At 35.6% G+C, this 72089-nt stretch overlaps 4 protein-coding genes across 4 annotated transcripts in view; 3 read left to right on the forward strand and 1 right to left on the reverse strand.

The window, feature by feature from the left end:
* Positions 1 to 2290, reverse strand: part of LOC105440358 (muscarinic acetylcholine receptor M3-like) — a 14887-nt gene extending 12597 nt beyond the window's left edge. Inside the window, exon 1 of the mRNA XM_030988346.1 lies at positions 2236 to 2290. Within this exon, the coding sequence (XP_030844206.1) occupies positions 2236 to 2290 (55 nt within the window). The remainder of the gene's footprint in view (positions 1 to 2235) is intronic.
* Positions 2291 to 17138: 14848 nt separating this feature from the next.
* Positions 17139 to 20158, forward strand: LOC589822 (muscarinic acetylcholine receptor M5-like). Its single transcript, XM_789455.4, has one exon. The coding sequence runs from the start codon at positions 17488 to 17490 to the stop codon at positions 18766 to 18768; it is 1281 nt and encodes a 426-aa protein (XP_794548.3). The 5' UTR covers positions 17139 to 17487; the 3' UTR covers positions 18769 to 20158.
* Positions 20159 to 32396: 12238 nt separating this feature from the next.
* LOC752909 (muscarinic acetylcholine receptor M5-like) lies at positions 32397 to 34453 on the forward strand. The gene has a single exon (XM_030988038.1). It carries the CDS (start codon positions 32420 to 32422, stop codon positions 33662 to 33664), a length of 1245 nt encoding a protein of 414 aa, XP_030843898.1. The 5' UTR covers positions 32397 to 32419; the 3' UTR covers positions 33665 to 34453.
* An 18528-nt stretch (positions 34454 to 52981) lies between these two features.
* LOC589871 (muscarinic acetylcholine receptor M5-like) lies at positions 52982 to 54888 on the forward strand. Its single transcript, XM_789502.3, has one exon. The coding sequence runs from the start codon at positions 53052 to 53054 to the stop codon at positions 54387 to 54389; it is 1338 nt and encodes a 445-aa protein (XP_794595.2). The 5' UTR covers positions 52982 to 53051; the 3' UTR covers positions 54390 to 54888.
* The last annotated feature ends 17201 nt before the right edge of the window (positions 54889 to 72089 follow it).

A 72089-nucleotide genomic window follows, 5' to 3' on the forward strand; every position in this document is an offset into this window, starting at 1 on the left:
AGAAGGTGTTGAGAAGGGGTAGAGGTCGTCCACCAATATATGGACTGATGATATCAAGAAAGTGTCTGGACAAGGAATGAAAGATAAACACCAGTTATGGTCATGCGATTGCATTGTAAAAGAAACGTTGTGGAATCGATCAGAAAAGGTTGATCATCTAGCATATAAGTATTGGTATGTACTGCAAGGTTCTGGAATCATCAAAATGATAAGAAATTTGGCCTCGTCTTCGTAAAGTTACAAGCACTGTACACAGAAAGATGTATATGTGACTACGCACACGTGCGTTTATCTCTCACACACCAATAGATAAACTAATTTACCAAATATATCAATTAGTAGGCGGTTTTCCAGCAAAATCATCATGTATAAGTCAAAACATATTCTTTCACATGATTGGTAATATGAGCTTCCCTTTCATTTTTTTTTAAATTGGGGCGTTTCCAATACTGGTCTTTACCTTTAATTGTAGTACTAGTGTCCTGATACATTGGAACAGTCTGCAGCACAACCAAGGTGAGAACCAGCCGTAATTAATCAACGGAGCAAGTTAGGTCTGCGGAATCATCACGCACTCACGAATGGCTGTTGGTTTGTCAGTTAAACAATAGACACCTGGGCCGATAAGAGAGAAAAACTATTACATCAGCGGAGGACGCCGGCGTTTTTCCACATAATTCGATTAATCACGTGACCAGACTGTACAATGCTGCAATTCTCTGCTGTACCAGAGAAAATGCCCTGTGTCTTTTTCATTTGTAATTCGTTGGCAAAAAGCAATGTCAGTTCTTACCGCATAAAGGTGATTTTGGTAAAAGAAAGAAAGGTCGACCTTCACGGGAAATGCAGCTTTGGCGTAAAGGATCTTTACATTTCTTATCATGACACGACGACGGCTCACATATGAATGTAGTTGTGTTCCGTTGCAATGAGAGAGTAGAAACATTTTTCGGGCTTTCTTAACCTTCGTCAATTCACTGCCAAACTAATCAACTCAAATTGTGGAAGATACACAACCCATGAACAGAATACCAACATTTATTGAGAGAACTTCTGTAGGTAAGTATTTTACGCCTTTCAATCACTTTCGATTAACATCTCGGTTTATTCCTTCGCCTCTCTGAACGGTGGCGAGTTGCCACATAATTATGCACTTTTGAAATTATAAAAAAAATCAGCAAGAGAGGAAAATGATGACTTTGTGCAACACAATTTTATGTGTGCAAAATTACCACTTTTTGGTCCTTATCAGCTTCATGACAACCGCTTTAATGCTGGTATAGATAATTTGTTTGCACTAGAAACAGTTGAATGCATTTAAAGCATTTTACATATTCATCCCATGACAAATACATTGTTGCGCAGGGAGATTGTTACAATACTGCCACATTGTTTGAAGTGTATGGTACATGCCGACTATTTTGTTAATATGTTTGGAAACATTTCATAAGCGGTACAGTCCAGTTATTTTGTTTTTCATTTTAATTTCCGTTAAATGTGATATAAAGAGGGAAAATATATTGACATTTAAAAACTTTTAACTGAATATTGGTCTTATTAATTAAATGGTGCATTTCATCCTGAGGGTTCATTATTAATATGCATACACCTACTAATCGTGCAATAAAGGATACGTTTATAAAGTTTTATTTTCCATTCTCGATTGATTGAAAAGACAATATCTTTCTCTACATTTTGTCTATACTTCATTTCCCACATTTTTTTTTACCATTCTAAACTACTGTTTAGTTGCTACGATATCTAATCCGATAAAAATGATATAGGCGATTGCCTTTAAGGATAATGAGGATTGCTACAATATATCTCATGATGAGATAAACAAATTTGCATCCTGTCTAATTTCCTTCACGTTTCTCTCACACACGCCTCTAGTCTAATTTCCTGACGATTTGGGAGTCTCTGTGTCTCTGAACCGCCATAACGAGTGCAAATAAATAAAGACGTTATGAAGTTAGGCGTGATAATTTCATCTGTCACCATTTTAAAAACGTACTTAATTTGACTTTTAGGTGTTAATATTGGAACAAATTTACGTTTCCTCGATCGCTTTCTTAGAAATCATGGAAGGTACACATTAATGAAAATGCATTAGTGTAGTATAAGTCCAAGTGACGGGGGGGGGGGGGGGGGGGTCGTTACGGGTATTAATATTAGTTCACAAGGCACTAGTGCTTCCGAATATTGAAAGGGTCTGTAAGGGGTCTGCTTCTTTACCTGTGTCCGCCTCCTCGATCTTCTTCTTCTTCTTCTTCTTCTTCTTCTTCTGCATCTTCTACTTCGTCTTCATTACTATCTTCATCATTATTATCATCATCATCTTCTTCTTCTTTGTCATCTGCTTCTTCTTGTACTTTTTCTTGATCTTCTTCTCAATTTCTTTCCTTCATCTTACTCTTCCTCTTCCCTTCCCATCTTTTTTTCTTTATAAATGTACTCTCTTTTGCCAAACGTGGGAGGGAAAGGGGCACATGCCCTATGCCCCCTTTTCCGTATCACTGTGCAAATGTTATGTTTCAACACATCCGTGATAATGAAGGCGACAGTGGACAACCGTGCCTTGTAACATCACATACTCATAAGCATTAGGTTCATAAGTTTCCGAAAGCTCGCTTTTTTTTAGTGCAATGTTGCAATTACGTCCGGAAATATAGGTCATGTTTCTACCGTCGCTATGAATAATATTGTAAAAAAGGTATACAAAGACCCTTTTAAAGTATAAGAAATTAGAAAATTGTATACTAGACATGCAATCCATCAAAAGACCATGGTTCGGGAAGAGCCATATCGAGCCAATGATAGGGATACATCGTGTAATTCTACACAGGGTTTAATACACCCCATGGCTCTCAACAAAGGAATATATTTCTCTACACCGCCACTATATAAATAATACATATCATTTTTTTCAACGGTGCCTATTTTGAGGTATACATAGCGGTTTAGTTTCAGTTAAGGTTTCTTAAAACGTGAATTTAACAAATATAAAAATACCCTTTTGTAATAAATGAATTTATAATGTATTCCAATCCAATTGTTTTTTTTATATCTTACGTAGTTAACTTGCGCCCTTCAGTTTCAGTTTATTGTTTTTCATATTTAACATGATAAAAATATTACAATATACAACAATCTTTGTAAATCATAATCACACAAAAGGAAATAAGAAACATGTTACAAATTGAGTTATTGATCGAGTTATTTAAAAGCTTTTACAAGAAGACCAAAAATATATATTTGATAGCAAAATATTACGAATCCTAATAAAAAGCAAAGCTAAAAAGGTATCGTACAAAATATCTTCCATTCAGTTAGTGTTGCTTGATTGCATTAAAGAAATAGTTTTACCTACTTCCAAGAATTCCAAAGATGAAATGGTTGGGATACCGAAGCATAAGCAAGGTGAATGTGCAATTTTCAGTATTACAAAGTTTCGGGAAATTTTGATAATTGGCTAAATAGCGATTCTTTACCATTTTGAAATATTTGGGTGCCCCTGTGGATGTATTATAAGCACTAGAAAATGTAGCCCCTAAAACATTTCGGCTTTTGAGAAAAATTGAATATCAAAATTTACTGGTGCTCCCGGCCATACAATGGTAACTGCGACCATGGAAATCTCAGAACACGAAGTTGTTTGTTTTATAGCTACATTAATATATTGACATTGAGAGGGAGTTATGCAACGAAAAGAGTGTATTATTTACAATTTCATCACTTTAGCCGACCTGATTTCAATCGCGACAACGATCACTTAATATTGAAGGATCGCATATGTTTCCAATATGTTCATTTGAACCAAATGCATGACCCCATATCAAAACTTTGTAATACCTTTAAGCGACTATTGATATCATATGGGCTCAATTAGCATTTTTCAACATTTTCTTTAAGTCATGGCACCATTTTCCGAAATTAAAAGTTTTCCGTCACCCAAATCTAAAGTTAATAACAGAATATCAATTTTCCATCACTCTGTCACTAGTTGTGTCAATTCAACACATATGGCCACGTTCTGAAATCGAGCACACAAAAAGCCATTTTGAATGTAACAAATGGTTTTATAATCATAACACGGCAAATAAGATACCAATCTACTAGTGGGGCACGTCCCTGTCGAATACATGAATACAAACTGCATATGGCATAGGATGATATTCGAGCATCTTGTTACCCACAACTTCCTGTCTATAATTGTTGCGAGCACGTGAAACGAATGAGCATAGTAGAAATGTAATTTCGATTTATAAGAATATGAAATATATTCTGGCGTCATGTATATTAAAGATACTATGTCCCTTTTGCAGCCGAAATCAAATTGTGTAGGACTTTTCAGGAGTTATGAATATGTCATGTATGACCTATCTGTGAAATGTAAACGTTAGCAGTGTTCTAATATTCAAATATGCAAGGAAATCCGTTTACTTGCTAGACTTTACTGTCAGACACTATTGAGTGACTGACTAGCTTTTTTCTTCTTTGGTAAGAACATACATAAAATGAGCTGTAAAGGGTACATGAGAATTTGTCTACATCATTAACCCACTTCTAGTAATGGCCAAAATTAAACTGATTGAATCTTTGCGCAGCACAAAACGTACGACCATTTGGTACAATGGTCTGGAAATCAGACTATAACTTACTGACTTGGTAGCACTTAAGTCGATTTGACAACTAATAGTTGTTGTTTTCCCACTTAAAGACATTTTCAACCCCCTTTTTCGGGAAGTTATAAATCTGTATTATCTTTCAAATGCAGTTGGAACTTAACCTTTTTATTTGTTGGGCCTGCAAATGGGACATAGTACCTTTAAGATATTATTGTCTCGCTGTCAAATAGGAAATCCATGCACTTCCTCGCCCGGATATGCAGGTATTCAGGCTCTAGGCTGCCTGAAACCATTCTGTTTACTAATGTTGCGAGCAGGCAAAACGATTGAGGATAAAAGACACGTTGTTACCATTGTAAGTATTGGTGTGTACTGCAAGGTTCTGGAGTCATGAACATCATAATAAATTTGGCCCAGTCTTGGTAAAGTCACAAGCATTGTACACAGAAAGATGTAAATGGGACTACACAATTGGTCTCAGGGCCCGACACCTTCAATTTTCTTATCTTCCTATGCTCATTACTTAGCCATTACACATTTTCTACCAAAAATTGTTTAGCAATTGAGATTTATATGTAATCTTTAACTTAAAGTGTAAGTTTCGTTTGATTCTGTGAAAATTGATTTTCTTTTTTTCAACCAGAACTCAAGTTTATCTTTATATATAACTTTTCTTGCCGCACCCGGCCTAGAGATGTCTTTCGGCCCTCTAGGGCGTTGCATCACCTCGATTGCAATATGCTACGTTAAATAATACACAATTGGGAGTTTCAAATATGTCTTAGATTTAAGTGGACGCCTTTTACGATGCCTTATTCAATTCAATTTAAAAATGTTTTTTTATTATAGCACATCGAGCTATCATCACTATGGAAATTTGTTATTGGATATGCTTTCAGAATTGTTGTTGTTGTAATAACCAGTCCCTGACCAAGAGAGTGTTTCCACGGTGATAATTGCGCGATGATCGAATTCAATACAAGAACATGATTTTAGAAAAATACTGTATTGTGCACACACAGATACAATTATGATAATGATAACAATACAAATAATATTTATTGCAATAAATACAACAATTAGATAATAACAATGACAATTATAACTAAAACATGCTATCCATAACATAGCCTATTTACAGTATATGTACTCAAATCGATGTTTCTAAAATTGAGGGACTGGGAGAATGTGGAAAAAGAGTTCACACAGTTTGATTCTCTGTCACAAATAAGACAGTTATGAGTTGTTCAGATTTTGTACCCCACCTTCGTTTAGAGTCGATCAAATCGATGTTTCTAAAATTGAGGGACTGGGAGAATGTGAAAAAAGTTTCCGACTAGTAAATTTGGTATCTTTGATACTGTTTAACTGTTATGATTGCATGTAATTTTTTATATAATGTATATTGTTGTAATGATCTTTTGTTTTTATGGATATGGAAATAAATGAACAAATGAAATGAAATGAATGAAAGAGTGTGTTCATATTTAGAAATCATCATTGGAATAAAAAATACTTCGAAGAACCGCAATATACTCTGATAAATCACCGGCATTGAATAGTTAAAGGTAGTGTATCATGGGAAATACTGGTTAACGCCATCTACGTTTTCTTTTTTTACAACTGCACGTAAACGAATAGACTTGATTAACTGGGTCAATGCGCTCTAAACTGGGTCTGCGCGCGCTAGCGTTCGCGAAACAGACCGAAGTTCTCCTCACGCGTCGGTTTCGCGTATGTTGCACGCACGTGAATGCTGCGGTCGCGTCGTCCTTAGTCGTATTATACCCGATTGGCCCCGAGTAGGGCCACGGGAAAGACACATAGTCTCGTCATGATACACTCCCTTTCTTACAGCTTGTCACTATAACCATTTCTGTTGCGCATTTTCTTTATTTGCTTTATCTTTCTACGAAATGCCGTTTGATCTTTGATACATGATTAATGATACATTTGGAAGGAGAAATGATAAACCTTGAATTAAAAAAAAAACATCAATATTTTGTCAGCGCCTTTGATTAGGCAACCAGATATTGGTGCTTTACTGCTTTATAAATTCCTGGATTTTATTGGAATGTCGGATTCTTTCGAAATTGTCAATGATATTGAGGTCATCTTGAAGATGGAGTGTAGGAGACTACAGCTACTTATTCTTATAGGCAAAACCACTGATAGTGGCATTCATTGAAACAGGTCAACTAATTGAAATGGTTAGGAAGGCAGGGATATATTTACTAATATTGGTGCCCTCTTAATTATAAAATCTCCTGGTGTTTTGTATTCTTATGGGTAAAAGTGCGGGTTTCAAAGCAACAGTAATATAAACCTTAGCAATTAGTTCATGAAATGCTTTGCAGCCATTCCGTTTTGAGTGAACAAAAAAAAATGCTCTCCCCGCAAGATTCGATTCATACAGGCATTTCATTCATTGGATATTTGATTTTAAACCTTGAAATGTTAAAGATCGGTTTTGTAGCCAGATTGATTCCGATAGCGAAAGGAAATAAGTGAATATATGCCAGGCAGTTCCTTTCAAAATGCAATTGCATGGCCAGAACTCGACTCTGCCATTTACAAGAAACTGTCTGGCAACAATTGATAAAAATGGATGATGGAGACAATGGGAGGCTGCGGTTTTATCAAAATGGCACACTGAATGGAAGCGGGAACAAGAAATAGTGTCGCTGCAAAGGAATGATAATAATAAAATAATTAATATAAAAGCTTTTTAATTCAAGGGAAATCTTTAGAATGTACCTACAAAGGAATGGTTAAAGTTGTATTTAATTTTAAAGCTTTGTCATTCAACGGACATCTTTAGATTTTACGGGTGACTCTAAGCTGATTCTTCGACCATATCCTGTTTTTTATATTAGGGACTTTTCGATTTGCACGACGAGAATGTGGACGTGGACGTGTGACATCCTTTTAAGGCGCACTGCCAGTGCCTTAAAAGGACGTCACACGTCCACGTCCACGCAAATCGAAAAGTCTCTATTGTTCGAGTGCTAGATTATATACGTGCAATAAACAAATGTACATCAAGCAAAGGATACTTACTAAGAGCTAGGGAGGGGTGCCTTTGGGGTGGGGAATATTATTTAATACAAATATTTTACAACAACATACATCAGTAAGACACTGTCATAGCAACGCATTACATCCTATTCTTACTTAAATGTTGACATTTTGTCGAAATACACCATATGAAAGGAAAGTCATTTGAAGTAATATGATTCCTAATGTCCCTCGGGATTCATCAATAATTAATGTCACTTAGAGCTTTACAGAAAACAGACAATTCAAAATGTCAAATTGTTGAAAAGTCGATAATCCTCGATAAACATGTCAAGATTTGACATACTTGACACTCGTTATTACTTCGAAATTCAATATGAATCGTGGCTCATCAAAGCCCCTGTCAGACTTGACGTGATGAATTAAAAAATAACTTGGCAAAAGATATAATTCTTTTTTTGGACGATGGGGGCACGTTGTACAAAACTCAATATCTGAGCCTAGCTAGGACCCTCCACATACTTTATGATCGTCCTGCTTTACACGAATAACACGACGTTGTTAAAGGCATCGTTTAACAATGTTAAATCTGAGATGCCCTACGTGTTATCAATGTCTGTGATATGGTGTAATAGTGGAGCCCTAAAAAAAAATCGCGCTTTAAAATGATCAAGAAGTGCCTCAAAAAGGTAAAAAATCTTTGAGTGACCGGTTTTTACCATACTCGTTTTCCTCAATAGACTGTAGTGTTATGAAATCCGTTAGGAAAACGCAAAATTCGGTTTCATAATCATAAATATCTTGATAATCAGACGGGCGATCGGCTTGTAAAATTCATGGGGTTCCTGACTGACCTAAAGGTATATTATTGCAGCATGAGCTAAATCCAAGATTTTGTTTCAGAATCTGAGACAAATTTACCAGATCCCTTTAAAAATTGCCGCTGCGTTTTTATAATTTTGTTTAATTTTTTGATTATTAAGATGATTTAACGCTCCATGTCTGAACAGGGAATGAAAGTTGAACGAAATGCCCGTGCATGGTTACGAATAAGGACATGAACAGAAGCACTCAAAGCAAACTAAAATAATCTAAAGGTGAGCTGTGAATGTTTGATAAACGATGAAGATGAGAGGTGCTCGGGATAACCTTGATTGAGAGTGACAGGTATGTGCGTTATATTGTCTTTCAACCAGCGCATGCTTTGAGCTTTCACACGAAGTGAACTTTTAAATAGACTAGCTTGAAAAATTAACCATGGAATGCCCTGAATACCCTTATACTCATAGGCTTTAATAGCTGAACCAGTCGGTTCTAACAGTCATGTTAACCTGATTACTGAACACGATGTCAATAAATGTCGACAAATCTGCTGAGGCTATTTCAGTAGCCTTGTGCGTCACTTGCTGAAGTGTGCGAACTTAAAGTAATACAATGTTTTGGTATGGGGTCATGAGTGTGGTCCAAATAAACATATTGGAAGCATATGCGGTCCTACATTATTCAAAGATCGTTGTCGTTGTTGAAACGAGTCTAAAGTGAATGAATTGTAAATAATTAACTCTTTATGTTGTATAGCTCCCTATCAAGGGCAAGATATTAATTTAGTTTTTTCTTGACTAAAATTGACCTATTGGCTATTCCTGTTTGGAAATTAAAATATCACAACTACATATTCTGAGCTTTTCATGGTCGCAGCTACCATGGAATGGCCGTAGGCGCTATTTGAAATTCATGAACATTTACCGGGAGCATCGGTAAATTTTGATATTTAATTTTTCTCAAAAGCAGAAGTGTTTTAGGGGTTACATTTTATAGTGCTTATAATACATCCACAGGGGCATCCAAATATATAAAAAAAATTGTAAAGAATCACTTTCCAGCCAAATTTCAAAATTTCCCAAAACTTTATATTACCTTTAACAATGACGTATGATGTTTTCCTAATATGATTTCTATGACAATGGAAACGACCATGATTGAAGACAACCATTTTTTATTTCTTTAACGGCCCCTTCTGGGGAATGGAGGAAATACAGTTGAATGGTACAAATACGATGTTCAACAATGATATTTATATACAAAATATTTTAACGAAGAAAAACACCGGAAAATCTTTTAAAGGCACACTGTCCTACTTGTAGCTACTTGCTCCCTCTATATAGAAAACTTCCCAAATCGGTACCTGTTGGTCCCCCATGATCCTCTTTTTCTTATGTCAAATGAGAGCTGAGTTAATGAGATAGCCACCTGTCACCTGACCTCGCTGGCTCACTGGGTGGTCTAATCCTTCTGGCTGAAGTAGTAAAGCCTCCCTTTAAAACAAGAAAAGCTTTGACAGCGAACAACAAACAAACGAAGGCAAGTTTTAGGATAAGCTTAAAAAAATACATGATACCCTACATCTCAACTGGCAGTACTAACACTACTATTTACATGTATGTACAGTATGATACTAAAAACGACAACAACCGAGGGTTCCCCTATTTTCACTTTGTTTGCAATTCGAAGGGGGTGGAGGTAGAAAGGACACGACGGGACCCTCTGAACTGACATTCCGCTCTTCAAACTAAAGAGATTACACTTAACCACTTGTTTTTTAAATCTTGAATTTCATTATCCAAAATTAATTTTCGTTTTATAAAATCCCGAGAGGTCTAGGGAAATCGCATTTCAATGTCATATCTAGAATATTGACAACTCTTGTCAATTATAGAGACATATTTCAAGTACACCAAGGTATACTCGGGCACATTTCTTCTTGAATTAATGAAAATGATAATGAAAATGAAAATAGTATGTCCTGTTTATCCAGGGTAGCCTCATCGGTATTAATATTGTTCACCTAGCTGCCATCATATTATTAACTGTATTATGAGGATGGCCTCTGCATTCAATTTAATTTAGCTAATTAAGTAACAAAGTCCGCTCTTTTTCCCATCATGAAAAGACAGATAATGTCACATTTCTGAGCTAACGCACGCATACACACGCACATGTATACTCGCACGTCCGCAGCGCACGTTTGATTCCCCGGACCACAATGCAATGTACACAAACGCAACCAACTGAAATAGAAATAGAAATGACATTAAAAACACTTGGAAGCTAATTACCAATGCACTTAATAGAAACAGTAATAGGCAGGATATTAAAGAGATTTTAGTCGGAAACGCATGCTTTAAAGATCCTGCTTCTATTGCTGAGAGTTTTAATAATTACTTTGTAAATATTGGACCTAATCTTGCACATGCCATCCCCACCTCAAATCAATCATTTCATTCATTTCTAGATCGTCGAAATCCTGAATCTCTATTTTTTGTCCCGGTACAAGAGGTAGAGGTTATTGATATTGTTAGCAATTTAAAGAGTAAAAAGAGCTCTGGATATGATGGCATATCAAATTTACTACTTAAACATGTTATTTCCGAAATAGTCATCCCACTAACCTATATATTTAACCTCTCTCTTACATGTGGTGACGTACCCTTTTTAATGAAAAGAGCCAAAGTAATACCTGTATTAAAAAAAGGTGACTCACGTGAACAGGGAAATTATAGGCCAATTTCTTTACTTACTTCTTTTTCCAAAATATTAGAAAAACTTGTGTATTCACGAACTATAAATTTCCTTACACAACACAATGGATTTAGAAAAAAACACTCCACAAGTCATGCTATGTTAACACTCGTTAATAAAATAGTTTGTGCAATTGATAACTCTTCCCACACGATCGGTTTATTTTTAGACTTCTCAAAGGCGTTCGATACTATTGACCATACAATTCTTCTTGGTAAACTGTCTCACTACGGTGTCAGAGGGAAGCCCCTTGAGTGGTTTAGTAGTTACCTTTCAGACAGAACTCAATACACCTCTGTAAATAATTTCCAGTCATCAATTAAAAATATTACCTGTGGAGTGCCTCAAGGCTCTCTTCTTGGCCCTCTTATTTTCATACTATATATAAATGATTTCAAACGGTAATCTAATATTTTATCTTTCATATTATTTGCTGATGACTCTAATATTTTTCTCTCATGTCATGACCCCCAAAGTCTCCTAAATACAATTAACTTGGAATTAGTTTTGGTTCAAAGTTGGATACAAGCTAACAAACTATCATTGAATATTAAAAAGACAAATTATATGATATTAAGCAACACTATTGATCATCTTCCTGGTCCTATTCAAATAAATGGTATCTAGAATGTGTTCAAAGTACAAAATTCCTTGGAATTTATGTTGATCGCAAATTGACATGGAAAGTGCACATTAATTATTTATGTAAATTATTATCAAGAAACATTGGTGTCATAAATCATGCTAAAAATACATTTCCTTTACCGGTTTTATCATCACTGTACACAACCCTTATTTTGCCTTACCTCAATTATGGGATTTTAGCATGGGGAAATCCTTCTAAGACCCTAACTGACCGAATATTAATTTTACAGAAGCGTGCATTAAGAATAATTCATAATGTCTACTTTCGTTCCCACACTAACCACTTATTTTCACAAGACAAAATTCTTAAAATTAAAGACTCGTATTCTTGGTACCTCGGTATCTTTATGTTCCAGCTGATTAATAACGTTGTTGTTGTTTTTTGTTGTAATGGCAATCAGTCAAGACCTGACTATTATCACCAACGCCTTTCTTTTTAATATTAATTTCTTTCTTTCTCTTTTTAAAAAAATAAGAGTATCAAAAATATAATTTAAATATAGGCTTCTCTCTTTTTTTCTTATTCTTTTTTTTTTTTCCCCTTAAAATGAAATGAAAGAGAAAATAGATGAAGAAAGAAAAAAATAAATAAATAATAATACGACAAAATGTAGATTTTTGTATCCTGTAGGTTACTGCGTAGTCCTGTCCGTTCTAAGACACCGTCCAGACACCGTCCTGTCTCTCGGGTGTAGACAGGGGGCTCCCTTTGGGATACATAAATAATCTGGAAACTCGAAAGAAGAAAGGAATTGATCAACAATTTTAAAATCAAGAGGGTACTTTTCCGGGGAAATTGGCTTTGAGCGACCTCGCAGACTTTAATGAATCTTCGATCAAAAGAAAAACAATTTTGTGATAGAGTGGTGTTTATAATACATGTTGCATTGGATAATTAAACTTTTTAGGGGAAACAAACAAAATGTGGGCTTTTGTGAGTGGTGGTGCAATAAAAATTATTAAAAAAAAAAAAAAAAAAAAAAAAAAAAAAAATGCTCGATTATTTTGGGTTAGTTGAAACGTTTCGTTCTTAGAACGAAACGGTATAAAGCGTTTTGAATGTTAGCTTCTGATGAATTTAAGAGCCTTAAAATATCGTCGGAATTTATACAATCTGTTTCAGCGAGTAGCATGGATCTTTCAATTAAATATTTCGGGCACTTTGCTATAAAGTGTTCAGTGGTTTCTACTTCTCGACACGAGTTACAGTGTCCAGTTGGATGAATTCCCATTCGGCCTAGATCCGCGTTAAGACCAATGTGTCCAAGTCGTAAACGACGTATTATCTTTTCTTTTGCTCGCTCTAGTTTGCAATTGAAGGTTTGTGCAACCGATTTTTGGATTGTTTTGTAATGTGTATTTGGAGAAACCTGCCATCTTAATTGCCACAGCTCGGTAAAATGCCTCTCTAAAATGCTGTTCACTTCTGAGATATTAAGGCTGTTTGTTATTTCAATGTGTTTGCTGAGGGCTGCCTTAGCATGAAAATCCGCACATTCATTTCCCGTTATTCCACAGTGGGAGGGAATCCATTCAAAGCTAACATTTATATTTTTTAATTTAAGGTGGGATAAGCTTACAAGTATTTCTGAAATAAAATTCTCTTCTTTTTTGTTCTTTATTGCTACTAAGGCACTTAATGAGTCGCTGAATATAACTGATCCTACATATAAAGTATCTAACTGGTGTAACCAATTGAGGGCCAGCATTATCGAGTTACCTCTCCCGATTTCCTCCATTTTCCAAAAAAATAACGAGATACATTCATACCCCACAAGACAGTCGAACCACTTCCACACTCCTCGCATGAGAACAGCTTTCGCACAAAAGACAATTATTTACACCGGTCCAGTATTTTGGAATAACATAGATCCATCTCTTAAACAAAGTATTAGTCTATGCATTTTTTTTTTAAGTTAAAGACTAAACTTTTAGACACATATAGATGTACATGATAGAATCTCGGTTTGTTTGACTCTCGACTTAATTTCTTTCTCAATCTCCCTTTTCTAGAGCTTTTGTTTTTGTCTTCTACTATTTTCCTCCATTCATTTTTTTTTCTTTTCTTTTCTTTTTCTTCCTCATTTTTCTTCTTTTTTTCCTTCTTCCTAGCTACATATTGTCTATTTATTGATCTATAAGCATACTTTGTTCATGTTTTATTGTAAAATTTGCATCTGAGGAACTAACACTTCAACAAGCTCTGCTTCAAGTTAGTTCCTCTTTTCTAGTGCTATTTCCACTATATTTATCGTTTCATTACATATTTGTTGTGATATAATTATTTTTGTATTATGTTTTGCATGGGAAATAAAAATCAATCAATCAAATACATTAAAACACACATGCATGGGACCAAACAATAAGTCACGCATCATTTGTTATAGACATCGGCGGAGGAAAAAATTGGAGCAAGTGCACTTTATTTTACATAATCAAACATCATGAATACAGTTTTTTGTAGGCCTAAGCTCAATACTGATTCCATCTGGATGAAAATTCATTATCGTTTAAGCGGGAATTTGATGCTCTCATCACCAAGTGTGTACATTATAATCATAGCGAGAAATGCATGAATTACGCATCTCTTTTATTGTCCGCCACAATTTAATCTTGTCCAAGGTTATCCCCTTTTACCACTTTAAAACCTTCTTCCTGAACTCCGATTAAATCAATTTGATTAATTATTAGGCGAGGCGCGACGGGGAATTCGGTAATTTCAACAGCGATATGCGGTATAGGTGTCATCAATATGATATATACGTTTTTTGTTGTAGGTGCTTAATTGAGTATTAAAATTCATGATATCGGTACAAACGATAACTTATTTATTTATTCATTTATTCATTAAAAAAATATTCATACAGGATGACAATATCAGCCAAAGTTGTTTTTATATATTGTTGATGTAACATCGATGCTCGTTTAGATATAACCTGGTACATCACATGAAATGACGTTTTTATTGTATATCCTGGTGCACATTACATGAACCGACTGTGATCCGATTCTTGAAAACTTGAATTACATTAGTTATGGAAATTTAAACAATTACTTTTTTTGCTGATTTAGATTGTACTGAATAATAATAAGAACGCCATTTGGTGACGGTAAGTCACCTAGTCAGAATAGATGCCGAATCGGCACCCAATCGTAGACAATTTTACTACTGTACTGGCCTGATCGAGGTCACAACGATTCTGAGACGTCTTAGCTTCTCGTCTTTCAATGAAGCTTGGAATCCCCTACATTTTAGATTTAACTAATCACATAGTCTCGATCATTAAGATTTTAAATGTTGGAATGATCAAATAAAATGCTGTTAAAATTCTTCAAAAATCGGAATTCAGTTGGATCTTGTTGTGTGCCCTGAGCCTAACCTGTATGAATGGTAACTGCAAGAAATGAAAGTCCTACGCGTCATCACTTAGCTCTGTGTTATGAGATACTTTAAGTCATCAAAGACAAGCAAAAGACGACGCGGTTTACTGCAGCACATCTTAAGCAGGATTTACTCTCTTTGAAATTTACCATTAAACAATTTAGATTTATACCTTTTCACATGTTCTCCTATCATATCCATACACCCGTATACAAAAACAAAAACAAAATCGATTAGTATGATTAGGGGCCTGGAAGGGAAAACACATTTATCACCTACGATGCATTATCTTGTGGGGTGACATGCAGCTCATCAGAGGCCTATTAACCAGCAGACGTGTATTAAAAGCTGGTTACCCCTCTCCGCTTCTGTTTGGAAGTAAAAGAGTCTTGCAATGGGTCCGCGCTAGCCGCTTGTATACCCTACTCCCTCTTTAAAGGAAGCAGTCCCCTATTGTTTTTTTTTTAAAAATAGTATGCAATTGCGAACTATAATTGTTGACAGCTGGTCACACCAGCAGTCCCTCAATTGAGAGTCCCAAATAGCCCAATCAAATTGGCCCGCTGCTGCTCAGGTGATGTAATGCATCACTTATCTATTAAAAGAACAAAAGTGACTCTAGATATATCTATTAATGCATGTAACGTAGGAAATTTGTGGAATAAAGATGGTGATAGTATGGAAGTTTACACTTATATCGGAGAAGGTGATATTGTATGACACAAGAGCACCCAGATCTAAAAGCAATGCTCATGTTGAATCCCGTGTAAGACATCCCAATATCGTTTGAAATCAATACCCGATAAAGTGGCTTCTGTTTATATTACGCCATGTATGCAGTGATGAAATAACGAACCTATACTATAATGCATGTAGTGGTAGAAAACAAATATTGGATAAAGATAATAGCTATTTTGTCTCGATGGGAAATGGTGGCAAACTAAAAAGAGGCACACGTCATTGCCCATCATTAGGGAGGGGGGGGGGGTAACCTTTTCTTCGTGAATGATATAATTGTATAAGTATCAAACGGGGATTTACCCGAAACTCCCAGGGATGGAAGGCAGGATATTTGCGGTCCATCAAAAGTATACAAATCGTCGCTGTTTTCACGAAGTGACGGTAGTGAAAAAAAATTGCATTCACGTTGCGTTACGATTTTCCTCACTACCGTCACTTCGTGAAAACAAGGACGAAATGTTGACTGTTTTGAGGGACACTGTAATAAAACTATTACCCAGGCAGGTGATATTGAAACTGTACTGTATCCCTTAACGAAGTCGAGGGACAAATTGCAGTATTGCGTTCGCCAAGGGCCTATAGTTTTTAAACGTAACCCATAATATAAGCAGTCAATTTTGTTGTTTTTATTCCACAATCCCAAGTGTCAGTGCTGCACTGTCTAGGTCTTCTGATATTGATATGTTGGCAACACTATACTTAAAAACTAACGTTGAACACGCCTGATAGTTGTTTTCTCCAACACGATTCAGTTTCCTTTTTTTTTCATCTTGCGATCTATGTTTCTACCTTCCTAAACTCCAAAGCCCTGGTTTATCATTTCGTTTCCTATAGGCCTACGCAGCTCTTAAGGGTAAAACACTGCTACATGTCTCTATGTAATTCATTTCAAACGTTTCACAGATTATGTTTTAATATCTTCACGCATTTATTTCATGCTAACTTTTTTATATTCCATATGTGAAGTGATCCAAAAACAAAATCAACGAAGATCTTCCTATAAAAAATTGGAAGATTTATATAAAACTTACTTCAACTTGTTTTATCAGCAGTAACATATTCACTTATTCTTATTCGATTTGATATTTTACAGGTCTGGACAGCAAGAGACGTACATCATCGATTACTCCATTGTGTATCCATGGATACCACGTTCGATTGACAGCACCAATAAAGGCGAATTTACTAGCGAAACGAAGTGGCACCGAAAAGGTCGTCTAATGATCGTGCGCGCTTCCTATACGCGTGATTGATTCAAAATCTTTAGTATAAAGGAAAACGCATTAATACATCAATCATTAAACATCGGTTAAGATGAGAAATGTCGGTCGACGCCTTGGGGAAAACAAGAGAGCACTCTTCAGTCTCTAAGGTCTGACATCGCCAGGCCTAGTGTTCCCAAGTTGGCCGAAAGGTTGGTGATTAAGAAAGGTATCAAAGTGATTTTTGGCAAAACCTTCAACTTGGGAAGTAAATTTCACTTATCGTATCAAGATGGAAAACGCAAGTAATATTAATCCAAATGGCTCCAGCTCTTCTTATGATTCGTTTGATTCCGAAGATGTAAAAGAACTTTCAGCGCATTCAACGGCGTGGCTGGCCACAGTACCCTTGACCCTATCAGTCATAATCGCTGTTACAATCATGGGAAACATGATGGTGATTGCAGCTTACTTTCGGGATCAACGCATCAGAAGCAATGTGGCGAATCTCTTCATCCTGAACCTCGCAATCACGGACTTAATCGTCGGTACCTTCATCATTACCGTTAATACTTCCTGGATGATCAAAGACTCCTGGACTACTGGTGAAATCCAGTGCAAGCTCTGGTTGATCGTAGATTTCACTGTCACCATGATGTCCGTGATAACCATGGTGCTGATCAGCTGGGACCGGTACTGTCTTGTGAAGATGGGGATGCAGTATAAGACGTTTCAGACCAAGAAGCGCATTTACGTGATCCTCGTTGTTGCTTGGACGTCTGTTGGTCTGTGGTATTCATTTCTGACCTTCGCTTGGAGCCCCATCACCGGAAACTACAACGTGGATTATTCACAAGACTGTGAAATGGAATTAACATTCAACGTGGCCGCAACACTTGTCGTGAACATATTTGAGTTTTTCATTCCGTTTACAGTCTTAATCTTTCTAAACACTGTTGTGTTTATCAATATCAAACGGAGATCCAAAGGCACCGTAGGACAAAGTCCTTCAACAAATAGTTCGGTTAGTTCCCCCAAGAAGAGCTATAAGCAGAATACCAGGTCGCCCCGACGAGGAAACTTCTGTCATTCGGAAGAGCCAGCTAGCCAAGGGGTCGATTCTTGTAATCCTGCTGCCAACGCAGCTGCTGATCCAATTGAAAGTCACGCAGATGGTGAGGAAACCCTCAATAAAGAACTATCTACACATTCAAAGAAAGAATGTCGGATGTTCGCAAGACACCGGAAAGCAGCTTTCGTTTTGTCCATCCTGATCGGGTGTTTCCTGCTCTGCTGGTTACCTTATCAGGTGACGAGCATAATGTTTGCTGTTTGCAACACCAACTGCATTTCGGACAGTATGTGGGAGATCACAAATTCACTCTTGTGGTGTAACTCCACCATTAATCCGTTCATTTATGCCGCCACTAACGTGCACTTTCGTCGAAACTTTCGGCAGTTTCTGCTCCTCGATCGCTGGGCTTGTGATGTGAAACGCTGTAAAGGGAAACTCCAAACGGCAAACAGGAATCAGGTTGTCACTGATAACGGTATGGATAGCACAGTGACCTGACATATATTACATTAGATTTGAATGTACCTTTAAATTTGAAGAGCTTTATTCCCAAAGGGTTTAAATCCACTTTTAGTTTTTTTTTTATTGTAAATCAAGGGTTTTTCATTGACCACTTTCACTTTTTTTGCATATATGGTAGGAGTATTGTATTTTATCTTTTTGACTATCTTTAAAGAAAATCTAGCAATGAGTTCTATTACTCAGATTTCTAAAAAATTAAAACTTTCGTCGATTTAGTACCTTTACGGAATGAAATTCATATCGGCTGTCCTCTTTTCCCCGTTTTAACAATGTTTTCGATTCAAATTGTCATTTGAAGCACAGTAATACTGGTAGCAGAATATTTTTATCATATTTTCGAATGTTATTTGTGGTTAAATTTTGAAAATGTTGTTATTTCCTTTAAAAGCAACGCTTTCGGGTACTTCATTTAAAGTTTATCTGTACTAGTTTATAGGAGGGTTTAGACCACCCTGCCTGTTCACTGGACAGATGGTTATCTCATCAACTGAGCTATCAATTAACATAAGAAAAAGAGGATCATGGGGGACCAATGGTCATCGATGTAGAGGGAGCAAGTAGCTACAAGTAGGACAGTGTGGCTTTAAAGAAGGAGCTGAAACATAACATTAGTTTCAATGTTAAAATATGTTGAATTCATTGACGTTTTGCACGGACTATTTTGACTAGTATCTCCGTCTTATCGTAAAACTAAGCTTAATGAAACTTGGTTTAAACAAACAAATTCCTAATCAACATAGTGGATTTACTTCCTTGGAAATGAAACAATTTTGAGTCTAGCCCCTTTTGGAATGAAACAAAATGTTGTGATCAAATTTGTTTATCTTTCCCAAAATATGCTTTTAAAGGTAACATAGTTCAGTTGTTTACGATGTATCAGATTCATTATTTATCTTTCAGTTTAATTTTTAATCAAAAGTGGATGTAGCCCCTTTTTAAATCAATCATTTATCTATGATAAATCACATGTTGTGTTGCAAAAGATTTACGGTCCTAACTACATGAAAATTGGGTGCATGAGCATTAGAAATGTAATACAATGGTTGCACAACTTGATACACGGCTGGCATTGCGCCTACTTTTCTTGTAGTTCCCGGCAGTCAGTTACATTCTGTTCTTTCTGTTTCGCCTAATCCTCGAAAAACTTGTGTTTTAAGGTCAGATCCGAAGCAGGAACGCAGTGACACCGGTTACCTGTCATTTTGCCGAAGTTTCATAATTCTGAAGATCCATTTTTTCGGAAGATTCGCAAGTCCATAGGGCTTCTTCAGGTTAAGAAAATATGTAGAAGCACTATGGGCAGGATGAGCGAAATTGTGATACACCAATACATTGCCAACACAGGATTTGTATGTGTGTGTTGAGTCTCTTGTTTCATATGTATATAAATATATATATAGAATACGAGATATCTTGAAAATATATATGTATACAAGATGTATACATACTATCGCATATATTGTGTATATGTATATATGTATTATATATTGTATATACATTTATGTGTACCAGTATGTCATACCAGTATGTAATGCTATGGTCACATAACCCAAAAGTAGCCTGCTCGGCGGCTGAGCGGCGAATTTTTAACCAATTCTGCCCGGCGGCTGCCCGGCCACCGAGCGGCGGCCGCCCAGGCACCGCTCGTTTTTAGGGCATCGCTCGGTCGCCGCTGAAGTTTTAGCGCGGAGTTAAAATTTGGGCGGCGCCTGCTCACTTTTTAGTCGCCGCCCAAAATACGCTCGGTGCCTGGGCGGTCGCTGACCGGGCACCGACGTAATCGCTGGGCGATGCCTAATTCCAGCAGCGACCGAGCAGGCTACTGATCGATCGGTCGCTGGTCTGATTTGTGACCATAGCTTAAAAAGCGGATAATAAAAAAGGCTTGTCCATGGATATCTGACGAGATTGTTAAGCTTATGACGGAACGTGATAAAGTTCTCAATGCTGCTAAAGCTAACAAAAGTGATGATCTTTGGAACACCTACAAACATCTAAAGAATACAGTTATTCATATCATGATGAAAAGAAAAAGAGAAATTTAATGCAGACCAGATCTCGCAAAATCATAACAATAGTAAGCAAATGTGGAGATGTTTTAGAAACCTTGTGTCCGACAATGCAAATATTGCTGAAGCTTTTAATGACTTCTTCATTTCTAATGATACTAAGATTACAAAGGACCTGCGAAGACTTACGTCTGAACTGAGAGTAGACGAGGACAATAATATTGGTCTAACTCATTCGCAATTTAATTTGAATTTGATTTATGAGGATTTTGTATTGAAACAGATTGATAATTTGAGTATAGATAAAGCAACTGGTGAAGATCACATCAGATGTACACTTTTAAAGATGACGAAGAATGTTATCGCAGAGTCTCTTTGTGATATCATTAACAAATTCCTGTCTACAGGAGTTGTTCCAACGTGAATGGAAAAAGGTTCGGGTAGTACCAATATTCAAATCTGGAGATATTTCTACTTTGAATAATTACCGCCCCATTTCAATATTACCTATCGTGAATAAAATTATGGAAAGGGCCGTCCACCAATAACTCAGTGAATTCTTGGACCGGAATCAATAATTACCCCTTATCAGTCTGGTGTTAGACCTAAACATTCAACAGCTACTGCCCTTGCAAAACTTGTAAATCTATGGTCGTTGAATGTTGATAACAAAGAAATTTCTGGAGTTGCCTTCATAGATCTTCGTAAGGCTTTTGATACTGTTGGTCATGAGCTACTTCTACATAAACTAGCTTGTATAGGTTGTAGTACTATGACTAGTTATCGGTTCAAATCATATTTAGGGGATCGACAACAAGCGACCCAATTCAAAGGAGCCAAGTCGCATCCATCAACCATCAAATTAGGTGTGCCACAAGGTTCAATTCTTGGTCCCCTTTTATTTTCAATATATGTTAATAGTCTACCTGAATGTATTCATGAAGGTATCATAGATATGTATGCTGACGATACGACACTTACCGTTAGAGCAAATGATGCAACTGTTGTAGAAGAAAAAATACCTGTTGCATTAAACAGAGTCATGGCATGGATTAAGGAAAATCGTCTTGTTCTTAACACTAAAAAAACTTGTGTTATGTTAATAGGCTCTCGTGCTAATCTCAAGAAAATTGAATATTTCACCTTTTCATTAAATGTCAATTTGATCAAAAGAGTTCAATTCACCAAATGCTTAGGACTTTTGATAGATGAAGAATTAAAATAGTCTAAACAAATCGAAAACGTAAGTAAACATACCCAGAAAAACATTAAATAATCATGAGAGCAAAGAGTTTTTTGCCTCAAAAATCCTTAAAGTTACTTTATAAGAGTCTAGTGTTGCCACGATTAAATTACTGCTCTGCTGTATGGTCGGACAGATTTCATTCTCATACAACTAAGCTGCAAAAAATTCAAATGAGGGCCGCAAGAATAATATTAAACAAGACATATGACACACCGTCGGCTGATTTGTTCACAAGTCTTAAATGGATGACACTAGACAAGCGGTTTGAGTCAAGTCGCATTATGATGATATATAAATGCGTTCATAACTTAGCACCTTCTTACCTTCAGGTAGGCTTAATCAATCCTAATGATGTACATGAGCATCATACAAGGCAAATAGACAGTGGATGTTTACGTGTGCCTAGATTTCACACTGATTGTTATAAGTGTAGCCCAATTGTTTCTTCCATATTTGAATGGAATAAGCTAGATGATTCATTGAGAACGGCTTCTTCTGTCAATTGATTTAAGAGATTGTTTAAACAAAGTTGTAATTTGTGAATGGCTTAGCCGAACATACACTACGTGCATGTTTTGTAATATTAACATGACTTATTCACATAATTGCGACTTAATAAATATTTTCCTATTGACATTACTGTTAACTAGGTTAATGATATATATTTATTTTACAAATGAGTATTATTTGTGTTAACTGTTTTGTATAAACGTTATAAACGATGTAAATATGTTCATGTTTATTCAGGGCCCCATGGAAGACCACTACTTGTTGGTGAATGGGCTACCCTGTTAAAAGATTAGAAATAAATAAATAACATCAATGTGTACAAGATATGCGATATTAAGTCCACGTTTTGGTATGACCTGATGCAATATAAGATGAGGAAGACGATAAGCGAAGACGTGATGTACGTTGAAAATTCGTGAAGTAATAAAAACTGTCGGATTTAAAGCATAAACTTTCTCTTCTGTATCATTTATATACATGGTATAAACGTATGTATATTAAATTGTCCTGGCGACTCTAATGTATTCCTACTGTCCCTATTACTATGATTGTCATTATTGCTACATTAACCCTTTGCCTACTGGAACCGGGTAGACGCTGTATTAAGCCTATGGGAATGAGAGAATACACCAGTTTACAGTTGTATCAGTGCGCATGCGCAGACAGTTGACCTCGGGTCATTGGCCCCGGAAGCGGGGCCAATAATCTTTGACCAGTGGTATTTATGCGTAAATTAAGATTGCGCCCATGCAAATGATAATGTGCGCGCACAACGCAGCGCGTAGGCAGTGATATCATCAAAATTTGCATGGGCGCAATCTTAATTTACGAATAAATACATGACCTCTAGGTCATTGGCCTTGTTTGAAATGGCGCACACAACTGTAAACTGGTGTATTAAGTCGTCAACAAGTTAATAAGAAAGGCTTGATAACCGGTCAAAATTATTTCAATAAACACATCGTCAGTGTTCCTTTTTTTCGTCTGGATGTTATTAAGTATAACAATAGCTAAATTGATTATTAGTATAACTTGGAAAATATTTTGAACAAGATTTACTAAATGAAGTATCAACAGAACATGTACAGAAGTCGACAGAGCCACCTGAAAGAGGTACATTGAGGAAATATCAGACTGACACGAAAAACATCATTTGATCAAAAGCACTTTTAAATGAGTGCACTTTATACAATTCTAAAAAACTTATTTACCAGAATAAAAATGAATAAGTTTCTCCTGAAATTGTTTCATATCATTGGGCCACTTTCCGATTCCACCCGATTGTTTAGTCCCATCTACCCCTAAATAAAGGCAGTATAGAAATGCCTTATTATTACTATTATTATTAATTGATTTGTAGTGCGACTGTTTCTTCTTCTCAAGACTGAATATGCTGGATCAAACCTTAGTCTCTTTAAATGTTCACGTTACAAATTCGTAGTAATAATCAACAATTTCCAATACATTGTTACAGGTTTCTTTGACAATGCAATCACATAAATAGTAGGTGACATAGTACCATCAGGCAATGGAAATAATAATAATAATAATAATAATAATAATAATAATAATAATAATAATAATAATAATAATAGCCTAATAGTCGGCTCCAAATTTTATTAAACCGAAACGGAAATTCTTTTTGCCCAGTTGATCGTGAGCCCGGCAGCCACTGAGCAGCACCAGATCGACGTTGCTCTATCCCTTATTGTTGAACGCCAAACAATGTAGCAACAACTCCCATCTCTTCATACTTTATCATTGTCACGAGTCGATGATCGACAGAAGAAGACCAGGACGCTGTTGAGGAGTCGTGCGAGAAAGATATTTATGCCTGCTATGACAGAAAAATAGATGTCATACGTCATAATATTTCACTTGAAATTGTACCTCACAACTAACACAGATTAAAATACCTAAAATGGAAATTTGGCACTGACGATTATAATACGGTATACAACAGCGAGTTATTATTTTGTTAAAAATTCTAAATCAGATGATTTTTCTAGAACATTCCTTTGCACAGATAAGAGGGGGCGCCCCAACTTTAAAATTTGCTGCGAGGTTGAGTTCTCCATTCATCCACAATGAATTAAAACCTGAATATGAATTACAAAAAATCCCACAATGCTATCAACAAAACAAAAAAAGGATAGAATTAAGGAGATATTTTTATCAATCATTTCGACTTCATTTGAAAATGTTTCGTTCGAAACAGTATTAAGTGAGTTAATGTTAAAACTGCTGTTTGTATATTGCTTTGAGTAGTTGTTTGTAATATTAACATAAAATGATGTACCAAATAGTTTTCATAGAAGTAATAGTTTGTAATTCTCTATTTTTCCCTTCTTTACTATCCTTCTCTCATATATCGTCTCCATTTTCGTCTCCCTACCTATCTCTTTTTCTTACTATAATCTTAGTTGGACACCTTTTTGTTCGTCTTCTAACGGCACATCATCCTCATCTCGCTCCCTTCCTCATTCTTTCATTCTCTCTCTCTCTCTCTTTTGTCACACTTTCTTGTATATTTGTAACTCACAACTTAAACTTCAAACAAATGGGAGGTAAGTTTCTTAAGGGGACCTATAGCATCACAAGCTTCGCTTCTCTTATTTGTCCCTCACACTCTCTCTTTATCTTAAAACAAACAAGAATTTGAGTTTCTTCTGTTTCAGCTTTTGATGATACAGGCTATATATCGTGTAATAGTTATTAAGGTGTTATAATTTCTGACATTTGTATTTCTGTTTTCAGTTGTATTATATTTTGAACTTAAAGCTTGCTGTTAAAAATTGTTTGAGATGTCTGGAAATAAATGAATAAACTTGGAACTTAAAATAGACTTGAATCGTCCTTACTCGAGTATGCTTGGTCATGTTGGTATTATAACTTTGGGTCGTGTTCTTTACGCTTTTGTCCATACATTGCACAGACGCTTCAGAAAACAGAAGAGAAAATAGCTAAAGTATAAACAATTTTAAAAAGCAGTTCGACCCCTTTTCGAAAGCTAAAACAAATTCTACACGTCCCATTTGTTTGAATTTTAAGTTGTGAGCTAAAAATGAAGCAGTTTAGAATTATAATTTCTTTTCCTCTATCACCAACTAAAAATGTTTGCAATGCCTTTGGGTGACATTACGGAGATAATGGCTTATTACCCAGGTCATTGCTTAGCGTGCAATGTCTTAGATATTTTCGAACGTTATTACGATACCACCCTTCAATTTCTTTTTCTTGGCCGTTTTATATGTTGATTTGAGAATGGCTTCCTCTGCAGCAATATGAAAACAGTGCTAGATTAAATTTTGTTTACAAAGAATTTTCAAAAACTTTGTCTATATAATTTCACGCACGATATTTAAAGGATACATTTTGAATATTTTGAAAGTTTGATGGAGTTTGCACAAGTCTGTAAAGGGGACTTACTGCCTTTAAAGGACGACTGTACTAGTTTAGCTAGGAGTGATTAGACTACCCACGATGGTCACTGACAGGTGGCTATCTCATCAACTCAGCTCTCAATTAACATAAGAAAAAGAGGATCATCGGGGACCAATGGTCACCGATTAGGCATTGCTTTCTATATAGAGGGAGCAAGTAGCTACAAGTACTACAGTGGGGCTTTAAGGATACCACGTGGGATGTACTGTTTATGTCGGACAGAGATACATGTACATCTTTCTACCAAGCCAGGAGAAAATATATATTAAATTATTCATGTTGTGTATTGATATGACTATAGGGACCTCACGGAGAACAATTATGGGTAATATAACCAATACAATTTTCATTATCAGTTATATTTATCATGATGGTGATTATGATGATGATATTTATTGTTATTATCATTATTAGTAGTAGTAAAAGTAGTAGTAGTAGTAGTACTTACATTATTAATGTAATTGTAATTTATAATATTTGTATTACTTTATTATCATTATCACTTTCACTATCATTACTATTATTAGAAGTTGAAGTAGTAGTAGTTATAGTATAATTGTATATTCAAATATTACTCCTGTAATTATCATCATCATTATTGCTATTTTTACTCTTTTATTGCATTTTACTTCGCACTCTTTCCCTTGTACTGCAGATTTGAAATCTATTATCATTATCATTTTTGTATGATTGTAAGCGTTAGATATATAAAGAGCTCGGTTCCAAAACGTACTAAATTTGTTAATCCAAGTTCTAACTAAAACAAGATTTTTGTTTTGTTATCATAGTTGTGGTGGTGGTTATTTTCCTTGTCAGCTAAGAAAGCAGTTAATGCTTGTTAGTAAGCAACCAAAAGACCGACGGATTTAGGTCCTCTCTGAGGGACCTGGTAATTACTAAAGGGCACTAGCGCATCGTCTTGGTTTCGAACCCGGGTCACCGGATTACAAGACCACTGCTTTACCGACTGAGCTATCGCGCCTCCACGTTAGTTAGCAATGTCAGTTTGGAATGATACTTTGTCTGATTATACTATTGTATAATACAAGTATAAAAAACACTCTTTTAAAGAATCTAAGTCTGCACAATTTTCTTTCATGATACTATGTTTTTTTTTAAATTTTGTAGATGTAGTACCTTTTGGAACCGACATTGGATGTAGTACTTTTTTACCCGAAAATTTTGCATTGTATGCAAGTTACACCTGAATGCATATTAAACTTGAATGGATATACTACCTTTTTTAACCAAACTGATTTTTAAAATGGCATTTTTTGTTACTTTCATTTTTTTTTTTTAGCTTCATGGGAGTGTCAGTGTATGAGGCTACTGGAAATGTGTACATTAATGAGAACAAAAATTGATAAAAATGGATATAGTACCTTTTGGTACGGCCAAGCTCTTTATATATTGTGGCATTTTGGGGTTTGATCTTTCTATACAAAAAATGTAATAAAAAAAAGGTTCTAGTGGAAACCTATTTCTATTCTGCTTCATCGTGACAGATAATGGAATTAAATAGAGGAAAGAGTTCGGTTGAGCTAACGATTTCTTAAAAAGAGTATAAGGTAAGAGCTACTTTATATCGCATTTCCGATGGGATGATTAACTGCGCCATTTGAATGTAGCTTTTATTTTTTATTGTTGTATTACTTTGTCATAAATATCTAAAGGAGAATTTCTCTCGACAGAGAGAAGTAAGAGAGGTATACTTCATTGAGAGTAATGAATAAATGCAATATTGATCGACCTAATTTTAAAAAATTGTATCGCACAGGAGGATCGTGATAAAAGCACCATTCTTATGATATGCGTCTACTAGTAACAAACATAGTCGATAGTCGAACACCAACATATATACAAGGGAAAAGCCACGTGCTTCGTTCCAAATGACATTTGCAAATAATGGTTTGGTCAAGCTGTAATTAAACGACTTATGAATACACCGGGAATTTTTCCGCAATATGCTTTTATCTGGTAGGACTTAACTCCTTGAAATGCTCGAGCTCCTTTATGACAGCCATGCTAAAGCCGGGGTATTATTTGTGCAGCGACAGAAGTGACAAGTTTGAAAGACATGAGCGTTACACAAAAGCCTCTATTATATTACTATCAATAAAGATTCCTATTTATTTGAATGAGATGCTTGACGTGTTTGCGTCTCTTTTAAAGTATTTTGCAATGGCATTGAAATGGTTTAATTTTTTTTTATATCGCTGAACTTTAGCAGACATTAACACGCGTCATATGCAGTCAGAGGTGGAATGCGTTGACGTTTATCAAAGAAAGGTTAAACAAAAAAAGGGATATGAATTGAGTATCATCTCACACGTGGTCATACTACATTAATATATATCTATATGCTTTCTATTTTAAACATCTGTCTATATATTAATTTGTAAGATATGAACCAAAACAAACATGAACAACTTGAAAATAATAATATCAATGATTATAAAAATAAAGAAAATAAAGATAATAATAAATGATAATAAAGAGTAGTACTTATCTAACAATAGTAATAATCATAATCATAATCATTAGCTCTCGTAAATCACTCGTTTCTCTCAGACATGACACTCCTTATGCATCAGTAGTATCAAACAATTTTTTAGCAAAAGTGCTGTTGGAAATAACATATATGAATAGCTTTTGAAATGTCCGTGAATATATAAATGCATTGCGAAAAGAAATGACGTAGTAGGACACGCTTATCGATCACGCAGAAAAATAAATATTTGATAAGAATAAAGCAATTGACAGGACTTACAAGATCAGCCATTGGTAAGTGGGTACGATTTTTCAAAGGTTGCTTACATGTATTGTTAGATTTATACTTGAATGTCAAATAAGACTTCAATGAGGCTAATCGGCTTAAAAACCTTTTCAATCGTACAAGCAAAATGACATCACTCTTGCTTTGAATCATCAATAGGATTTGATCGCTCTTTAATAACTAATGCTTCGAAGTTTCCTCTCAAGTGATATAATATTTTGTTCGCCTTGACAGCTTTCTAGAAATTAGTACAGGGTCAGTGATGCAAGAGGAAGTTCTATGTACCCAACGACATTTAGAGGGAAGGAGGGAATTACCTGTTCCAACCGACCCCGAACATTCAATTAGATATTTATCATTTGTATAACATTATTCAAGGGACTTTTAATCATTGGCTTAATAAATGAATTATGTAATGACGAAATAAATATTCTTATAGTAGTGAAATGTTATCTTTAAATGATATTTTAGTGTGAAAATAAGTTTAAAACTTTCGTATGTATGTGAAAGTGTTTGAGAGTGTGTGTACAGGTGAGTATATGGCTGTCCGTATGAGTGTGCGGTGTGAGAAAGGGCGCGTTCATGCTTGATTTTGAAGGCAGAATGAGCGATTTGTAACGCTCATCGTAAACACTCATCGTAATCGCAGTTCCACGGTGCACTGTTCATGCTCACTTCTCCAGGCAATTCTCCTTGGGTGGCCTTCAGCTGGATTCGCAAACCTGTGTGCGCATGCTACGTAGACCCACTAGAGGTCAGTGCGTTGACCCCATTTAAACGCGTTTACAAATTGTAAACGCATCTTTTTGTGAGTTTACGATCGGCGATCGTGATCGCCGTTTTTCGGTGATTCTACAAAAGTGAGCATGAACGCAAGCGTGTTTTAAACTAAACGCGTAACAGATGCCTGATTCTGGCCGTCAAAATCAAGCATGAACGCGCCCTTAGATAAACTCCGAGGCAAGAGAGAACATTAACTCAAAGCTCTTTTATGTTATGTAGAAGTGTGAAATTTACCTTGATTGAAGACTAGAAGCAGAATATTTTCCGTATGAATTGCTGATAAAGTATTAATGCAAATGAAAGTAACATGTACGATTTCTACAAAGTAAAACGCATTTATTTCATACATATTGTTTATTTTTGGTGGTGTCCCTTACTTTCTATGTCATTTCATCCATTACAAGACAACATGTATTTCTCTTTTTTGAATAACCTATGCCCGATCAATCAAATGACTATGACTATGAAATTATATCGAAAGTCGATTTATCATCTTTAAACCTGTTATTGTCATTACGTGTTGATTTTTATTGATATCAGTTATGTTCAATATAGGATGACACATGTTTGCCTCTTTATAGTTCCTTACAATAGTACTGTAGTATTCATTTAGTAATTAATAAAGAGAGTGCGACAAACAGATCGGACTCAAGGATATATCACAAAAGAGCAAGTACGACCCGGGACAATGGATTTACCAACGCGGGGCGTATTGGATATACATACAGTTGTACAGATACCATAAAAATTTCAAATGAAATCATATACTTGAAATATTAAACATTTCAGAAATGTACATAAAAAAAATACGAGACTAAAAGGTTATTTTGAACAAAGAGCACGATGCGGCAACTAACGTATAGCATTTATGAAGACTGGGGACGGAAAATTGCATCAAATGCCATCTTTAATAGCTTAACAGCTTGTAAGATGTAGTTTCATAATCAGGGTGTATAAACAGAATTGACGAAGAAATACAATGGTTTGTGAAGATATAGAGAATAGCTGAGTCCGCTCTTTGAAATAATCCACTCAACAGCGTTGTATTTTTCAGGATCAACAGCATTCACACGTGAGAAGAGTATCGTCTTTCATAATACCTACATGTATATAAAAGTGACCAGACAGCCGATTGCCATTCGGTTGTCAAGTGTTAATCCATGCCAGCGCCTAACAAATGCTTCTGCTGACTCGAACGATAACAGCTGCTTTTCCATGCAAGAGAGTTCTTCCTTATTTGCTTGGAGCTGTTACACGTCTAATTTTTGGTGAGACTTATACAATCATTTTCTCTCAGCGTCTTCTTCGTTCTTTTTTTTTTTTTGTATTCATGTTATCATCATTATTATTATTATTATCATTATTATCATTATTATCAGGTCTATTATTTATTATCATTATTATCAGGCCTATTAATATTGTATTGATCATTTTTTGTTTTATTATCATTCTTTTCATCGCGTTTATTGTATAAATTTCCCGTGGCTATAGCTTACTTTACACTGAAGAAAATATTGACAGTTTGGTTATGTAACATTGTAAGGTAATTTAAAGGTATTTTCCCAAAAAATATATATCCTCTTTTCAATAGCAAATACAGATTTTGAATTTAAACAACAGTTGTATAGCAATTTTGTTTTGTTCCATTCGTTATTGTTACGTTGGTGTTTATAACTTTGCAAGCTGTATCTTTCTACTTCTTATCTTCTCTCTTTTCTTTTCTTCCTGTGAATGTCTTTACTTTATGTTATCTTTATCTTTCCTCTGTCTTCTGTTGTTGTGAATGTTTGTACTATATACAAACAAAGTTTGTATCTTGTTTATGCTAACTATTTATTTGGGGATCATTCTCATCAAGCCAATTTTGGCTTTCATGATTCCCCACTTAATTTATCTTATGTTGACAATGAACGAACATGTATATGCTTTTGATGTTTTTTAAAAGAGAGTGAAACAAATAAATGAAATGAACAATTAATATTTCAATCATCTAATCCTGTATCTAACATCATAAATCTGTGAAAATAAATGATACTTAACACATTAACAAACAGGCCATGACAAATGTGAAATCAACGGTGGAAGTTTGTAGCGCCATTACAATCTTGCCCCTCCCCCCTCCATCCCGAAACATGAATATTCATATATTTTCTTTTTTTGTTGCATAATTATTTATAACGCTTCGCAATGGATAATTCATAGATTTTCCTTTTTGTTGCATGATTAATCATAACACTTTGCAATGGATACTTTGGTCCTCAACAGAACACCAAGAGGTTATGCTTTACCGATGACGTCACCCTGTCACCCGTGGCTTCAGTAGATTCTGATGTTACCAAGATTTCAAGTTACATCCTACTGTGGCTACCACATCGAAGGCATTAAGCATCCGAGTTTGCAATACAAGAACTGTATCGTACTGTAATCCTAATCGAATTGGGGAAAAAATGAAATCTTGAATTTAGAGAATTATATAACATTGTTATATCGTATGTCAGATTTCTTCACTTACTGTGCACTGTACTTCAGGACAAGTAGCTCACTGCATTCTAAGTGACCTGAGTTAAACAAGAATATCTGAATATGTTGGCGAATCGATTGTGTCACTTTCGTTATAGTATTACAACCTTCAGCTTCTTCGTACTAAGATACTAATAAAGTGGCATTAGTAGATTTTTAACATAATAATAATAATATATGTATTAATTGTGTTTAGTGTTTGAGTGCGGTGTTTGGGTGTCTGACCTCGGAATTGTGATTGTTTTTTTTTCACCTACTTGGAGATACCAGTTAAGAAAAGGTGTTTATTTGGCAAGGAAACCAGTCGTTAGAAAGAACGGAAAGTCAGGCATCCTTTCGATGGCTTTCATTAACAGGAGCTCGATGCTAATGGAAAACGCGAGTGTAAATTCATATGATGACTCTTCTGATAACGCGGATGAGTTTCCCTTCTCTAAAACGTGGCTTGGCATAGTCCCATTTGTCGTTTCCTGCATAAGTGTTGTAACTATCATCGGAAACTTCATGGTGATTGTCGCCTATATTCGAGATCAACAAATCCGAGCGAATGTGGCAAATCTCTTTATTTTCAACCTTGCTATCACGGACTTCATCGTAGGAACTCTCGTCTGGACGGTTAATACATCTTGGCTCGTTACGTACGTTTGGGTCCTGGGTGAGGTATTCTGTAAACTGTGGCTAGTTTTGGACTACACAGTGGTCATGGTATCTGTTTGGACGATGGTGATGATAAGCTGGGATCGCTACTGTCTTTTGACAATGGGTCTAAAGTATCAGAGTTTTCAGACCAAGAAGCGAATCGGACTGATCCTTACCGGCATATGGGTGTTTACTTTGATTTGGTACTTAACACTTACATTCGCATGGGCCCCAATAAGTGGTCAAAGCCAGATAGATTATACCGACGACTGTGAAATGGAATTTTCCGCCAGTTTCACCGGGACAACACTCCACAACATGACCGTGTTCATTATACCGTTTTCAGTTCTGATCATTCTGAATATAAAGGTGTATGCTAACATCAAACGTAGGTCGAGGGGCGTCGTAGGGCAGAGTCCTCTAACCAACCAATCGACGCAATCTACAGGGCTTGGTCAGGTACACACTGATACATCAGTGTCTCCTGGAAACCTCCCCCTTGCGGATATGCCAGCAGTCGAGGGACAGCCTACTACATCCGGTCCGTCAACCGCTATCTCTAGTACAGCTGCACAACATTTGCAGAGTCAAGACCCAGGTAAGGTGCCCGTCAGCGGCACATTGGTAGTCGAGTCGAAGACAGAAGAACGGACATTTGCCAAACACCGAAAAGCAGCCATTGTTCTTAGCATCCTCGTAGGATGTTTCATGCTCTGTTGGTTGCCATACCAAGCTTCCACCGTCATGTTGGCAGTTTGTGGGTCCAACTGCGTTTCTTATTTTACGTGGGAGTTCACGAATTCGCTGGTTTGGAGTAACTCGACGATTAATCCATTTATTTATGCTGCCACTAATAAGCACTTTCGTCGTAACTTCCGGCACTATTTGTTTCTCGACCGATGGTCGTGTGATATCAAGAGCTGCAAAGTCAAGTGCAAGCGTTAATTTTTTTTTTAGAGTCAGCATATGATAGTGGTTACATAATACGGTGTTTAGCAAAACCACCATCTTGAAATAAGTATAGGGTAGGTTCTGTGGATGGTAAGAATAGGAAGAGAATGTTTTGTACTGAAAAAAGGGGTCTGCAACGGTTACGAACAGTGATTTATAGCATTGTTTAGAAGTGTAACTTTAACAAAAACGCTGACAGTCGGTGATATTCTCACAATAATTAAAAAAAGGGCCGCTTTACATATTGATAAAGGATGGAAGGTGTGATCTTATGGGCAGATAAGATAGACATTAGTCTATAAGGATATATATTTTTTCATCTCATCTGGGGGCACCTTTGTGAATCACCAAAGGGGCACTATTTATAAACTACTCGTCGGTCATTTATTGATATAGTAATATTTTAGCGTCTACGCCCATGTCCTCTAGGTAATAAGTATATATCTTAGATTAGTATACAAATGATGCATCCGCATGAGTTCATTATACGATCTATCCGCACTCGAGTTGAGGCTGCGTGTATCTATCGCACGAAGCTGTTAGGCTGAGTGCGATAGATACACGCAGCATCAACAAGGGCGGATAGATCGTATAATAAACGAATGAAAACATTCATCATTTGTTTTATACAATGAAACTCCTAGATCCTTGTCATTTGATGTAAAAAGAATGAATTCAAGATTGTTTCGTGACAGTATATGGCTGACAAATAATAGTGGCTGACGATAATTAATGACGAAATTAATGGAAGCAATTGAAAAAGAATTAATGAATTACTGAAAATATTCTTGATATCAATTTAATAAATTGATATAAGACAAAAAAGGGAAACATAAAGTTAATATTGAACTCATAAAATGTTTTTGCATATACTTAAATTAATGAAAACGAAGCATTATTTTTCGACTGCATTTTACTAAGTTTGAACGTGTTTGTGGAGTTAAAAAGCTGACCCATTTTCAGTGTATTTGGTCTTTCAATAAAATATTTATCGATGAACAATTTTCTGTCTGAACGAAAGGTAGGGCATACAAACAAGTAATGAAACTCATCCCCGAGCGATTGCAAATTGCACAGCGTACATAGCCTCATTTCCCTTGGAGTATTTGAATATCTACCAGCTACAATCGGCAGGTAATGATTGCCACAGCGAAAACGACTTAAGATTGTCCGATCTCTTTTACTGAGATCGATTAAGTATATTTCTGAACATAAAGAATGTTTGAAGATTTGATAGTTAACACAATGCGAATTAAAGTACATACAAGCAGACCAATACTGAGCATGAGAATCTCTCAATCGATGTTCCACAGTTTGTTTGACCCACTCAAAGCTAGTATTTTCACAAATTTCCCATAAATTAGACATTCCCATATTGTCCAGAGTCAGCTTGATTTTTTTTAACCAAGGTGCCTGATATATATTCTTCTCAAAGAGTAATTTTAAGATAATATACACCTTACCAGAAAATTTATCCTGTCCACTATGTACAATCCTACACCAGAAGTTTATCATTCTGCTTTCGATTTATTTCTCAAGTTTAAGCCTCCCCAATTCACCAAGTACCATACAATTTGCCGTTGTTTTGTTGACAGAAAGGGCTTGCTTACAAGATTTCAAGATCATGTAGCACTTCAAATCCCCATATCTCACTTCCATAGAGCAGAATAGGCAACACAAGTAGATCAAATAATTCTCGCTACCCTAAATAGGTACGAAAATCTCGAAATTCGCGAGACGAGGTAATTTTCACTCTCTCGGGTCGTCACTACAACTTCCGGTATAGAGTCCCATCCCGCTGGCGCTAGCGCCTGTGTTCGCTGTGCAGAGTTTTCACGCACGCTAAAATCGATGCCAATCAGTGTAATTTGTACAGATTATAATATGCAATGGAAAGCTTCGGGCAGAATTAGTGACTTTAGCACAAAAGGCCGTTAAACTCTACCGTGAAAGAGAGGGTTGTGATCACGAACGCCTGCACAGGAAGCTGTAATGTCGAAAAGCTATCCCATAATGCAATGCGCTTTTCAGGATTTTCCCCGGATCTCGGCAGAATCGCTATTTGGGGTAGCGAGAATTCCAAGAGGATATCAATAGGTAAGTGCAGTTGATAAGTTTTAGATAATAGACTATACATTGCTCGTCTAGCTTGATTAAGTTGCTTAATTTGTGCTTACGAAATTTGTTGTTGTAGTTAAAAGTAGTTCCAAGATAGACGTATTCATCAACAACTTCTACAATATCATGATCAAATTTAAATATATGAATTTTTCGAACTTTACGACGAGAAAATACAACAACTTTGGTGTTAGCTGTTTTAACTTGAAGAAACCATTTTTTTTTACAGTAATCAGATACTGCATCAAGAGCAAGCTGAAGATCACTTTCAGTTTTTGCAAGAACTATTGTATCGTCTGCATACAGTAATGTAAAAAGCCTGAGATATACATCTATACCATTTGATACGCAGCTGCATCAATATTGTCAGGAAGAATATTCATGCCTCCAAACTTTTTCGCAAATGAATTGTTTGAAGTCATTTAAAAAAGGGCAAATAGCATCGGAGATAAATTTTCTCCTTGTCGCACACCAATGTTACAATCATATAAAGAAGACTTTTCTGTACCAGAAATTACACATGACTTAGATATAGCAAGCGCACTTACCTCTGAACCCATTTACGCATAGTGCTGCGCAAGAATAGGCCCATGCACACGCATTATTAGGCGCTCCAACCTCTACGCGCACTACTGCGCGCTCTGAAAACGAGTTCAATAGTACTGGTAAATATTGCACTCCTTTTCATGAAAAGGAGTGCAATAGGCTCAGTGAATGAATCACATGTGACCGCGCATGACCAATCATTTGATTAGGATCTGGGAGTGAGTTGTATAAAAGTAAATATGCATCATAGGCCAAGAGCATTAGCTTTAACATGGACATTTTCCATAACAAGCTGATTTTTTCAGGATAGGTCCAGGAATATGTGTAAATTAACATACTAAAAGTCCTCATGAATCCTCCTTGAGCGTTCTCCGTAATCCAAGATGGCGTCCAAAATGGCCGCCATTTCCTGTTTTTCTCTTAAATTTGAAACTAGGTAACCCCAATACAAAATTTAAATGTCTAAATATATGTTTTTAAGCATAAGGAACTCATTAAAATACATGTTAATAAATTTTGAAACACACAAGTAGCTATAAACCACTTTAGCCCTTCTCAAAATTCAAAATGGCGCCCAAAATTGCCGCCATTTCCTGTATTTCTTATAACTGTCCAACTAGAGAACCCAAATACAAAAATTAATTGTCTAAATATATGTTTTTCATCATAAGGAACTCAACCAAATACTTATTAACACATTTTAAAACACACAAGTAGCAGTAAAGCCACTTGAGCACTTCTCAAAATCCAAAATGGCACCCAAAATGGCACCCAAAATGGCGATTATTTCCAATTTTATCTCATTGTACTAAAGAAGATACGTTATGAATATAATCAAATGTCTATACTAGAAAAGCACCATTGAAATACATATCAGTACAACAAACTTTTCATTAAAAAATACTTCTTATGCATAAAGTACACACATACACATATGGCTGCTTCCACCATCCTCAACGATATCAGACTGACAGTGTGCAACCGTGAAGAGTACTCAACATTAGATGGAACTGAAAATGTAGACACATTAGTACCAAGGTCGCTAAAGCGTTTGATACATAATGAATATAAGATAGGTGCGGTATGGATGTTGCTTTGCTGCAGCACTAGTTGGAGGTAGACTTTCTAACTGAAAGGATGAACTCAGAGAACTGCGACCAATTGTCCGTTTGTATGCAGTGTGACGGTAGTCATCAAGAGATTCAAAACTGCTGGCCCCATAAAGGCTTCCCCGGTTCTTTTTTGACCTCGTCATGGGTGCTTCCACTGCGAATGTATCAAGCAAGTCATAGTCAAGTTTCTTGTGGACCATATTGAAAGTTTACGATTGTCCTGACGGTAGATTGCCTAGACCGTATCACACCCTGTCACAGCATAAAGAAACATCAGGCGATTTCTAGTGTCCTATGGCATGCTGAATTTCATGAATGTTGAAGACCGTGACAGGATTACTGCGGCATAGCATGTGCATATCTGTGGAAGTGGTTGCCCGAGCAACTAGCATGACCAGTAAGTCTGTGTCCGTACCAACGACAAAAACTGGCACCTGTTCTGACTCTGTTACTGCTTGTGCTGTGGAGACAATCAGGGTAGAGGCATCCGCTTCTGCCTGCTTGATACGTATTTTGTCATGTAGAGTTTGTATAAGTCTCATCTTATTGTTGCTGTTGGTTAGGAAAGCTGTTTTGGGTTGTGCTTGTTGGCATATTATCATCAAATAAAGAGGTACATTTCTGGGCTATTCGTCTCTGCTCAGCTACCTTTTTTGAAGTTGCACTTCCATATCCATCAAAAACCACCTTCAAATGAGCTCCATAATGCTTTAGGGTGTATGAAATATATGAACGAACAAATTCAGCATAGGTTGACATTTGTGGTCAAACAACTGATTGCAGTAGGCGACCACCATCTTAAACAAAGAGACCATTTCTGGCAGGTTGGATTGCTTGGTGAACGAATTCAGCAGGAGACCCAGAGAACTCTTTGTTGGCTTCCGCATCACCCCACCTTTGAAAGGGAAAGTGCCTGGGTGCAAAGAACGATTCCATCTCAGTGTTGCTGTTCAGGACACATGCGATTCTGTTGAACAGTAGCGTTGGGTCGACTTTATATGTGCTTTGTCCCCTGATTTTCACTCTCTTACTCTTGGCACCAATGGTCTTCACCTTGTCCTTACGATGTACGTAGCTTGATATCTGTAAACTTCCTACCATGTATTCGTTTCGGATGCCGCTACTAGGCCGATTTGTACAGGTTAATCACAATTAACAGATGAACCAGTGACAATGCCAGTTGACAAGGAGACCAAGCAATTTATTAGTTTCATATCCAGCAAATGGTGATGTGCCTGCAGCCATCCAACAAAGATACATCTATCTTTATTGTCTCTTGACCTGGTACTTTGCTGTATGTCTTTATGCTGCTCTGATGTACCAGTGTGTTCCAGTTCATCAAAGGTATGAACACAGCGAGGAAGTGCATGAACCCACTTAGCCAATGTACAGTCTGTGATTCCACGTCCACCAGTCATTTCTCTAGATGTTTTCAGCTGCCGCATCAGGAACTTTTCAATAGTTTGATCAGAGAAGTTTCCACCCCAGAATGAATCAACACGGGGGATGGTGAAGTATCCCTTTTCTGCGAATTCATTTCCTGGCATGGTTTGCTCTAGAGCTTCCATCTGTTGTAAATACAACCTGGCAGATTTGACATAGGGAAGATGTCCTGCAGCATGGAAATGTTGTATCATTTCCCTCACGTAGCTGAGATGGAGCTTCCAGTCTCCTGTCCTTTCAGCTGGAATGAAACATTGCAGAAGAGACACATAATTGTTGGATATACTGCAACCAAAGTTTCCCTAACCTACTTTGTCCTGCTGCCCGGTCAATGAGTTGTGAATGATCTGACTTTAACTGTTTGACACACTCCTTCTCAGGTACATCAGTCACCTTCGTGTCCTGGTTGAGGAGTGCACCATACAGATTTGCTAAGTGGTCCTTATCTATGCTGTCTAAGATGCCAGGTTTACCCATAAACATACAAATGAGGGCAGCTGAAGTAAGAATGTGAGCACGAAGAGAAGGGGAAAATGCATGACCAGATTGCATATGTATGACAGACCCTTTGGCGTACACTGTCTCCCATAGCTCTGTAAGCACACTTCCGCCCATGACGTGGGCCTATATGCTGCCGAGATATGACATGAGGAGGTGAAATCCACTAAGACGGTCGATTACTTTTCCTAGGTCTTGAGAAGAAGCTACAATCTCTGCTGCCTTGATGTACGAGGGCTGGTCAAATGTTACTGCATATATTCTTAAGTTATGTTTTTCACATTGTGAATGTGCGAAGTATAGTGCCGTTTAGATGGTACTCGGATTGGAGGGGTCTAAATATATGAAGGGCAGAGTTTCAATTCTCGTACTGGTCATTCTGCATTGCCACTTTCATGACACCTCTCCATGAAGGACAAAGCTCATGTTGCTCAAGATGTCAATCTGTTCACGTGAGCCACACTTCCGGTGTTTATACACAGCTATTCCAACAATATTGGCAACAGAAATGACCTGGTCTACTAGCAGAGATGATATGGCATGTGCTATTGAGGTGCATTTCCTGTTTGAAACCGTGTGACTTTTGACTTTACGACATTAGTACTAATGTGTCTCCATTTTTAGTTCCATCTAACCCGGGTATCTGACGTTGAGTACTCTTCACGGTTGCACATTGTCAGTCTGATGTCGTTGAGGATGATGGAAGCAGCCATATGTGTGCATGTGTGTGTGGTTGGGTGTGTATACTTTATGTATAAGAAGTATTTAATTATTTAATGAAAGGTTTATTTGCACTGATATGTATTTCAATGGTGCTTTTCTAGTATAGACATTTGATTGTATTCATAATGTATGTACTTTAATACAATGAGATAAAATTGGAAATGGCGGCAATTTTGGGCGCCATTTTGGATTTCGGGTTGGGCTAAAGTGGTTTATAGCTACTTGTGTGTTTCAAAATTTATCAATATGTATTTTAATGAGTTCCTTATGCTTAAAAACATATATTTAGACATTTAAATTTTGTATTTGGGTTATCTAGTTGCAAAGTTATAAGAAATTCGGGAAATGGCGGCCATTTTGGACGCCATCTTGGATTGCGGAAAACGCTCAAGGAGGATTCATGAGGACTTTTAGTATGTTATTCTAGACATACTCCCGGAGCTATCCTGAAAAAATCAGCTTGTTATGGAAAATGTCCAGGTTTAAGCCTATTTTGACCTAATGCTCTTAGCCTATCAGTATGAAATATTGGATAGTCATCCTCAAAGGCTTCATTTCCCTAACTCGCATGCGATAATATTTAACTCTGTCATAGTTGCAACAAAATCCGGCACAAATGAAACAGGCCATTAACAAAATTATCGCTGAGGGTGGAGAAAATATTGATTAATGCAATGAGTGTATCATTTGAAAGCATTCTTTTTCTTCTGAATATACGAATATTCAGAATATCTATATTTAGAAGGTTGGCTTGAATTTTCCTGCCTAAGGATGGATATGAAGATTATATATTCTGTTGGCGACATTTATGACTCAAACAATAGAAATATATAACGTGTGGATTTTGATCAAATATTAAGTTAATTGATATTCATTGTTGTTTGTCAGCACGATTTACGTACAGACCTCTTTTTATGATATACACTGAATATGGAGATGAGAGAATAAAGGCTGAAAAATGTTTCCGCCTTCGAATCTGTGTCACTTGCTTAGAACGCCAATGCCTTAACCACTAGATCACGGAGACGGGCCAATTGCGTCGGCGACATGAGATTCAATAGACCAACAGATTGACAAATCTTCAACCTTTATCAATTGATTCCTTTGTTGGGAGAAGAAATAGGGAACTTTGATTGAAGATACACAGCCATCATTCTCTCATTTCCTTTTGCATTGTATTCATTTCCTGGAGAGTTGCAATTTCCTAGAGAGTTGCCAAAGCTGTGAAATATGATTTACCTTATGATAACATGTATAGTTATACCTGTCTTAGTGGCCACCTGTATATAAAGGCCTATCTATAGTTTATAGTTGAAATGCATTTTGTCTCCCTAGAGTAGGAGATGTGTTTTTGTAGATCCTGTCTAGTAAGGCCACCTGTCTACTGTGGCCACCTTTCATGTTTCCCTTGGGTGGCCTTAATATATATCAAACTCCCGTAATTTGCTTGTTTTCATTCAATGTTTTAAAGTTTATGTATTTTAACAATGTTATTCATGTTTACGCATAGTTTTCTCAGTTTTAAAGTTTTGTTTACACATAATATGTGTATTTCTATCGGAAATAAACTGAGGTAATCGTGATATGTTTTAGATTTTGAGAAAAAAAAGTCTTAGATCTTCATTAAGAATGTATGTTTGAAAGATGTGAATATATTAAGAATATAGACAGAACGTATATTTGTATATGTGCCTGTATAGTAATTAGTATATATTGTATAACTTATATATTTGATAGGGTTCTGCCTCGTAAGGCCAATGGCTTATGCGGTTCCCTTCCACATTTTCGTTTCACTGTGATGTATTGCTTACATATGCTATTGTTCATATAACTTGTGTTTTTATGGTATATTTTTAATGGAATGTGAAAAATAAACCTGAACTTGAATATAGCCCATTTGTACGTGATACATTCGATCTCGAACTATCTCTAACGATTTGATAATTCTTCAAATTAAATGAATCGGCTAAATCTGAGTGTAGTAACCAAGTTTCTGTGATACCTATAATTTAGAAGAAAAACTATTGAGAGTACAAAGGAGCATTTCCAAAGAATCAAATTATATATTCAAACTTCTAGAGTTAATATGAAGTAAACTGAAATTCTGCGTTGCAATCATAAAATTGTCAATAAATTCCATTGGGGTCAGTGGCGTAATGAGCTAAAACTTTTTTTTGTTTTCCTTTTTTTTCGGGGGTGAGGGGGGGGGGGCAGAATAAGAATTGGTTAAACACTGGTATCAAATTGGAAATAAACACCTTTTTGGGGGGGGGGGGCAATGGAATTTTTTAATTCAATAATTACTGCTGAATAGGGTCAAGAATAATTTCAATCTAAAAAAGAAATATTTCTATTTTGATACGGATATAATAGAAAAGCATAATAATAATATCGAACATTTAGGAGCGCTAAAAACAATAAGTATTATAGCGCTTACGAATACAAATGTATGAACAGAGGACAAAAAATGTCCAATTTCACAGGAAGTAGATTACATAGATCACTGGGGAAAAGAGTAAGTTTTGAGGGATCTTTTGAAAGTGGCAAGACAGGTAATTTTCCTTATGGAAAGAGGGATGCGGCATAGTCGCCATTGTGTGTAAGGTTTCTGTGTGAGAAGAGTGATAGCGATGGAAGGTGAGCAAGGAAGTTGTGGATGAGATGGAGAATGGAATGATGAAGGATGAAACATTAATGGTTGTATGTTAAATATTTGTGGTAATACGCTCTTTTGCTTACCCGTGATTCTCTGTTCCATTAGAGAGGCGTGGATAACCAAAAGAGCGTCTTAGCAAATACATCAAACATATAGGCCCGAATAGGCCATTTCGTAATGTAACCAAATTTAATGCACAAGTCTTTGTGAAGTGCCTCAAAACAAATTATTTCATTCACCTGGTAAGAATAATAGTTTTTCAATAGACATAATCCAAACTGCATACATTAGTTGTTGCCAGGTAATTGGACAAACATTATGGACACTTGATATATGCAGTTTGCATTCTGACTATTGAATTACTGTTATTCTTATCAGGTGAATGAAATAATTTGTTTTGAGGCACTTTACAAAGACTTGTGCATTAAATTTGGTTACATTACGAAAATCGACGCGTTTTTACACACCTTGGTCTGTAATAACGCGTCAAAATGCGTCATATGACGTACATAAACCTAGGTTTGTCGACAAACCTCCTTTGTAAATTCGGGCCATAGAACCCAAACTAAATAGGCATCGTATTTACATTCATTTTCAATTTTTCGCAATGTAACGAAATCCAATGAATACGTCCCTACGAAGCGCCCCGAGGCGAACTGCTCTACCCATACGTCACAAACAACTGCATCCTACCAGTCAGCGTGCAAATCGCACACATTACATGCCGCTAGGTAGGGCAATCAATTTTGTTTGTCCAGGGACGTGATAGACATGGACTGGAATCAAGCCGCTGAAAAGTTGAGCGCTAATCTTCAACTGTTGACCAGGTGGTGAGATAAAAGAGCGCATGAAATTTCAGGATTTAGAATTCCTACATCAGAAAATTGTATCCCAGCAACTGTTCGCTGTCCCTTTCTATGATTTATCATCAGTTGTTGAATGTGTAATGAGTAGAGCAAGCGAACAAAAATTTGTATAATTTCATCCTTTTTTCCAACTGCAAAAATACAAAAAACACGTGAAAACACGCATTAGCAGACTTAAAGTTATCGAAGATTCTAAATCATGGATTAAATAACGGGACATTAAAACATGCAAAAATTAGCGCATTATCCTAAAATATTGAGTTTTGTCAGGATCTAATTTTTCCTTTACCAACTCTGGCACACATATTATAGGAAGGGCGGGGTACTAAATTCGAAAAATTGTTTGATGCACTATTCCCAGTCAGTCCCCATATAAAGTTTATAATTTACACTGAAATTTTTGCAGGTACTTTAACATTTTGTCATAAATGTGAAACTAGTGCCTGGCCTCCGAAGTTCCCCGCAGTAGAAGCGCGGCTCGGAGCATGGAACTTTAAAGCCAAGTAGAATGTTACACATCCCATTGTTACGCTTTAGCACTCAGGAATGCGTAAATAAATTGAAAGAGTTTCCACTCCTTTCTTTCACCTCCCTTGTAGGGCAATCAATTTTGTTTGTCTATCCACCACCACCAACGTACGCAACTCGCATCATGGCAATCAAAATACAACTATTCGAAACAGGCGAATGAAACAATCCGCACCAAGACACAAAGGGAGATGTCATACAATTCGGTCAGGGCGTATATTGCACCGGTAATGGAAGCTCACAATAGACCACTTTGGTAACTGTAATTGAATGCATACGTTTTTGTAAAGTGCTATGTTAAAAAAATTGTATTCACCTGTGACGAATAATATACTGTATTTCAATAGTCAGAAGTCGAATTGCATGCATTTATTGTTGCTGAGGGAAAAACCATTAAAGGGAAACTCCATTGACCCTTATATAAAATATGTTTTAATAGAAGCCAAAAAAAATTAAGAAACAATTCGATGAAAGCTTGTCAAAAATCGGACAGTAAATAAGAAAGTTATGAGTTTTTTAAAATCATGAAAACTATGAAATATGAGAGACAAATTGGCACTGCGAAATTGTGATGTCATCCCCTCACAACTCACCACTGATCTGAATGAAAGAAGGCCCCAACATCTCAATTTCTCTGAATGTTAATATGGGCGTGCATGAAAGAATATGTTATCCGTGATATATGATCGAGATAGGCATGAATAAATATATATTTGTATCAAAATTGAATTTAAAGAGAAGGGTGAGTTCTGGGAAGAGTAGAAAAATAATTTGTGAGCGTTATCATTGTTATTATGCAAGTGTGGAAGAACATCAGATAAAACATGTTCCCTGAAAAGCATGTCTCTTCAAATGCCTTCATATTCTAAATATGTCATGTAACATCGTAAAAATCGGGACAGAATTTTACGCCACATGTTCGTGTATTCCCCTATACATCTTTCTGTGTACAGCGTTTGTAACTTTACCAAGACTTGGCCAAATTTCTTAACATTTTGATGATTCCAGAACCTTGCAATACACACGAATACTTATATGCTAAATGATCAACCTTTTCTGGTCGATTCCACACCGTTTCTTTCACAATGCAATCGCATGACCAGAACTCAACTTCATCTTTAATTACATTTCTTGCATTCAACAATGGATGACATTTGAGGTGCTGAGATCGTATTTAGATACTGCGATTGCCAATTCGACTCACAGATTTGAAGTATTTCATGAAAATGTATGGATTTAACAAATCCATAACTTTTTTATTTTATGACCAATTTTGTTCAAACCTTCACTGATCTGTTCCTCAGATTTTCCCCTTGAATTAAAACGAACTTATTATTAGACTCAATTTCCCATTTAATGTTTGTTCTGCGTAACAACACGTACTACATATATATGCAATTCACATTCTGACTATTGAAACACAGTCAGTCGGAAATAATTTGTAACGAGGCAGTTTAATAACTTAGGTTAAATTAGATTAAATTACGAAAATGGCCTATTAGTGCGGTTTTGGTACTTTAAATGGGGAGACGTGGCACCTTCGAACATTGTGCAGTAGTTTGCAACACAAGTGAACTTGAGATTTGAAACCATATAATATTTCTTGAACCTTCATTTAAACGGACAAAATGCGGCGCCCCCTTTTTCAAAATTTTGCTGTGAGTTTTAGTTCAATAATATTTCATAACGAATTAAAACATGAATAATTTGTTTTAAAAACCAACAATGCTATGATCATAACAAAACAACAAAGGATTTAGGGGCTGTTTTCATCAATCGTTAATAACCCATTTTGATTTTTCGTCTTGGTTTTATTAGTTTTAATACATTTTCATACTTTGCACGAGCGGTTGCAATTTGCCAATTAAATTTCTTTAAGGGATTCCACGTTTACACAATTTGCCCACTAGAGAATAAGAAGAGAAAATACCATAAGAAATTCGACCCCTTTCTGAAAATAAAAGAAAATTCTACGACTCCTATTGTTTGAAATATTTGTTTAGAGCTACAAATGAAGGAGTTTCGAATTACCAATTGTTTCCCTATAGTATACGCAATAGAATCGAATGGGGTAAGATTTTAACACCCCTATCAAGCGGCGGTTCAACCTTTTTAAAGTCACACCACCTTTCAAGAAATTCAACATTTTCACATCATCCCTATCCCGAATGCATCACAGAAGATTTACTTTTTAATACACTCATAGGAATACGGGTAAACTCCGTTTGCTTGAATAGTTTAATTTAGGTATAAATAGTTATTTGACTATGGTTACTCTCCCCAAAGGGATCAATGGGCTAGAGTTATAACCTTAAAGATACACTTGAGTTCTGGTAAAAAAAAAAAAAAAATGAATTATCGCAGAATCAAACGAAACTTACACTGAATGTTCAAGACAAATAAATGTCATTTGCCAAAGAATTTTGGTAGAAAATGTATAGTGGCTGATTAATGAGCAAAGGAAGATGAGGAAATCAAGTTAAGTCGGGGCCCGACACCATGTGTAGTCCCATATACATCTTTCTGTGTACAGTGCTTGTTACTTTACCAAGACTGGGCCAAATCTATTATGATTTTGATGACTCCAGAACATTGCAGTGCACACCAATACTTACATGCCACATGATCAACTTTTTCTGATCCATTCCACACCTTTTTTCACAATGCAATCGCATGACCAGAACTCAACTTTATCTTTAAACAATTCTACTGAGAGTCACGTGCCTGTATGACGTAGTACAAGTCGATGGATGCTGCAATATGTATTTTACTCAACGAAGTGATATCATTATCGTTTTGATGGGGTGGGGGCTTGGGGACTGTTGCCCCGCCTCAATGTTATGAAGCCCAGCGAGCGGGAAAATGTAGGAGATAAGACCAGAAGAAAAGGAAAGAAGATACGACGAGAAATAAAAAATGAAAAATGCAAAGAAAAAGAAGAAAGAAAGAGGTGATTTATTGCATCGCTTGTATTAAATCGCAGGGTTCAATCAGAATATATATATTACCATCAAATCATTCTTTACGTACATTGTGTGGGCCTGTAATAATCAATTACAGACTGCATATTTCGTTTTTTGAATATATCTTAGACAAGTATAGTTAAGGCTTTTTCAGATATAGTCCGATATAGCAATCTCCAACACGGCGATGCGATCTACACCTTCTTACTTGTTGCCAGCCGTAGATGGCGTGATCCTCAAATAAGGAAGCCTGACAAAAGAGTTCGTTCGGCTTGCAGCAAGTGTAAGGACTTTTATTGAGATAAAGTATAAGAACTGACCAGATTCTGGAATATTATCAGATATGGCAAAGTAAGCAGCCTAAAACATAAGCTGTTTTTTAAATGTTTTTAAAGAACAGGGCTTTAGTTTGCTTGTATGACCAAAGTTCATTTGAAATGCTAAGTTTCAATGGCTTCAAACAGAAAAAAATAAGCATTACCCATGAGGGAGAATGGGAGTCTCAATGAATAACAGAAAAATTGAACGAAAATATCAGGGTTGTAACGCCCACTTACCCAAGTCAATGCTTAGCCTACAACTTCTTAGATATTTTCAAACGTTATTACGATATCACCCTAAAAATAAAAAAATATTCGTAAGTAATTCACAATTTAATCGACCGTTATATTTGTTGATTTGATAATAGCTCCCTCTGCCGCAATGTGAAAACGGCGCTAGATTTTAATTTCTTACAAAGAAGTTTTAGGATCTTTAACTGTAAAATTTCACACAAGTCTGCAAATGGGATTCACGGCCTTTAAAGGCATCGTTCAACGATGTTAAATCTGAGATGCACGGCCCTACGTATTATGCGTGTTTGTGATATGATGTAATATTGAAGCCCTAGAAAAAGTCGCGCTTCAAATTGATCAAGAAGTGCCTCAAAAAAAGTAAAAATCTTTGATTGACCGGTTTTACCATACTCGCTTTCCCAATTGATTGTAATGTAATGAAAACCGTTAGGAAAACGCAAAAATTTGGTTTCGATTTCCATTCATAAATATCTTGATAATCAGACAGGCGATCGGCTTGTAAAAGTCATGGGTTCCTACTGGCCTAAAGATTTATAATTATGATTGCAGCATGAGTTAAATCCAGGATTTTGTTTCAGAATCTGAGATAAAGTTACTGGATCCCTTTAAGGACACCACGTTGGATGTACTGTTTAGGTCGGATAGAGAGATATATTTTCAACCAAGCCTAGAAAAAGTACATTTTTAATTATTCTTGTTGTTGCATTGATATAATCACAAGGCCCTAACGGAGAACAATTATTGGTATTATAACCATAATTATTTTCACTATCAGTTATATTGATTATGATGATGAACATGATGATGGCTTTTATTGTTGTTATTATTATGATTAGTATTATTATTACTACTACCAGTTTGGTATTTATTATTATTAGTACTACTAATATTATTATGATTACTCTTATTGTATATAATTATATAACTCCTGTCATTATTATCATTATCATTTATAATAAATACTCTTTTATTGCATTTCACATCGTACTCTTTCCCTTGTACTGCACATTTTAAAGTTATTTATCATTATCATTTTGTGTATGATCGAAAGCGTTAAGATATGTTGTGGCATGTTTTGTTTGATCTTTCTATTAAAAGAAGAAAAAAAGGGTTCTAGTGAAAACCTATTCGAATTGCAAAGAAATTTTCCTTTCATGATTTTGTCTGTTCTGCTGCATTGTGAGAAATGCTAAAATTATGTAGAGGAAAGAATTCCATTGAAGTAACGAATGTTTATAAAAAGTAGACGGTAAGAGCTTTTTTTTATATGGCATATCCCATGGGATAATTAAGTGCCCAACATAAATGCAGCTTTTATTGTTATTGTTATATTACTTTATCCTAAATGTGTAAAGGAGGATTTCTGACGTCAATTTCGATCTACTATTTTTTGTTTAAATTGTAACGCACAAGAGGTTCGTGATAAAAACACCCTTTTATGATATGCGTTCACTAGTAACAAACATACAGTAGTCGATAGTCGAACACCAACCAGTATACAATGGAAAAGCTTTGTGGTTCGTTCCAAATGATATTTGTAAATAATGGTTTGGTCAAGCTGTAATTAAACGACTTATGAATACACCTGGAATTCCCGCAATATGCTTATACCTGGCAGGTTTTAACTCCTTGAAATGCTCGAGCTCCTTTATGACAGCCATGCTAATGCCGGGGTTATATTTGTAAAGCGACAGAAGTGACAAGTTTGACGGACATGAGCAATATACAAAAACCCTTTTATGTTACTTTCAATATGGATTCCGGTTTTTTGAATGAGATGCTTGGCGTGTTTGCGCTCCTCTTCTGAGGTATTTTTAAATGGCATTGAATTGGTACCCTTTTTTAATTATACACATCGCTGGATTTTTGGCAGGTATTAACACGCGTCATGGGCAGTCAGGGGTGACATGCGTTGAATTATATCTAGTAAAGGTCAAAAAGGAAGTGAGTCTCACATAACAATTCGAGACGCGATATAGTTTACCATTTTGGTGCGTCTTTTATTTCAAACTTAAGATCATAAGATCTTTCAATAATAAAAATAAGAATTATTGATTACCGACTTTATTATTATATAATACCTATATACCTAAAACATATGATATTTAAGCACTGTTTTTCAATAAGTTCCTCACATTCTACTTAATCTGTCATATTATTTGAGTATCATTCAGATGTGCTCATACAACATGTATATATATATATAATTTCTATTTCATATGTTTATCTATATTTTTGGTAAAATGTTGAACGTACAAAACTTGAAAATAATGATATTGATAATGATAAAATTAGGGGAAAATGATAAGAGTAATAGGCTTGATACTAATAATACAAATTGACAATGATAATATCAATACAAATAATAGTGAGCTGTCGTGAAGCACTCGTGTCTCTCAGACATGACACTCTTTATGCTTCAGTGCTATCAAACCGTTCTTAGCGAATGTGATGTTTGAAGTAAAATAAATTTAAAGTATTGGATATGACCGTGAATATATAAATGCATTGCGAAAAGAAATGACAAAATACATTGGGGGACGCTCTTATCATTGTTGAAGAAAAATAAATATTTGATGAGAATAAAGGAATGGACAAGACGTAAAAGATTAGCCAAAGGTAAGTGGGTACGCTTTTCAAAGGTCGCTAACATTTATTGTTAGGTTTATCCTTGAATGTCAAATGAAACATCAATGGGGCTAATCGGATTAAATACCTTTTCAACCGTACTAGCAAAAATTTCCTTACTCTTGTTTTGAATCGACTGATTTTAATGCGATCGCATATTCATAACTAATTCTTTGAAGTACCAAGTATTTAGTTGCATCATATATTGTTCGCCTTGACAGCTATCGAGAAATTAGTACTGAGTCAGTGATACAAGGGAAAGGTCCTGGCACCCGAGACTGCGACGGAAGGAGGGGTTGACCTGTACAACTACAACTATACTCCCACACTTCAAAAATAGAAAGATTTTTTTGCACATTAATCAGTTATTCAACCTTAATAATCGAGTGCCTCTAAATGACATGATTAATGAATTATATAATTTCTCTTAATAATAAAATAAATATTCTCATAGTAGTGAAAATTAATTTTTTAAATGGTATTTCAATATATGAAAACAAGCTTAAACTCATGAATATGTATGTTAAGTGCGTGCGAGTGTGTGTAGGTATGGGTATGCGAGTGTGCGTATGCGCGCGGTGTGTGTTCGAGGGGTCTGGTTTTGACCAGCCCTCTTAACCCCATTCTCTATACTCCCTCTCCTCTACACGGGGGATTATAAACTCAACCCTCTTATTATTTATTTAGACGTTTAAAAGATACCTTGATTGAAGACTGGAAGCGGAATTGTGTCCCTATCAATTGCGTCTACTTTAATAATGCAGATGAAAGTAACATGGATTAATTTTACGCTATTACAGAAAAAAAGTTAAATAAAGGATGACACATTTTAGTTTCTTTGTAATGCTTTCGGCCATAGTTCCTTTATAGAATGAGTCTTGTAGTACTGACAGTGCTACAAATAGATCACACGCAGGGATAATTACAAAAGAACAGATATGACCCGGGGCAATGGATTTACCAACACAGGGAGTCAGCGATAAACGTATAGAGAGCAACAAAATAATTCAAACGAAATAATATGTTGAAATATTAAACCCTTGAGAAAAAAAAAATAGCAAAGTTTAAAGAAAAATGGATGATTTGAACAAAAGAGCACGAGTTGTCAAGTAACGTGGAGCTTATTGAAGAGTGGGGACGAAATATTGCATTTAATACTATCTTTAGAGCTCTAAAATTTGTAAGATGTAGTTTAAAAGTCAGGTTGTATAAAAAGAATAGAGGAATGAAATAGAAAAGGAAGGTGAAGGTAGAGCGAATGGCTGAGTGAGCTCTTTGAAATAATCCACTCAAGGGGAATGTCTTTTTCAAATCAACAGCATTCACACGTAAGCAGAGTGTCTTCCTTTGTAATACGTACATGTATATACAAGTGGATGGACAAGCGATTGTCATTTGGTTATCAAGTGTTTCATCAATGACAGCGCCTAACAAATGCTTCTGCTGACCAGAACGACGACAGCTGCTTCTTCATGCAAGAGATAAATACTTTATACTTATTTATTTGGAGCTGTTACGCGCCTTATTGTGGGTGAGACTTATATAATCAATTTCTCTTAACTTCTTCTTTGTTCTTCTTTTGTTCTTATCATTATTAATTTTATTATTATCATTAGTAGAAAAACTTTCATTAGGCCTATTATTATTTGTTGTTGATGAAATTATTGTCATTATTTCCATAGCGTTCATTGTATGGATTCCCTGTGACTGGCACTAGCTATTAATAGCGAAAAGAAATTGTTCCCCTACGAAAATATTGTTTATATAACATTTAAAGGAATTTTCAAGATATTTGTTCCAACAATATATTTTCTTTGCAAAAACAAATACGCTTTTTTTAATTCAAGCAACAAGTTTAGATACAACGTCAATAAGCAATTTTATTTCGTTCCATTCGTTATTGTTAAGTTTGGTGTATAATTAATTAACAATTAAATCCTCTAATCCATGCCTGTACTTAACAACATAAACCATGGTAAATCAATGATATTTAACAGATTGACAAACAGGCTATTGACTATGTGAAATCGGTGGAGGTTTCCCCCATTAAAATGAATATTTATAGGATTTTCTTTTTTGTTGCATAATTATTCATAACGCTTTGCAATGGATACTATGGTCCCCCAACAGAACACCAAGAGGTTATGCTTTACTGATGACGTCACCCTGTCATTCGTGGCTTCAGTAGACTCTGATGTCACCAAGACTTCAACTCAGCCTAAAAGCACATCTTTCTGTCGCTACCACAATCGGAGCCATCCTTCATCCGAGTTGTTAATACAAGAGCTGCATCGTAATGTATTCCTAATCAAACTGCGGATAATTGATACCTTGAATTTAGAAAACTAATTAACATTGCAATATCATAAATAGCTTTCTTCACTTACCGTATACTGTTATTCAGGACAAGTACTCTATTGCATTCTGAATAACTTGAGGTTGACAAGAATATACGAATTCGCTGGTAAATCGATTGTGTTATAGTTATAGTATTACAACCTTCAGCTTCTTCGTTCTAGGATACAATTAAACTGGCATGATTAGATATTTAACACACATAAAAAATAACTTTATTAATTGTGTTGAGTTTTTGGGTACGGTGTTTTGGGTCAGGCTTGGAATTGTCATCGTTTTCCTCCTGCTTGGAGATACAAGCAGAGAAAAAGTGTTTATATGTCAAGAAATACAATATTTTAGAGAGAACGGAGAGTAAGGCATCCTTGCAATGGCATTCATCTCCAGAAGCTCGACACTAATGGAAAACGCGAGTGTAAGTTCATATTATGACTCATCTGATTACACTTACGTGTATCCCTTCTCTTCGACGTGGCTTGCCATAGTCCCATTAGTTGTTTCCTGCATAAGTGTTGTAACTATCATCGGAAACTTCATGGTGATTGTGGCCTACATTCGAGATCAACAAATCCGAGCGAATGTGGCAAATATCTTCATTCTCAACCTTGCTATCACGGACTTCATCGTTGGGGCTCTCGTCACGACCGTCAATCTTTCTTGGCTCATCAAGGACACTTGGGTGCTTGGTGAGATGTTCTGTAAACTGTGGCTAGTGTTGGACTACACAGTGGTCTTGGTATCTGTTTGGACGATGGTCATGATCAGCTGGGATCGCTACTGCCTCTTGACAATGGGTCTGAAGTATCAGAATTTTCAGACCAAGAAACGAATCGGACTGATCCTTATCTGCACATGGGTGTCTACTTTCATTTGGTACTCAACACTTGCATTCGCATGGGCCCCAATAACTGGACAAAGCAAGATAGATTATATTGACGACTGTGAGATGGAACTTTCCGCCAGTTTCACCGGGGCAACGCTGCACAACGTGACCGTGTTCTTTATACCGTTTTCAGTTCTTTTGATTCTGAATCTAGCCGTGTATGCTAACATTAAACGAAGGTCGAGGGGCGTCGTAGGACAAAGTCCTCCCACCAACAATTCAAATCAACCAACACAATCTACCGGGATAAGTCAGGGACTCACTGACGCATCAGGGTCTCCTGGAAACTTGCCCCTTGCGGATATGCCAGCTGCATTCCAGGGACATCCTACTGCAGCCGGTCCATCAACCGCTAGCTCTAGTGCAGCTGCGCAACATTTGCAGAGTCATGTCCCAGGCGAGGGACATCCTACTGCAGCCGGTCCGTCAACCGCTAGCTCCAGAACAGCTGCACCACATTTGCAGAGTCAAAAGCCAGGAAACGTGCCAGTCAGTGGCACATTGGTAGTTGAGTTGAAGACAGAAGAACGGACATTTGCCAAACACCGCAAAGCAGCCATTGTTCTTAGCATCCTCGTAGGGTGTTTCTTGCTCTGCGGGTTACCATACCAAGTGTCCACCGTCATGTATGCAGTTTGTGGAACCAACTGCGTTTCGGATCTCACGTGGGAGATCACAAACTCGCTGCTTTGGAGTAACTCGACGATTAATCCGTTTATTTATGCTGCCACTAATAAGCACTTTCGTCGTAACTTTCGGCACTATTTGCTTCTCGACCGATGGGTATGTGATATCAAGAGCTGTAAAGTTAAGTGTAATCGTTAAATTTGTATTTCACTGTCACAATATGATATTGGTAGTAACTGAATAGGGCTTTAGTAATGCCACTATCATGAAATAAGGATATTGTAAATATTGTGGATATAGTGAGACTATAAAGGGAACATTTTGTTGGGAAAAAAGAGGTCTGCTATCGTTAACAACAGTGATTTTTGCATTTTTTTTTCAGACTTGCAACTTTAAAGAACTAACACTTACAGTCGGGGATAATCCCACACAAAGCTAAACAAGGACCGTAAAATTGATAATGCGTGATCTTATGGGAAAAAATAATCCATCAAGATGTTCATTGTTTCCCTCCTAACACGGGCATCATTTAAGGTCACCAAAGGGCCACTAATTCATTGATCACCGGTTGTTTATTGATTTGGGAATATACCCGTGTGAGTCAAACAAAAGTTTACACTAAGAAAATTGTCATTTATTTTAAAACTCAGCTATGAACGTAAGGTTACCATACATGTTTTAAAAGAGTGGTTTATACCGAATCGTTTGGTATATTTTGTTATGTGATATGTTTTCACGCTTGGATAAACAGGAGGCGTAGTTTGCGAGAGTCTAAAATTCGACTTCTCATAAAACGAGAGCACAAACAACATACACATGATACCAATTGATTTGGGGTAAAACAGCTTTTCATAAGATGTATAATAGTTTACTGTCCATGGATGATTTTTAAAATAATTATAAAGTTCTAGATGTAAAATTTTGTTTGACTCGAACGTTATAAAGGCTTATATAAAGTCTATAGTTAATATGTATTTGGTTTCTCTAGTGTAGGAAGTGCGTTTTGAAGATCCTCCCAGTAAGGCCACCTGTCTACTGTGGACACCATTCATGTTTTCCTTAGGTGGCTTTAATATTATATACCAAACTGCCTTTATTCAAACAGTGCTTGTTTTCAGTCAATGTAATTTAAGTTTACTAATTGTTTTTTTAAAGTTCAAGTTTTATTTGTTCAACATTTTAAACGGAAATATAGACAGACGAATAAATAGAAATTATATGTATATACATTTAGTATGAGCTCAATGATACTCTATTCATATGATAGATTAAGCAGAATATGAGGAACCCATTGAAAAGCATGCAGTGCTTGTATATTATAGGTTCCTGATAAAAGTAGACATTGTAGATGAAACATCGTAGCACTAGAGAAAGACGTAAATAAGAGGTGATTTTAAAACACAATGGAATAAGTAAATTTGTATACACATGAATTAGCACCAATATCCAGAGCCACCCGGTTAAAATTCGTAGTCACCCGAGCAAATTGGTTTAATAGCGAAGCACCGTTGAACCAAACATCACGCGTATCTATACAGTAATTAAATCAAGAATATAATTACATGAAAGGTTAAACTGTATAAGATTACTTGGAGAAAACAACGAAGATAAATGTCACAAGGTTTCTCGAGTAAAATGATAATTTGAAGAGTCCAGAATTAGAATCTCAATTTTAAAGGTTTATTTTTGTTATAATGGTTTATTTATTCAAAAATCACATTGCAGCCCAAAGGCTGAATTGCACGATCTTTTTACAAATCCTTGACATAAAAACAAATTATAATAAAAATTGTAAAAGCATTACACAAAATAATAGCTACATACAGAATTAGTAACATAATATATTCAAGAAATATTCTTTTACATTTAAAACCGAAATAGCTCGGATTGACAGATGGTATAAAGGCGCATAGATTAATAAATGATCAGATTGAGAGAGGGAGAGAGAGAATCAAGAAGGAAGAGAGAAAGGGGTGGGAGTCAGAGAGGAAGAACTAGTGTTGGAAGAAAAATCGTTACAATAGAGACAAATACAGAGTGACTGATACCAACATGTTAGCATTTCTACTGGAAATAAAGTGAGTTAATAGTGGTATGTCATTTTGGACATTGCATTTTAAGGAAATAATTCTAAGATCGGCAATCAGAATGTTATGTTTTGAAATCTGTGAATATATTTAGATTATAGACAGAATGTATAATTGTTTATAGAATATTTAAAAGTGATACATTCGATATCAATCGAGACCTCCAGCTTCGCATATGTTTGTTGGCTGAGAAGTTTGGGAGCTCATACCGAAAATATCGATATAATTGTAGAAAATGTTGTGGATTGTGCATTTGTGTACAATGTGTGTAGTATATAATCATATATTTTAATATTCTGCGAGTATGCTCTCTTTGTCTTTTTTGCAATTTATTGCATATCGTACTTCGTTGTGAATTTAAAGAGGAAATAAATTACATTTGTGTCAGTCGATGTCCTTGCTCCCATTGCAATTGTGTCTTTGCCGTTCAGTGTATTGTTTTGTTCATTTCATCAATGCTTACCAGAACGCATTGCATTTTGTAATTGGTTATGAATATAAAGAAGAAATGAATTATATTTTCTTTCAGTCGATCCCGTTCCAATGATTTTGATTGTGTTTTTGTTGACCTGTGTATTTGTTTTGTTTCATTTATCAATAATTACTAGAATAAATTGCGTTTTGTAATTGGTTGTGAATATAAAGAAGAAATGAATTATATTTTCTTTTAGTCGATCTCATTGCAATGATTTTAATTGTTTTTCTGTCGTTCAGTGTATTTTTTCTGTTTCATTCATCAATAATTTCCTGGACGCATTGAATTTTGTAATTGGTTATGAATATAAAGATGAAATGAACTAGATTTTCTTTCAGTCGACCTCATTACAACGATTGTAATTGTTTCTTTGTATGTCAGTTCATTCTTTTGTTGCATGTTTGACTCATCTATAATAACTAGGACGCAACTGTAGTATCGCCATAGTCCAAGAGACACGCATCACCAGCCTATCAACAATACATGATGTGGGCGCGTGTGTGCGTGTGTATGTGTTCTGAAGTTTTTGAATACAAACTTACACGATAAATGTATTCATGTATTTAATATACCCTCTCCATCAAAACGAATCCAGCCCTCACTGTTGGTTGATCATGTTTATAATAATTATACATGTTTATCTCCCCTCTCATCATATCTATACTCTCTATGTCGCCCTTAACGGTTCATTTCCATTCCTGAATAAAATAACACATGAATAGATAAAACAAATTACAATAGAATAATATAAACAATCAAACAAATACAGAATCGTCGTTAAAGTCTTAATTGTTCTGAAATGCTATATTCCTGTCGTTTATTTTATTATATATATATATATATATGGAACAAATTCTTGAATTTGGATATTCCTCCGTCACGGCAATATACAAATAAGGATTAAAACTATTGAAAAAAACTTCCTTGAGAGTTCACTTATTTACTATGACCGTTTTTAATTTTATTTCTTCACATAGTGAATACAAAATTAAAATTTACAAACAAATGACAACAAAATATATACAATCAATTAGTTCGAGCGCATTGCGCTAAAATGGTGTGTTGCTTGGCAACAGAGTTGTCATATTATATTGTTATATTGTTGCATCAAAGATAGCGAATTCAAAATTCACAATCTGAAGAAATTAAATTAAAACCGGTCATAATTAAGAATTGAATCCTTTAAAAATTGAGTTTGGAGATAAATTATGCTTACACCGGTTACTTATACAGTGTATTACTATAACCTTACGACGTTTCCAAGGTAATACGCAAAATAGTGTATAAGTAATCGGACGTACTGCCTCTAAAATGCGTTACTGTATTAAGCAGAAAAAAAAAGAAGTAGCAAGGTGCAGCGTGAAAACACGCCACAGAGATGTCAAAATTAAACAAAGAAAGTAAAATGAAAAAACAAAGAAAGAAATTGAGCAATTCTTGATTTAGTGATACGCATCCACCTCGATAGACGTGCTTCTCATTGAAAGCAAATCTACAGGATTTTGATTTTTTGATAATTCATTATGGAAGGAAAAATAGTATCTAAAAAAAACTTTTTGTACGGAGGATCATCAATTGTGGTGTGTCTTTTACAGCATTTACTCGAACTCCAAGCAGAACTCAATACTTTGTTCTATATATTATATAACACTATATTACACATATATATATATATATATATATATATATATATATATATATATATATAAACATTATATTGGTATGTGCGTGCGTGTGTATGTGTGTGCACGAGTGGGCGTGTGTGTGCGTGCGTGAGGGTGAGGTCGGGTGAGTGCGGGTGTGTGTGTATGTGTGTGTGTTTATACAAAGCTGGAACGGCCCTGTTTGTGACATGAATAAATGATAGTAAAGATTTGAGTGGGAGTGAATTAGAACATGAAGAGGAATTGTTAAGGATTAATTGAAAATGAATACAAAAGTTGGTTATTATTAACTTTTCTTTCCAATCAAAATAAGAGATACAAATTATTGACAATTCCCTTAGAGATATGTTTTCCCAAATGAAAATACAATATAAACTTTGAAATGCAAACAAAATATGAAAACAACATTTTATACATATAGGATTTATTGAAATCAAAGCAAATCACATCAAAAACCAAGAACGAACAGGGTGAAGACTAAATAAAATGGCTGTAATTAATGCATAAAAAGGTTACATAATTTAAAATATTAAATGATATTAAATGATTCTCATCACTAAATATTGCAAAAAGGACATATAAACAATAACAACATTAGGTTTACATCATTACAAATACATAAATAGAGGACTCTCGAGCTGTGAAAATGAAATTTTAGTAGTGGGTAAAATACCTTTGTTCTGAGAGAAAACAAGATATGTCATTAAAAGAAAAAGAAAAACGAGGGGGGGGGGGGAAGAAAGATAGTTAAAGCCCCTAATTTGAGGAATGAAAGGTGGTGGAGCAGCTCTACCACATGTTGAGCTAAATAGCTTTTAAAGACTAGAAAGTTTCTTTGTCAATGACGTACAAAGAAACATTTCACTGTCTCCGTACGTCATTACTTTATTGTTTTATCGACTGCGATGAAAAAATATGTTTTTGAAATGTCTAGGTTGTTGGGAAAGTAATTGCTTTTAAGCCTTTTTAAAGAGAGGAATAGAGAATGGCTCGGTAACTTGTAATTCTTAACAAAAAAACAATTATTGTAATGGGGAGAACGTCCTCTTCATATCTCTTCTACGACTTCCTGATGATCTTATTTTTTTCTTTACTATATTGTTAAATATATATACTGTTTGGGTTTAAGGAGCTCGCGGCACATCTCTCGTCGTTTAAGTGGCTCAGGTAATACAATAGCCGATCGAATTGTAAAAGAGGAAATTATAAATGTTTCATACATGCATATCTTTTTCTTCTTCTTCTTCTTGTGCTTTGTATTTTTTTTTTTTTTTTGACAACGTTGCCTTAGCATGGTACTAGATAATGAGGGGCACCCTGGGGCACTAGTGTCACTTATTAGGGAAAATGCTCGTGAAGAAGGAACTTGTTTGTGGGGGGTAATGTTGGCGGGTATAGTTCTATCTCCTTTCCACGTACTCCTCATTTTCCTACTTCTAACTCCCTCTCTCTATATCCTTCTCTCTTTCTTCTCTCTTTCTCTCTTTCTCTCTCTTTGCCATCATTCCAACTCTCCCTCTCCTACACCTCTTCATTTCTCTTTCTTTTTTAACAAACATTTGAAACTGATCAATTAATTTTTATGAAATGTCTATATGTTAGATTTTTTATTTATGTCATATTTTGTGTTATTTCAATTTGAATTGCAATTGTATTGTATCCTTGTGAAATGGATCACAATTCAGCCATTGGCTGCGATGATCTTTTTATTAAAAAAACATTTATATTGCATTTTATTCTATTCTCGGCTCTCAGGTTCTTCTTTTCCATTTGTTTCCTTTCTCTCCATTTTCTTTTCTTTTGTTTCTGTCTATCTCTCTTCCTTTTTTGTTTTTTATAACCTATTTGAACCATTTATCTTATTTAGCTATGCCATTAGCCGTACATAAACATTTATACGTAGGCGAAGTCCATTTATAAGATTCTCTCTGAGAGTAGTATGTTATGTAATTAAGTCATTAATGCTCTGGTAGAACAATGGATCTATTGAAACTATGGCTCATCATTCACATTGTATCTGTTTTTCAAGTCTCAACATCAGCTGCAACCGTCATGTGCGTGAACAAGGATATGAAAATAATTCAGTATCCATGATTCATTGGAAGTACTTGAAACACCGCCAGCTATACTACAAGAAATCATCAGCAACATTTCAGCTCCAGTTACTGAAGTCCGGCGATGTTGATCCTAATCTAGGACCGACAACGGGACATGTACTCTGGGACCATGGTGATTTTCTTATTATATGTAGTTATGTAAATTCAGAGAAGCAAACTGATGAAAGTCTAAATTTAATCCGACTAAATGTAAGAAAGTCATGAAATGTTGAAATTTGCAATTACTATACGTATGGGCACTTCAAATTGGCTGAAGCGATAATGTCAATGTGATGTAGCGCTGGACTATTTTCCCATCTGTTCCAACATATAAAATGACTTTAAACAACAACAAAAAATCGAAAAATCTATTATTCCTAGAGGACCTATAATAATATGCTATCTATAAAATATTTTGATAAGTGCCCCAAGGGAGAAGGAACTTACGAGAAAACCAGATTAGTTATTAATATTTGTGTATCCGGTAAATGGGAGAGTTATCCATGTCCTACGTCACAATCCACTGATCAAACTACTAATTTGAGATTCGCATAGACTTAGTGATCTTATAATTTCAAACAGTTATAACTTCATTACTATTGGTCCCGCGATTCAGTATAAACTTTTTTTTATTCTGTTTCTGTTTTTTTTTTCTGCTTTCATCAACAGTTTACAAGGGTTGGATTGCCCTCAAAGGGATTGGGTAAATTTGTCTCCGATTCTGAAACAAAATCCTGGATTTAGCACAAGCCGATCGCCTGTCTGATTATCAAGATATTTATGAGTGAAAATCGAAATCAAATTGTGCGTTTTCCTAACGATTGTTATAACACTACAGTATATTGGGGAAAACGAGTATGATAAAATCGCTCACTCAAAGGTTTTAACTTTATTGAGGCACTTCTTGATCATTTTGAAGCGCAATGTTGTTAAGGGCTTCAATACTACACCACATCACAGACACTGATAACACATAGGGCCATGCATCTCAGATTTAACACTGTTAAATGATGCCTTTAGAGAAGGGTTAGTAAGGTTCTCATTGGATCTTATTTTCCCCAAACCAAATAAAGATGTGAAGCCATAGAATTTTAGTTTTATCATGTTTCCAACTGGCGCAAAACTATGGAACGAATTGCCGGTAGAAACTAAATATAAACCAACATTCAAATTTTCAAAAGTAGTTTATAATATCTGTTATATCATGTTTGACTTTTAATAGCAAACATTTCTATTTCTAACATTCTATTTTTTGTTATAGGCTTTTTTCTGTTCTTATTCTTTTTCTAAATTAGGGCTCGTTTGGATTTCTCGCCTTTTAACCTATTTGTATTATATATGTGTATGTTTTATTTAATTTTGTATGTAAATCATGTTAATCTATAATGTATGTTTCTTTGTAAATTGTGATTGCTTTTTATATGCACGGCCATGCTGAAGTATGCCACCGTGCTAAAATAAAATAAACTAACAAAGAAACAAACTCAAATAAATAATATAATTCATTAAATAGGTACGTGGCCGTAATAGTGACCTTTAAAGCATAAGTCGCGTGAAACACTGGATTCCGAATAATTAAGCTAACGCGCTTTTGCTTCTGGAGCGATGTCGACTTACGCTTATTAAAAACCATGACTACAGGATAAACCTCAAACATAATTGCCTCTCATTTCCGAACAACCTCCGCAGTCTCAACATCAGGTCTTTGGTCGATGCTCTTTCTCGTTTATGCGGTGTTTTTTTCTTCTTCACGTGTCTTCGGTGAAAAAAGGTTGGTTTCATTATATTTTTTATTTGTAACGAATGCCTTAAAATAAATGTTGAACGCCCGAAAAAGAAATTTTCAATTGCGATAACACAAAATGTTGTTTGCAAAAAGAGGTGTCGTTGCCGAGTGGATATGTCAACGAACTGTGGATCACAATAATGCCCATCGGCAAGACATGTATCTTCATTTGCCACACTCGACCCAGGTGACGGAAATGGGTACCTGGTAGAATTATCCCTTGAATTGCACTGTGCGCTGATAACGGCTGCCGGAGCCAAAACTAGGGTAATAATTAAGTAATTCATGTAAAGCGCACTGATATATCTTAGGACAGGAATTGCGCTATATAAGTGGTAGGTGTTATTAGTCAAATATTTGCCGCGGTACGTATGTCGTTTATAGGATGGATCTACATTTTGCCGCTCTAGACACGGGTGATTTAAGCGAGTAACCGGTAATATCAAAACATGAATGCCTTCAGAGGGGAGTTCCACCCTACATTTTGTGGTTTTCATGGATGGAGAAAAGTGAGAGATATAAGTCAGTAAAAATTTAAGCTTAATCTAAAGTAATTTTTATATATTTAATCGACTAAAAATTCGAAAATCCATGATATCGTAATTTTTCCTCGGGTTTTTACTGAAAATTCCTCCGATCTGTTTCTGTTTCTGCTCTATTTATACCGAATTCATGTCACCCTTCTACTTTATTTGCCTTTACGCCTCACCATGGAATATTTACAAAATCCGGAAAGATGATCCAATTCAGGCTTTTGTATCCTCTGGAAATGGCGGTTACTAAACAAATTTGTATCCTATTTAAACGTAACTTGTTTAACTCTTTATATAGCACACAAATAATCTTCCTGTGGCATATCTTATTTATGGGATAGATATACCAAGGCTTAAAGGTTATTTAAATGTTTCCAGGGAATGGTTAAAAATAATACAAAGTTTTGGGAAAATTGTGAAAATTGGGTGGATAATCATTCTATACAATTTTTATATAGTTTGATCCCCTTTGGATGTATTATAAGCACTAGAAAATTCAGCCCCTAAAACACTTCTGCTTTCGAGATAAATTAAATATAAAAATTTACCGGTGCTCCCGGTAAATTTTGATGAATTTCAAAAAGCGCCTACAGCCGTACAAATGGTAGCGGCAACCATGAAAATCTCAGAATATGTAGTTGTGATATATAATTTCCAAACAGGAATAGCTAATCGGTCGATTTTAGTCGAGAAACATTGTTTTATAGCTTAATTAATATCTTTGTCTTGAGAGGGAGCTATACAACATAAAGAGTTTATTATGTTATTTTCATAACTTTAGACTCGATTTCAACCGCGACAACGATCGCTGAATATTGTAGGAGCGCATATGCTTCCAATATGTTCATTTGAACCAAATTCATGACTTCATACCAAAACTTTGTAATACCTTTAATCTCTACGGATGATAAAGACGTGTTTAAGTGTTGCCTATTAGGACCTGACAATTTGAATTTTTGCAAAGCCATTGTGTTGCACAAAACCATTCTTACGTAAGTTGGTGGCTATTAATTTGTGCAAAATTGCACGGGTGGCAAACAACCGACCGCACAGAGAGGTGACAAAGCAACCGAATTGTGGGCATAACATTACGCCCAATCTGTGATCATAATAATGAATAGATCTTTTTTTTTTTTCATGAATTCTGATAAACGTTTATGGTTTGTTCGTCTATTGCGATTTCTAATTATATACCATAAATCGAAATTGAACAATGAAAGAGCTCAATATTTTGCGAATGTTCTCGTGACGTAAATATTCTCCAAAAGATTCATAAGATTACATAAGATTACATAAGATACATTAAACCGAATGTTTGTTAATACGAAAGTTCGAAAGTCTGAAAATTAATTAGGCATAGTCTTCATATTTCTCAAAATGAAAATTAATTTGACGGCTTGACCTTACTTCTCTGGTTATTTTTATTTACACTCTTATTCACATATGGTGAGAATTGTTATCCAATCATTATACATTCGCAAGATAGTGACGAAATCAACGACGGGGATGATGATGATGATGATGACAACAATAATAATCAAAATGATAATCAATATGATAATAACGATAACAATGATATTAATTAAAAATTGTATAAACATTGTAATAACAATAATACGTCAAAAGTCGTAAGACATTCGACCCGGGGATGTTTCATAAAGCTGTTCGTAAAGTTACTCATGACTTTACGAATGACTTATATATAAAAAGCCAAATGGGATGCTCAATCATTTTTTAACTGCATCAACTAAAGCTGAACTGTAAAGATGTAGATTAACATTCGTATTATAACAAACATTTTTAATACAAAATATATTTTTGCCATAATTTAATTGAGGTAATTGGAAATAAAGTCACACTTTGTGAAAACATCAGGACAAACTTTGGGCATCCTATCTGGCACTTCATATTCAAGTCGTTCGTAATGTCATGCGTGACTTTATGAACAGCTTTATGAAACACACCCCTGTTTAGTTTTGAGGTCCGTGTCTTGAATAAATAAGATAAAAGATATATTTTTAATTTCAATTTCAGTTTCAGTTTAGTTTACTGGTCATGCACAAATTAAAATTTTAAAAAGGCTGTTTCCATAGGTATAGTATAGGTGTAAAAATAAACATGCAATACAAAACAATCACAAATGAGAACAATACATACATTATACATAAATACGAGTAATTTAATAAAGCAGTCCATGTACATGACAAAATTTACGTAGAATGGAAAACGCACCACAGTTTAAAACAAACGCCGCCCGGTAATATAAGGACAGGGAAACCAGAAAAATAAAGCAGATAGTTAGAAGCAGAAGTAGTAGAAGCAGAGATTTGAGAAAACAGAACAAGGAAATTGTTATCCCTAGTAATATTCGTTTGGCTCGCAATGTATGGTCAACAAGTGATCTAAAAGATCGCGACGTTTCGTGCGCCGCTGCAACACTTCGTCAAGTGTTACAGCGGCGCACGAAACGTCGTGATCTTTTAGATCCGTTGTTGACCATACATTGCAAGACAAACGAATTCACTAGCGATAATATTTCCAATACTACATCTGCAATGGGTAATATATTTAGCATTAGAGAAATTGTTGTTAAACTGATAGATTGTCAAAAGGAGCAAGAACTGACAAGAGTAGAAGTAAAAGTAGAAACAGGATGGAGAGGAGATAGTATAGAGGGAAAAAGCATAGTTTACAAAATAATGGGTAGGATATGACAGATCAGAATGGAAGAAAAACAGATAGAGTAACAGAACAGAGAGGTGAGTGTTGCAAGAATTGAATAATACCGCATATGCTAAGATTGTGAATTTTGTTTTACTATAAATAGTTTAATGGCATTCTGCTTATGTATCGTGGCAATCGAAATCTTGGCCTTTTTTAAATCAATCATAACGTTTTATAATAGGAGGGTTTAAATCTAAATTTAGAACTATGATTCAAAATATCAGTTGCAAAGTAGGACTTTTCGTTTTCTAAAAATAACCCAAACATGCTTCGAAACAGAAGTCTGCGTCAATTTTGAAGTGTATTTCAGGAAATTTGTTGATTTTTTAATAATAAAGGATTTAATAATTAAAATTGAATGAATTGAAAAGGTTACCGATTTTCTTTCGAAGTTTGAGCCGCTCACCGCTACGTTACCATAGTTACATAAAACAGAATAGGCTGAAATCAATATATGTAATTGACTGCGTGTTCGCTGGTTGTGAGGTTATGTTGTACGTTTTACTGCTGTCCAAACAGGTTGACCCAATTCGTCACGAAAGTAAGGAAGTAGGATGTTATTTTCTAATGTTTGCATATTCTATACACTCCGCTTATTATGGAGGACTCATATTATAACAAAGTGGACTTTACAGAGCTGCCAACTAGTACGGATTTCCCGTAATTGGTACGGAAATTAACGACCATTACGGAATGTTGTTTAAAATTACGGATTTAAAAAAAAAAAAAAAAAAAAAAAAAAATGATTTTTTTTTTTTTTTTTTTTTTTTTTTTTTTTTAAATATATATATTTTTTTTCCCCCCATTTTTCCTGGAAGACTGTGTTGTGATGATATGAAACTCATTATTTAACAACTTTGTGTGAGTAAAATCACCAAAAATGTCAGATAATCATGTGTCTGTGCAATGTTGGCGTGCCGTTTTTATTAGAGTCATAGCGCCGCATAGGAAATTACTGATTTATACCCAAAATTACTGATTTTGAGCCTTGTGATTACTGATTTTCGGTTCTGGAGGTTGGCAGCTCTGACTTTACCTCATTGGCAATTTTTCCTGTGGTATTTTGATTTTAGAGGCGGATTTATTATTTTCTTGCTGAAATTGTAATGATTCGCTACTTAGGTCCTACCATGAACTGATGAAAAATGAGGGTGGCCCTTAAATGATTTCAGAGGTTTTATGAACACTGAATCGTTAGACATTTGCTACTGTCCACCCAGGTGTTAAATAGGTACCCGGTAGGATGCGAAAGCTAATGTGCTTAGATTAGCAAGTGTGCACTTGTAAAAATGACGCCTGGCTGGAATGCTCCCCAGGGAGTGGAGAATGTGCATACATTGTGTGCGGGTAAGCTTGAATCCAATGACCCGGGTAATAATATAGATCTGTAAAGCGCTTTTATAGGGCCTTAGGTCCGAAAAATCGCTATATAAGAACTAGCTGTTATTATTATTATTATTACGTGGAACTCTCTTCCACTAGACGTATATATGGCTCCATCGGTAGATGCTTTTTATCAAAGACTGACGAAAATGCAGTGGCTGAACCAAAACCATACAGGAACATACACTGTTGGTCATAATGGTGGAATATTTTTTTTTTACCCCGATTTATGGAAAGGTTTTAACAATGATTTATTCCTACTAAATCTAGATAAAAGTATAAATTCTCAGATTTGATTGAATAATAATTTGTGAGTGTTTGTTTTGCGTGACTGCTAAAGCATGTGTATGCTTCTATGCTAATCTACTAGGGGACCTACGTCCTTAAGTCATAACTGACAGTAATGAGGAATAATGCCTCATAAAAGGGCACTAATAAAGCATATCTTAACGGTTTTGATCCTGGGGGCTCACAGTAACGGGGCCATTGCTTAGCCACTGAATCATGACTGTACGCAGCGGGGGCAAGGGTACGTCGCCGCCCCCATAAATACAAAAAAACAAAGAAAATGCAATAAATTTTCAATAATTCATTGCATTTTGCCCCGACCCCTAGGATAAAAAAAATCCTCTATGTGGGCATGCCTTGACCCATAATGCATTGCCCTACAGAGGAATTTGTGATGTTGGGGACCGGGGGGAAATGCAATGAATTATTGAAAATCTATTGCATTTTCTTTGTTTTTTTGTATTTATGGGGGCGGCGACGTACCCTAGTCCCTGCTGCGTACCGTTATGATTCAGTGGCTAAGCAATGGCCCCGTTACTGTGAGCCCCCAGGATCAAAACCGTTAAGATATGCTTCATTAGTGCCCTTTTATGAGGCATTATTCCTCATTACTGTCAGTTATGACTTAAGGACGTAGATCCCCTAGTAGATTTGCATAGTAGCATACACATGATTTAGCAATCACGCAAAACAAACACTCCCAAACTATTATTCAATAAAATCTGAGAATTTATACTATTATCTAGATCAAGTAGGAATAAATCATTGTTAAAATCTTTCCATAAATCGGGGTAAAAAAAAAATATTCCACCATTATGACCAACAGTGTATATTTTTACTTACACCTTAAAGGTACTATGTCCCAATTTCAGGCCAGCAAAATGAAAATGTTAAATTCCATCGTCATTCGTCATTCATTTAGAGCTTCCCTCAAAACAGAAGGGCTTCAAAATGGCTTTTAGTTGAAAAATAACGAAAATGAAGTGGTCGAATTGACTTAAGTAATTGCAATCACCTAGTAATAGTCTGATTTTCAGACCCTTTTACCGAATGATCGTACGTTTTGTTCTGCACAAAGATTCAATCAGTTTAGTTGTGGCTATACAAGTAGTGGGTTATTGGTGTAGAAAAATGCTCATGTAAATGTTACAACTCATTTAATGTACTTTATCACCGAAGAAAAAAAGATGTCAGTCAGTCACCAAATAGTGTCTGACAGTGAAGTCTAGAAGGTAAATAGGATTCCTTGCATAATTTGAATAATAGGACACTGCTAACGTTTAAATTTAACTCGCTTCAACGCGTAGTATAAGGGAGACCCATATCTCCACATATACTATTTCCACACACACAAACACACGCACACAAACGACCCACACACCCACGCACCGGGAAACAAAAAACCCTTGCCCAAGGAAATTATTACACTATATACGGAGTATATTCATTTCAATTAATTGGATGGATGCCCATGCATACACTTGCGGTTCTGGCGATAAAAGTAGCACGGGGTTACCCCCTCCCCATTTGTATCATTTTAATTATTTTTCAATCAAATATATTATAGTTGCCACCTCATATCATAATGTTTCGGCTTCGTGCCTTAACCTACTTTTAGAACCATGAATCGATGAAAATTTGAAAGAAAAAGAAATCGCATTTATGATGTGCATCCATTCGATGTGTCGTGTTCATTGTGTTTTAAAAAGTTGATTGCTTCCAAGATTCCAATCGAAGTTTATATTGTCCGATTTTAGCATTCTATTCATGCCTTGCGATGTACTGTGATGAGTGTCTTAGTTTATATCTGTATTCGCTACTATGCACTCTTCAATAAATGAAGAGTTTAATTCCCAAAGGAGCTAAATCCATTTGTTTTAACTTCAGAGAAAAACAACATTATTTACCAAATTTGTACAGGCGTCTGTTGAAAAGTGATATTAGAAGGTGCATTTTTTAAAAATTGATCCTAGAATGTATGTAAATAAAATTGTTCTAAGACGGGTACTTAAGTGAACAATTTTCTGATATCAATTACTCAATTTTCATCAAAAGTGAATTTAGCTCCTTTTGGAATTAAGCTTTTTAAATATTGTGCTGTTGGAAAGGTAACTGGAGTAGGTGCGTTTGAGGCCATATGAATTGTAATCAGCTATGCATTTGATATGGTACAATAGTCACCCCAAAAACAGCTCAACCCGTGAGGAAGGCGTTTTCATTTTAACACCTAAATTATTCATAAACTTTGTAAACTTAATCGTCAATCAAGAATTAAAAAAATGGACTGGGTGAAATAAAACCGTTGATGAATGCAATAACATGTAAGCTTCGATATGTAACGTTTTCAAGAATCATATATTGGAACAAATCACTTTTCACATACTGAACAAATTACAAAACGTGGTATGGGTTTGAATAATTCAGTTGCGAACAGTAGCTTCATGTTTATACTGTGCCAGGTCATTCCTCTTTTAGCCATTGTTTCCTTTCAGTTTCCAATTATTTATTTACTTTTCTGTTCATTGTTTGTTTAATTCTGTTCAGCATGAAATAGAAAAGATATCCACTTTGACTCCCATAAAAAGTGCGATATCAATTAATACTTGATTCATGTTGGAAACAGCGGTCAAAAATCAACATTTTTATCAATAAAATCTTTAAAAAGCAATGTATAATCATTGAAAATACGTGAGAAATATTAATATGAATAGGTCCTTTTATAACAACACCAAAAAAAAGGTCGGTGCTCGGACTTCAAACACGGATTACTTCTCAAATCCGCTCATGAATTCATTCATGCTCTTTATTCATATGATTGATCCCATTGAAATTGCCTATTAGTATTATAGGATTCCTCATAGGACGGATCAAAAAAAAATTAAAAAAATATGAAATCATATTAGGTAAATTATTGTAAATCTTCCTTAGAATAAAATTTTTCAATTAAGTTTGAATATTAAATGCACTGTCTGAAATATCTTTTAATCTGTAGAAACCCAGCCGCAGAAACTGATCTTTAAGAATTGATTTCAGTATTTGGCTTCTAATCTGTTTACCGTTGATTTTCACTTGAAGTAGCCTGTCACAACAAAACGTGCCCAGGTAAATTAAACGTGTTGTACTAGTTTCAGTAGCTTGACTAATTCCACAAAACTTCAATTATTGATTTTTTAAAACATGTTATCAACAGTCACTATCTAATTTAATTAGATGATATCCCTCCCTGGGATCGCAGGTTGAGGTGTCATCGAATTGGAGTTCAGTCACTTGACTCTCAATCCAAGGATTAAGGGTTCGAATCCCAACTCGGCACTAAGGTCCTTTGGCAAGACATTAATCCACTTTTGCCAATCCCCAGCCAAATTAGGCTGCTCGGCTATCACCGAGATAATAATGTAGGAAAGCCAGGAGCGTCACAGTGTGGCGGGCATGTGCGCTATTTAAAGAAGCCACCGTTAGTATTGGTATAATTAAATGTTTGAATGACATTATAAGTTGTCATCTCATATTTTTGTTGAAGATGAATACAAGCGTGATGATATTAATGAATACGATTATCCCCGATTTGAATTAAGAGGTAATGTTCTAGGATACGATATTATGTTAGAGTATTAAATATTGGCGCAAGACTCATCGCTCCCCCAAATAAAAAAAAAATGTAATGCACCACGGGATGTCGATATTGAAGGTTGGAGGGCGTTGATGGCAATGTTATATGGTCCCTATTCTACTAGCAAAATAAATGCTAATGAGAATCATCGCTGATGATCGCTCCACTGAATAAAGATATTACGAAGGTGTGATGTCGATGACACAGCTTTGAGGGTGTTGATCTGAGCGAGATAAAGCGATGGACATCGGACACGATAAAGTCCTTTTTTTTAGAGGACATTGTATTGTATTGATTGACCTGGTCTTCTTTGAGTTGACATGTAATCGTTTAAGTGTCCCAAACACGTATAGCAGTGTGTCAAGCTCGGAGTAACTGCAAGGAATAGGTGCTATAACAAATGTTGACCGGACGAAAAAGGTCGATGAATTCGATTATACTGAGAGTTGCAACTCTTATCGAAGAATCAGCTCCTCGCAGTAAAACCGAAGAAGCTGTGGTGATCTATCAATCAACCGTCAGTGATAATTCCTAAAAGTCGGTGTAGGCAGTTGTGAGCTATTATTATTGGCAGTAGTTAATTGCTAGGTGTACAATTAAAGGTAATCTGAAAGTTAGAGTGAAAACAGACTATTATTAATGAAAACAATTGGGGGAAATGGATCTAATCGATTCCTTAATTCTCCGAACTATATTATTTTAGTTTAATTTATTTTTAGGTGAATGGAAACCATCGCAAAGCAATGAATCGGCCATATTTACGATTTCAAACAATTAAGTGTTGAATTTTTAATTCTTAAATATTTAAGTCTTATTTTCATTGACAAACGGGTGGGAAATTATAAAGTTTATTGGGAGAATTCACTGTTATATTAAAGGGTGTTGCATAGTGATGCCTTCAAAGAAAACCATAACTAAAGTTTGTGGTGTGAGAATTTGTTCAGGATTATTTGCATGTTAGAGGATTGGTACGGTAAAAACAATATAATATTACATACAAAAAGTACGTAGTTTTTTCATCAGCCTTTAACAATGTAATCGGTTTACTTGATTTAACGCCGTGTATATATTTATATCATGTTTGTCACTTTGAAAGGATTTATACATGACTATTCTTTCGTAGATTTCGAAGAAAATTGAACCACAACATTGTTCTGCACAATTTTTTTTAATAATCGACACTATGTTAATTTCGAAAGATTTGTCTATTTTTTTTTACACACTACCTCGCATTGAAGTATGATGACGCTAT

The sequence above is a fragment of the Strongylocentrotus purpuratus genome, unplaced genomic scaffold, assembly GCF_000002235.5.
Source record: "Strongylocentrotus purpuratus isolate Spur 01 unplaced genomic scaffold, Spur_5.0 spur5_scaffold_17, whole genome shotgun sequence".
NCBI classification, from domain to species: domain Eukaryota; kingdom Metazoa; phylum Echinodermata; class Echinoidea; order Camarodonta; family Strongylocentrotidae; genus Strongylocentrotus; species Strongylocentrotus purpuratus.

Bases quoted from the DNA above. Each gene is read 5' to 3' on its own strand.
- LOC589871 (XM_789502.3), top strand. From the start codon at position 53,052: ATGGCATTCATCTCCAGAAGCTCGACACTAATGGAAAACGCGAGTGTA.
- LOC752909 (XM_030988038.1), top strand. From the start codon at position 32,420: ATGGCTTTCATTAACAGGAGCTCGATGCTAATGGAAAACGCGAGTGTA.
- LOC589822 (XM_789455.4), top strand. From the start codon at position 17,488: ATGGAAAACGCAAGTAATATTAATCCAAATGGCTCCAGCTCTTCTTAT.